Genomic DNA, 72,089 nt, shown 5'->3' on the forward strand with positions numbered 1-72,089 from the left:
ATGCAAATAGATGGAGAGGATAATAGTTCGTAGGTTATCACATGTAATGGAACAGAGAGGACTACTGATTAATATACAAAATGGATTTCGGAAAGGGCGCTCCACAACAGATGCTCTCATTAGAGTAAGTAATGAGGTAGAAAAGGCACTGAAAATGAAAGAGCTGATGATAATAGTGTATTTTGACATTGAGAAGGCATATGATACTATGTGGAGGGAAGGACTACTTATTAAACTAAATAGAATGGGTTTAAGGAAGGATTTATAACTGGATACTAGACTTTTTAACAGATAGGAAAATTAGAGTAAAGGTTGGATCAGAAATTTCTACAGAGTTTAAGGTAAATAATGGCATTCCCCAAGGGAGCACAATTAGCCCTATATTATTCAACATTATGATTAATGATATATTTTCAGATTTAGATGGACACATCAAATCAGCGTTATATGCAGATGATGGGGCCATATGGATGAGAGGAAGAAATGAGACATATGTGTTAGAGAACATTAGGAAAGCAATAGGGAAAGTAGAGAAGTGGTCATTCAAGTGGGGATTTAAAATATCAACAAGCAAATCCTGTTATATGGTGTTCACAAACAAGCGAAAGTGTCATGTAGAAAAGCTTTTTCTATATCAGCAGCCAATGGAAAAAGTAAATGAATTTAAGTATTTGGGATTGTGGTTTGATAGTAAGTACACATGGAAAACACACATAAAGCAATTGGAAACTAAATGCAAACAAGTTATTAATTTACTGAGAGCGGTGGCGGGATGCGACTGGGGTGCAGATAAACAGTCACTAATTGACATATATAGAGCATGCATGAGGTCATCAATAGATTATGGTTTCATAGTATATGATGCAGCAGCAAAAACAACATTGGAAAAAATTTATAAATTACAATACAGAGCCTTACGGATATGCATTGGAGCCATTAAGACAACTCCCATTAACACAATACTCATAGAAGCTGGAGAGACACCACTGGAGTTAAGAAGAGAGAAACTAGCACTAGCATATTGGGTCAGATTGAAAGGAAGTGGGAAAGAAAACCCTGCAAGGAGATAACAAAAGATTATTGGGAATATTTCAAGTTTCGGGGGCATGGGTTTGGATGGACGGGGGAAAAGAGAGTCAGGGAATACGGAATGGAAGCATTAGATTTCACCACACGCAATCCAGTCAGTAACATTCCACCGTGGCTCTATCCAGATGTAAAAACAGATTTTAGTATACTGGAAAAGAAAAGAGGATGGGGAATAGAGGAAGTGGGAATACGGACTAGCAGCTATCTGAGAAACAGTTTCCATAATTATCTAAAAATCTACACAGATGGATCTAAAAATAAACAGGAATGTGTGGGAATTGGAATACATATACCAGAATTCAAAATAAATATCTCAAAACAATTATCAGATAGGCTATCCGTATATACGGCAGAAATAGTGGCAGTCATCATAGCATTACAGTGGGTTGAAGAGGTCAGACCTGATAGGGTGATATTATGCACAGACTCCTTAGCAGTTATTAAAAGAATTCAGTCAATGACATCTGTCAGAGAAGACCTACTGATAGAAATGTTTCACAGCTTATTAAGATTACATCGGGGAGGGATAGATGTTCAGTTTTGCTGGGTGCCAGCTCATGAGGGAGTAAATGGAAATGAGATTGCAGACAAACTAGCAAAAGAGGCATTACAAAAGGAAATAACAGTTCAAATACCTCTAGGAAAAGGAGAAGGAAAAATAGCCATTAAGAAGAAAGGTACTGAAATATGGCAGAAATGGTGGGAGGAAGACAGGAAAGGAAGGAGTTACTTTAAAATACAAAAGTCTGTCAGTAATAAAAATTACAGCGAAAGGACCAGGCGGGAGGAAATTATTATGACAAGACTAAGAGTAGATCACACAGGACTGAATGGCACCTTGGTTTTATTGGGGAAAAGGAATAGTGAAAAGTGTGAAAACTGTGGGATTAAAGAAAATGTTGAACATCATTTTGCACTGCATATTGTTTGAGTTGGAAAGACAGATATTTCAAGATAGGGTTCAGGAAGCAGGGCGAGAATGGAATCTGATGGGGGCATTGGGAACAGAAGGAGAAGAAAAGGGGATAAGAATCACCAGGAAGGCATTATTTAAATTTCTTAAAGACACTGGGTTGGTGAACAGAATATGAGAGCACCTTATTGAGGTTGATAGCTGAGTGATATGATTTTACACACACCAGTACAGCAGGTGGCGGTATGCACTGCAAAGGTGTTTGCAATCCGCCATTAACGAAGAAGAAGAAGAAGAAGAAGAAGAAGAAGAAGAAGAAGAAGACTGTAGACTGTAGACTGTCGCTATCACCAGTGGGAGGCAGCAATGCACTAACAGTGCCTAGTCTGCCGGAAAGGAACAGAAGAAGAAGAAGAAGAAGCTGAAGAAGAAGAAGAAGAAGAAGAAGAATCCATGATGTTTTCCTGGGTGGATGGCCTGCACTGGATTTAACCTGTCAAAACTGCATTCCAACAGGGCAGCGTGGGATTAACTCAGTGAAATGTGCGTTCAGTGTTGTTGTTATAACGTTATCATTAAATATCAAATAGATCGGATTACGAGATAAACTGAGGACCCTGTAACATTAACTCATTGCTAAGAATAACGTTAGGTCTCTCACTACTAACGTTAACTTACCTCGCTAAGTATTAGCAAGGACACATCAGTAACGTTAACCTACAAGGAGGCAATATGTTCGTTAATGTAAGACAATATGTTACGTTTTTAATAATAAACAAATATTGTCCGTTTTGTTTGTTTGCATTCGTTAGTGACATTAACTCGACGGCAACGTTACAGTGGTATCTTGAACGTGGAACTCACCTAAAAGTGTAAAGTTAGTGTATAGAAAGTGTCTTTCAGGATGTAAAACACTAACGATAACTTAATGTGTGATATTAGGTTTTAACATTAATGAGCAAAGTCACTTCTAACTTAGATAACATGTAAGTTATGTAACGTTATAACTTAGCTAAGTTATTTGAAATTCAGAAATGATGAATTGGTATTAATATCAAAGTTCAGGCGCACGGTAAATAGCTAACGTTAGGTTTATAATAAATACATTTATCGCTGTTAGCATACAGCTAACTACTGCTAACTAACGTTAAACAGCAACCTAGCTAACAGCCAACAAAAACAACAGTGAGGTTAACGTTAGCTTAATAACGCTCCTGTGGTATGATTGGTAAATCCGGATTTTGAACTAGATTTGCTAATACTTAACTGAGCCATTATGTTTAATTAAGTGTTAATTTAACGTTAGACATTCGTTATAAATATAGCTAGCACTTTATTCTCCACGTTAGCCTTGTTCGGTGGCCAGACGGGGAAAGTACCGTTCTCGGACTGTATGTAAAAACGCTTTTTGGTTTTCCAGAGGAGCTTTAATGCAACAGTGAATATGTTATACATGCTTAATGTAACGTTAGGATGACAGGAATACCAGCATATACTAAATGCACTGGTGGACGCTAACTAAGTAGTACTAGTAGTAAGTAAGTAACATTTATTCAAGTACTGTCAATTTAAGTTATTTTTTTCATGCCACTTTCTACTTCTACTGCACTCCATTTCAGAGGGAAATGTACTTTTTTCAGCACTACATTTTTCCTACAGCTTCAGTTACTTGTAAATGTAAATGCTCCGTATTTCCGTACTAGTCTCGACCACTCAAAGCGCTTTTTACACTACATCTGCATTCACCAGTCATATACATTCATACACTGAGCCTAAGTGCTCAAACGGAAACTAACATTCACACACATTCAAAATCGGCGTTCAGTATCTTGCCCAAGGACACTTCGACACACAAGTGTCAAGGAGCCAGGGATTGAACCGCCGACCTTACGATTAACGGCCAACCCGCTCAAACCCCTGAGCCACAGCCGATTTATCGGATTATTTATTAATCAATTTAAGGTTTTGACTGTTGTTTGGACAAAAGGTGTCACTTGGTCTCTGGGTATCTGTGACGGCATTTTTCACCATTTTCAGAATTTTTACAAACCAAAAAATCACTGGATTAATGGAGAAAATATTCTTTAGCTGCAGTCCCATACAAAACCGATCAATTGAGCTCCAGCTCAACAGCAGTAATGTCCTGCTTTGAGGAATAATAATCTGATGGTATAATATGTAATAGTATAACAGTCATAGGGGGCATTTTTTGCAAAGTACTTTTAATATAAAGTATATGTAAGTACATTTTCCTGATTATGGACATTTATTTGTATTTTTACAGTGTGGTATTAGTACTTTTACTTTACCAAATTATTTGAATACTTTGTCTGCTTTACAATGTGTTCTGTGTCTGTGGAAACTAAATGCTTATTCAGAGGTGAGTGTTTTTCTCATGTGCAGCTAAGTTAGGCAGAAGGCGTGACTGGCTTCACATTTTGATGTTTCTGAATAGTTTGAGTAACTAACATAGGAGTTGTTTGGTCCATATGCTCCGTGGACAGCAGACTTAAGCTTTAGTTAACACTAGTTGCCACCTTTCGAACATTCACCATAACTAACTAAAATGAAGATATTTTAATACTTGATTGTAAAAAAACGCAAATATTTGAATACATCCCCTTGGGCTTTCAGAGAGGGTGATAGACATTTTTCACCATATTTTTGACATTTTATAGACTAGGAAAATATTAATTGATGAGTCAAAAAAAATCACATATAAATCTACAATGAAAATGAGAGTTAGTTGCAGCCCTGTGTGGTGTTATACTGTTTTAACGAGATGTCTATGAAGATTCTCAGTCAACCAGGTCATAGTTATCCAACGAAGGTTAAAATCAAGGGCAACTGGACTTGGTTGAAGATCTTCAACCAAGTCCTGTTTTAACATCATTAGTTCATATGGGGACAGACAGCTAAGTGTATGTTTTAAATTGGTTTTTAAAAGGTCTTAAAAGTACAGTGGTGCTTTGCGGGGCACTTGTTGAAATCTGACCAGCCATTACAGTAAGCCTATATCCTGATACTGTCTTTGTAGATCAGTAATCATTTTAAAAGATTCTTGACTGTTTGAAATTTAACTAAAACGATTGACTGTAGCTCTGGAAGTAAAGACTACTGAATATCTTCTGTAACTACTAGTGACTGTCTAAAGTACTTTGTTACTCTGTTACACCATTTATTTTTGTTTTGTTCTGTTTGAAAATGAAATGGTCCTATTTCCTTTGTTGTGCTTGTTTTATTCAGCAGGTGCTGTTCAGATTTTGTAACTGACTGAGACTTATACGGCCTAGAGAGAAATCCACTGCTCCCCTCCCCGACCTCCTGTTCCTCTTACCATGAATGAAGTTAATATAGTCAGAGAGGGCTGGCTTCACAAAAGAGGTAAGGCACATGCTGATCAGTAAGGTATTTTCATGCTGATAATAATTCATAGTGAAAGAAAGGCTTGGCACCAATCCTATCAGTCAGTCAGATTAAGCTAAAGGCTTCATCTTAAAATGCCAAACGATGTTCCTATTGATTAAATGTACTTAAAATTTAAATTTTCATTTCTTTTTTTCTATCCCAGGTGAATATATCAAAACATGGAGGCCCAGGTATTTCATCCTGAAGAGTGATGGTTCCTTCATCGGTTACAAGGAGAAGCCTGATCTAAACGACCAAACGTCACCACCACTCAACAACTTCTCAGTGGCAGGTCAGTCTTACAGACACTAAAACATTACCACTCTTTCCCTCACATAGACTTACTTAGGCGGGCCGCCCAGGTACTGTCCCCTCCAAAAGTATTGGAATGGTAAGGCAAATTCCTTTGTTTTTGTTGTTCACTGAAGACATTTGGGTTTAAGGTCTAAAGATGAGACAAGAGTTCAGAATTTCAGCTTTTATTTCCTGGTATTCACATCTAGATGTGTTAAACAACTCAGTCACCCTTTGTTTTGTTGTTTGAAAACAAAACTATTGGAACATGTGACTGACAGATGTTTCTTGTTGCCCAGGTGTTGCCTTTGTATTAGACCACAGCATTCTTAGGTGAGCAAAAGTAATGGAACAAATAATGTTTAAGTAAATAACATTTAATATTTGGTGGCATAACCCTTGCTTGCAATAACTGCCTCAAGCCTGCGACCCATCGACATCACCAAACTGTTGCATTCTTCATTTGTGATGCTACTCCAGGCTTTTACCGCAGCTTCTTTCAGTTCTGTTTTGTTTCGGGTGTTTCTCCCTTCAGTCTCCTCTTAAGGAGGTGAAATGCAGCTCTATTGGGTTAAGGTCAGGAAGACTGACTTGGCCAGTCTAAAACCTTCCACGTTTTCGCCCTGATGAAGTCCTTTGTTTAGTTGGCAGTGTGCTTTGGGTCATTGTCCTGCTGCATGATAAACTTCCTCCCCATTAGTTTCAATGCATTTCTCCGTAAATTGACAGACAAAATCTTTCTGTCCACTTCAGAATTCATTCTGCTGCTACCATCATCAGTTCCATCATCAATAAATATTAATGAGCCTGTTCCAGAAGCAGCCATGCACGCCCAAGCCATGACATTACCTCCACCAGGCTTCACAGATGAGATTGGATGCTTCGGATCATAAGCAGTTCCTTTCTTTCTCCACACTTTGCTAGAGATTAATCTTGGTCTCATCAGTCCATAAGATTGTGTTCCAGAACTTTTGCGGCTCATCTCTCTCTCATCAAATTTCAATCTGGCCTTCCGATTCTTGCTGCTGATGAGTGGTTTGCATCTTGTGGTGTGGCCTCTATATTTCTGCTCTCTGAGTCTTCTTCCAACAGTGGATTGTGATACCTTCACCCCTGCACTGTGGAGGTCGTTGCTGATGTCACTTCCTGATGTTTTGGGGGTTTTCTTCACAGCTCTCACCATATTTCTGTCATCATCTACTGTTGTTTTCCTTGGCCGACCTGTTCGATGTCTGTTGCTCAGTAGTTTCTTTCTTTTTCAGGACATTCCAAATTGTTGTGCTTGCTATGCCCAATGTTTGTTCAATGGCTCTGGTCGATTTTCCTTCTTTTCTCAGCTTGACAATGGCTTGCTTTTCTCCCATAGACAGCTCTCTGGTCTTCATGTTGGTTTATCCTCTTTAACAGGAAATGCAGTCTTTATAGGTTTGACAGGGTGTCCGCGGGGTCTTAAAACGTCTTAAAAGGTAATGAATCAATTTTGCGAAAATTAAGGCCATTGAAAATTATTAAAAAGTCTTAATCTCCAACAAGGTTTAAATTTTGAAGATATTTTTTTCAATATGAAAATCCTGTTTGTCCAAAAGTTTGTTTGCTAAAAGTGTAGGTGAACTTATATATTCATAATGCATAGCCAAAAATACTAGACAGGCAGTGAGTAGTGACTGTGTGATTAGTTTCTGTAACGTTAGGCGCAGGGATCTACCGAGCGCCTATTTCACTCTTAAACGCTCCAAAAATAGATCCGTGTGAACCGGAAATGATTTACGAGTACAACTGACCATAATCTCCCACCCCGCCGGACCCTCAATGCTAAATGTTCAAAACATAGTCGGAGTGGCAATCAGGAGTAACGGGATTAACCCGGTCGCTCTGTGGCCACTTGAACAGCTCCGTTCCTGGAAAACAAGTGTGAGACACGCCGCCAGCAGCTGAATCAGTAAGACAGAAGACAACAGGGAAAATTCAAGGAGCATGTGGGTTTGGCTAATGTTAGCTGGCTCTTTAGCTAAATCGGTGCCTTTTATTGAAACAATTGGTATACACTCACCTAAAGGATTATTAGGAACACCTGTTCAATTTCTCATTAATGCAATTATCTAATCAACCAATCAGATGGCAGTTGCTTCAATGCATTTAGGGGTTTGGTCCTGGTCAAGACAATCTCCTGAACTCCAAACTGAATGTCAGAATGGGAAAGAAAGGTGATTTAAGCAATTTTGAGCGTGGCATGGTTGTTGGTGCCAGACGGGCCGGTCTGAGTATTTCACAATCTGCTCAGTTACTGGGATTTTCACGCACAACCATTTCTAGGGTTTACAAAGAATGATGTGAAAAGGGAAAAACATCCAGTATGCGGCAGTCCTGTGGGCGAAAATGCCTTGTTGATGCCGGGTACCACTCATCTCCACTACAAATAGGAAAAAGAGGCTACAATTTGCAAGAGCTCACCAAAATTGGACAGCTGAAGACTGGAAAAATGTTGCCTGCTCTGATGAGTCTCGATTTCTGTAGAGACATTCAGATGGTAGAGTCAGAATTTGGCGTGAACAGAATGAGAACATGGATCCATCATACCTTGTTACCACTGTGCAGGCTGGTGGTGGTGGTGTAATGGTGTGGGGGATGTTTTCTTGGCACACTTTAGGCCCCTTATTGCCAATTGGGCATCGTTTAAATGCCGCGGCCTACCTGAGCATTGTTTCTGACCATGTCCATCCCTTTATGGCCACCATGTACCCATCCTCTGATGGCTACTTCCAGCAGGATAATGCACCGTGTCACAAAGCTCGAATCATTTCAAATTGGTTTCTTGAACATGACAATGAGTTCACTGTACTAAAATGGCCCCCACAGTCACCAAATCTCAACCCAATAGAGCATCTTTGGGATGTGGTGGAACGGGAGCTTCGTGCCCTGGATGTGCATCCCACAAATCTCCATCAACTGCAAGATGCTATCCTATCAATATGGGCCAACATTTCTAAAGAATGCTTTCAGCACCTTGTTGAATCAATGCCACGTAGAATTAAGGCAGTTCTGAAGGTGAAAGGGGGTCAAACACAGTATTAGTATGGTGTTCCTAATAATCCTTTAGGTGAGTGTATATGTCAGAGGGCACACGCCTCTGGAGCAACTAGGGGTTAAGTGTCTTGCTCAGGGACACAATGGTGGATGGGTCACAGTGAGGAATTGAACATGGGTCTCTCACACCAAAGGCATGTGTCACATCCACTGCGCCATCACCACCCCCGTACTAGTGGTAAGTTATATACTATTATTGAAATTAAACTAATAAACTATTAAACTATTGAAATTATATTGAACATAATGAATATATTAATATCAAACTTACAGTTTACTATTAAATAAACAATATACTTTTAATTTAGTGTTATAATATTATACTAATACAGTCATTTAGACCAGTTCCTCCTCCAGGTTGTGCCTGTGCTGCACCGCCTACACTACTTACGTTATTCATCACTCAGTTGATTCTCTTCATCTTTGTTCCCTCCTGGCCTATTTGAATTTTGTTGTATTGGTCAATGAAAGTTATCACACATATCTTTGCAGGCAAGCTCACATTATCTAGTTTAAACCAACTAAAACACAAAATGACACTGTGTTGCGTACATAAACGGCATAGCTTACGTAAGACAGTGGCTTATTGCAGGAAATCTGACCTTCACATAGAAAAAGGTTAGCCCACACAGGCTGTTATAGGCAACTGAGAAAGTTGGTGAATGCCTCAATTTTTAGGTGGCATTACAACCTGGTGACATATAGGCAATAAATATGTTATAAATATATTTAAATTCCTTTTAAAAACACAAAAATGTCCCTTTTAAAGGTGTGTGGCTGATTTAATCGGTTACAGCTGTAGTGGAACAACGGTGTGGATTTGTGCATTTTATATTAAATAAATTTAGAGCTACTCCAAATTCCTCCGTTTCTCTCCCAGAGAGGCGCAGGGGGTTGGAGATCAACTTTCAACGAACCAGTGATTAGCATTTCCCTGAACAGCCTATCAGAACTGCCACCCCCACACACACACACACGTAACCGTGGCAACTGTCCTTGCTCTGTGTTTTATTACCCCATCAAAGGGACACCCCGGTCTCACCCAAGTTGTGACATAACCCCTTTAAATAACCAAAGACTGCAGTCTCCAAAGACTCAAAGCATTTAATTAAGTTTAATTAAATCTTTAGTTACTTGATTACGTTTGCCTCTATTTGAGTAGTTATGTTAACATGTTGTTGCTATATGTTGTTGATATTAGTGCTGAAAAGAATCTAAATAAGTTACTTGTGCAGTGTTTTTTTATTTTCAGCAAGACACTCCCTCATCTAATGTAATCAATTCTTGTTCATATTACTTTCCTACAAAATTCCTTTAGAAATGATGATAAACAAATGTCTTACTATACTCTTAATCGCCAGCTTGAATTTAAGGATGAATGACGATGAAGGCCGTCGACAAGCCGTAAGACCTAACCAACATTCTGTGGTCAGATATTTCCTTTTAACTCCTAAACTCATAACGTTAGCTTACTTTCATTAGTTCTCCCATGCTGTATGAGTCAAATGCTTCCCACAATCGAACCTTCAGGCTCATTGTGCCGCCATTGTTTGTTTACCCTTTTATATCACATTAGTTAGAGAATACTGTAATATAATCAAGAACTGTGTGTGTTGCCTATTTCTACGTCCCTGCCAAGAGAATTGACCCTTTAGATATGAGACTGACTGATTGATTTAAGATAATTGAGCGATTATTAACTAACTGATCACTAGTAATAATTGTATAATTATTAAAGCTACCTAGAGGTCCGAAGACTCTTGGATTATAACAACTCCGGTGGTGCCCTGGAACAAGGAATAATTTTAGATTTTATGAGTATTAAATTAAAGTCATAATTGGGTATTAATTCTCATAAATTTATTAAAATTCATAACTAATTTAAGCCTGCTACACAGCTCAAAGTTGAAAAAGTCTTGAAAAGGTATTGAATTTTACTTCAGGATTCCTGTGTATACCCATGAAAACTTAGACTAGTCTTGGAGAGATATTTAATGTTTGGACAGTCAACCTAAACCTAAAGGCAACACCTGGGCAACAAGAAACATCTGTCAGTCACATGTTCCAATAGTTTTGTGGGTTCAAACAAAGGGTGGTATGTACAGGGAGAGAGAGACAGGAAGAGGAGGGGCGTGTGTGGGAAGGGAAAGGGAGCAGATTCAATTAGTGAGTAAACACTAAAATACAGTGGAGAATAAAGTAGGAAATGGTGAGATAAGCTAGTTAATGCAGTCTTTTAATTGTGTTTTTCACAGAATGCCAGTTAATGAAGACTGAAAGACCCCGGCCCAACACGTTTGTCATCCGTTGCCTACAGTGGACAACTATCATTGAACGCACCTTTCACGTGGACACCAATGACGAGAGGTAAGCACAGAGTCAAATATTATATCAAGCAAGCTGCCATTTTTCCTCTAGGCTTGTGTCAAACTATGGTGAAAATATTTGAAATTATGCCAACAGATTCTCCAAAACTAGATTTAATGCCTAACAGTTTGTGGGATTTTTGCCTCTCAGAGAGGAGTGGATGCGGGCAATCCAGTCTGTGGCAAATAGTCTGAAGATGAGAGAACAGGAGGAGGAGGAACCAATGGATGTGTTTGGTTCGCCCAGCGAAAGCAGTCTGGAAGAGATGGAGGTGGCTATGTCCAAAAGCTGCCCCAAAGTGGTGAGAGGATCAGTTGTTGGGGAAATGGAATATAGTGATCTCAGTTTTGATCTGATACAAAAGACAGTTTGGCAATGTTTTGTTTTGTCCTTGTGAGGGAATTTGAAAGCACAAACTAGGAAGCAATATTTTGAGGGGCGTTATAGAGGGTACAGTGAGGTTTTTGATAAGTGATTTATTTTTTACTGTAACATTTAGTTCAGAGTAGCAGATTAGCAGTCTGCCTTCAGACCCAGAGAAGCCTTTATTCTGCAGACAGTTTTAAATTATTACTATTATTATCGTTTTAATTGGTGCTGTGTTGACAGCTAAGCAGAACTGGGAGTGAATTGGTTGCCTCATATCGCATGCATTATGAGAGACTATTAGAAGGTGCTTCTTGTTTTTGTATTCTTTTTCTAAACCTCTAACTTTTTTCCTGGTTGCTAGTTTCCACCTGATGAATGCCACCTGTATATGAGGAGGTGCGGATAGTGAGATTCGATCATTAGCATAGGACAGCAGTGGTGGCCGACACAGGACAAAACGTGTCTCTTCTGAGACAGCAGAGTGGCCAGTCAAGAAATGAGGTTTCTTTAGATAGATATATTAAAATTAAAAATGTTTTAAATTTACTTAATTATTCAGTAAAACAAGATATTACTATGAATATTATTGATAATCGTTCATCAATTGTTCAACATAAAACAACAGCAACATCAAGAAAGTGCTAGATGATATCTCATACTCCTGTAATACATTATTTTACAGTAATCAAACATTTTGTTCCATCTTGGGAGTGTTGGCTCATCTGGACTAACATACCAAAGTAAATGAAGAACATCTCATAAACTATCACATCTAGTGCATCAAGTGTGACCACTGACAGATAACAATGTAAGCCTCACTGTTTCTGCACCACAGTCCATTATAAACTACATAATACGTGAAGTTTACAAATGCATTGTCAGGTGAGGATCAAGGCTCCTTTCGCTTTGCTTAATTAGATAAGCATGCAAATCTTACCAAAATGTCATTTTAAATTTTTTGAAATACAACAGAAACATAAAGTAGTACTGGCAGCCATAATTTCAGCTTGTGGTAAAACTGTTCAAAGTTTTTAATGGGCATTTAGCATGTTAATAATCAAATTACACATTTGTGTGCACAGTTGTGAAGCAATAGTCTACAAACAAAGTTGGGCTAACCCCAAATAGTCGAAGATTCGATGTTACGATGGGCGGAGCCTGATTCGACTGTCAATCTCACAGTCGAAGCGTCGCAGCTAAAAAGGATCACGCCAATTTGGCGATATGGGGGTGCTCAATGTCTGATTTTACATATCTACCAGTTTTCTCCCAATAAGTTAATATACAGCCTGTTACAATATACATTTCAATGTTTAATGCTGTAAATAAACATGTAAACAGAAATCAAACTTTCTATAAATGGCGTAGCGTGTGTGTGTAGTGGCAGAAGAGGAACGCTTGCTGAAGAGACTAAGCCCCAGCTTCACTGGTGTTGTACCGAGTTGTCCGCACCTCAGAGGACTTTCGGATAATTTATCAACATTGATGAACCACACAAAAAATATTTTATCGTTTTTAAATAGCTGGCTACTTGGAATAGACCCGCGAGGAACTGTGATGTGCATGCCGTTGTTGGCAGCTTAGCATGCACGCAAAACTCTGCACAAGACCGGTGAATGACAGGCGAGAGAGAGAAAAAAGGGTCTTCAAATAGCCTCAGTTTAGATGGATGTACAGTGTAAATTGAATAAATAGAGACTGCAGCTCTGCAGCTTCATCGTGTTATAACTTCTTCGACGACGAAGATAGAAATGTCCCATTCTAAGATAATAAAAACATAGCGGTTCATTCTGTAAGGTATACACCACTGAAAACATAGTTATGGAGTTAGTTATTGTTGTCAATAGATCCTCTGAAATATTACACACTGGACCTTTCAGGGGACATGACGTCACAGAGATGGAGTGCTGATGTTGCACTGGTGCTAGGAGTAGCAACCATGAGGTAGCTGCAAAAACTCCTGTATCACACTGATAGATTCAGCACAATATTCATTTTACATTACACCTGCACTAACAAAACATTTTTGGCCACTGGGGGCAGTGGAAACAAAATGTGAACACAATCTGGACTCACCTTGTAAGTTGATATTGTAAACTTATTAGCAAGTAGTTGCTGATCTACACATAGATCCCTCATTTAGAGTTGTGTTTGTGTCCACCCGATGAATGTAGTCCAATGTTCACTCTCTTTCAGCCGTTTGTGGTCTTCCTAAAGGAAATATGTGGCTCTCTCCACTGTGTTCACCAGCTAGTCTCCAGCTGTGTCTGTCTGTTGTTTTGGTGCGGATTCATCCCCAATGAATTCTCACACCTTGACCTTGTGTACATTACAGACAATGAGTGACTTTGAGTACCTGAAGCTGCTTGGGAAGGGGACATTTGGGAAGGTAATTCTGGTCAAAGAGAAATCCACCGGTGTACATTATGCCATGAAAATACTGCGCAAAGAGGTCATCATAGCCAAGGTAAGTAAGAGATCTACAGCTGTCACTCATTGCATTCTGCTGCTTCATACTCCCATACCTTCATACCATGAACGCCACAAAGTTTGGGAGAAAAGTTGGGCCACTAGAGGGCAACAGCATCAGCATAGTAGGGACAGTCTGATTTCCATTATGGCAGTATTATGTCATACTGGATATCTTTACTAAACACCAGGACCATGATTCTTTCCCTAATGTTAACCAAGTGGTTTTTGTTACTTTAATCTAACCATATTTTAATAATCAATAAACATTTTCTGACACTTTATTAGGCTATCTCTGCCTCCAATAGAAAACATTACAAAGAAAAATCAATTAAACACCACTTATTAAGAAATTTGGGCCTGTTTCTACATAACTAATTATTATTGGGGGGGGGTGATTGTGAGGGCAGTATTCTCTTTAGTCCCCAGACTCAAAAATCCAGCAGATTATCTGGCATTAAATGTCACACATCAAGTTATTTCTTTCTTTTTGTGAAACATTTATTCTGAACTGCTGTTTATAATATTATAGCCACCTGTCCATTTCCTGCCTTCCTACTGGACATGTTACTCCATGTTTCTTGGCAGCTGTTGTCTGTTCTTCCCCAGCATGTTGCTACACCTTCTCTCTTCAGTCAGAAATCTGCACAAAATGGATTTGTATATGGATATGTCACTCCACAACTATTGGGTGTTGGAATTAAAATGCAAATGAATTGAAGTGCCCCCTTCTAGTACTGCTGTAATGATGCAGAGCGGGGCTGTTGCTGATTCTGGGGCAGAGTTGCAGAATGAAATAAGAAACTTATACTAAGCTGTTTTAAGATTAAAACAAAGATCATGTCAAACCAGATAGTTACCGTGACCCTTTAAGGAAAGCTTTACATTTTATATGGCGTGTTTTCAGTGTTTCTGACAATAATGTTTTTGTTGGCAGGATGAGGTGGCCCACACAGTTACAGAGAGCCGAGTGTTACAAAACACACGACACCCCTTCCTCACGGTGAGAATACTTACAAATGACCCAGCTGTTAGTAAAGCTCAGCAGGAGTGCTGTCTCAGACTCCATTCATGGACATACATTGTCACAGTTATACAATTCCTGTAAAGAAAGAATTCACATATTTGGAACAACAAGTGAATTCTATTGAAATGAAGGTTGAATATCCTGTAAACAGTTTGATTCTGCTGGAAAAATATAATATAATTTACTCCAAAAATATAGATTTTTGGAGCTCTACTGGTTTGGAAGAATTTACAGCGGAAGCGGATGGATCTCAATTAGTCATGAGGATTCAGCTCTATCTCTGAATTAATAATGTTCAGTCCCCCAATAATTAAAACAATGGTTTTTACAACTGGAATCAAAAGCCTTTGAAAGCATTATGGGATATTTATGTTATATGATGAATGAATCCTAGACAAATGAAATTATTTCAGTCAGATAAGAAGCTACTAAAAAGGCCGTTCATCACACCTGACCTGGTGAAAGTATATCCCTCTTGTGATTTCACCCCCCAAAAAATTCACCTGATGGTATAGAGGTACGCTGGGATACTGTATTGTAACGTGTGCACTAACTGTATGTATTCATTTTTCTTATGGGATTTTCTTCCTGCAGACACTGAAATATGCCTTCCAGACCCACGATAGACTCTGTTTTGTAATGGAATATGCCAATGGAGGCGAGGTGAGAACTCACACACACACACACACCCCACAGTCACCTGGAGATACACTGATGTCACTTGGTGTCACACTCAAACAAATCCTCTTTAACAGGTAAGGGTTTGACTCTGGCCCCGTCCACACTACTGCGTTTAGGTTTTAAAACGGAGACCTTTTGCTACGTTTGCACCTCCCGTCCAGACTAAAACGATGAAAACGAAGACCTAAAACAGAGAAGTTTGAAAACGCTGCCGACCCCGTTTTTCGTTTTGAAACTCCGGAGGCCGTTTTAGGGAAGACGGCTGAAAATTGAGGACTTTAGAAACGATGACGCAGACACTCACGTTTGGCTCTCTGATTGGCTCTTACAAGTCATGCAAAACACGATGCTGCGTTTTTGACTTGGTATTTTTATTAAAATATTTTGGAAATATAACACTTACAGCCTACTGGCCCCACAGCCGCTTTTACATTCAGTAACAGTCCCAGCTCGTTCTTGGTCCATGCAAAATAAAATCTGGTGTGGTTCTTAGTCTGTATTACTTTCTTCTTTCACCAAATCTTCTGTAACCACAGAATAGACCATCTGCTTCGTGTTTACACCGGCTCGCGCATGCCCAGTATACCTGAACGGCCACTAGAGGTGCGTTGTCAGTCGTTTTAATGTAGATGCAGATCAACTCTGATACACAGCTAAAACGCTGCTGTGGACGGAGATCGTATATTTGTGTTAAAACTCCGTTTTTAAACTAAAACGGAAAAGTCTAGATGGGGCCTCTATCTGCTCTCTCTATTTTCAGCTCTTCTTCCACCTTTCCCGGGAAAGAGTGTTCACAGAAGACCGGGCCCGCTTCTATGGCGCCGAGATTGTGTCAGCGCTTGAGTACCTCCATTCAAGTGATGTTGTTTACCGTGATCTGAAGGTGAATACACTTAATGTCCGTCAGTTTGGAAATATACAATATCCATACAGGGTTTATATCGTGACTTCAGAGAAGGTCATAAATTTCCATTTTCCATTTACCACCACGTCATGTTTTCAGTAGAATAAACAAGGCATCTTCAGCTGAATAGAATTTAATTTAGAAGCATTTAATAGCAGTTGCAGTCTTTATTGATATATCTGTCAGTAAGTAAAATTTCTAGATAAGATCTGAAAATGTTATTCTTACTTACCTTGTTTGTGAAATATGGCCGGTATTTAAGGTGAGTGTAGGTAAGAGTGTGAAGCTAGAATTGGAATAGCAGCAATGTCACGATGGATGTTCTCTGGGTGCTCCGGCTTCCACCTACCCTCCAAAGACATGCAGGCTAGGTTAATTGGTGACCCTAAATTGTCCTTAGGTGTGGATGTGAGTGTGAGTGGTTGTCTGTCTATGTGTGGCCCTGCTGGCAACCTGGCAACCTGTCCAGGGTGTAACCCACCTTTCGCTCGATGTCAGCAGGGATTGGTTCCAGCCCCCCCCACTCCCCCCCCCCATACGCAGGATAAGCGGTTGACGATGGATGGATGGATGGATGGATGGGTTTCACTGGGCGTTACTTGTAGGGATACTTTCCATGATGTTGTCAGACACCTGGTATAACAGTCTGCACCTGTCATTGGCAAAAATAAGGACTTTTTGTGGATGTAATTTTGACAGATGCAGTTGCCCCAAAGGAATATGTTGCAGCCATTGTAGACTCTGATTTATATCAATGATCATAAGACTCAGATCTGATGTGTTTGCTGCTATTTTCCTCTCTCTCAGTTGGAGAATCTGATGCTGGACAAAGACGGCCACATCAAAATCACAGATTTTGGTCTTTGTAAGGAGGGCATTACCCCTGATGCTACAATGAAAACCTTCTGTGGAACCCCTGAATATCTGGCACCTGAGGTAAATGCATGTTCAGTGCAGTTTCTGACCTCTACACAAGGCATCATATATTCATACACTACAAACATTTACTACCACAAATTGCTGATCTCATGTTTAAGCAGATTTCCTGCATATATAAATACATTACCCGCATGTAATGAGTGTTTCTTGACACGAGCATTGTTTTTCACTTGATTACTGCACCATTTACATAAACTTCCAGCTGAAACACAGGCTCACCAGACATACTATAGATAAATGTAAGCATAACCAAAAAACCTGAGACTGACACACAGCAGCACAGGCCAAGATAACCCTGCCTAGCCTTCATCCAGCTACAGCTCTCACACTAATAAAAATTGTGCTGTGTGCCAGTGTCAGGTTTTTGAAAAACAAAAAAAGAACCTCAGTGATGTTAATCCACTTAATGATTTCAAAATAGTTTCACCCACATATACTGTGAGTTTTTTAACTATTTTTAACAGTTTCTGATTTATAGTCAAATCTGTGTTTTGCTGGAAGCACACTAGAGTATACTATAGTACTATTTGGGCTTGTTTTAGGTCTGATACGCCCCTCCTGACAATTGCGGGGATTTTAAGTGCAAAACATAGCAGACACCAGTGCAATTAGCTGACGACAACAATCTGGCTCCTGCCTTGTTCTATTTCTGAAGTCACATTTGATCAAATGAGTTTCTGTGAGATCCTTGGAACCGCCACTCTGAAGTAATTTAGTATAAAAGATGGGTGCTATGGGGTGTGAGGAGATGTGTGCTGTGAATGTGAAAATTAAAAATGGGCCAAGAGTCTTTTTGTAGAGCACACTGAGCTGGACTTGTGTGAGAAATTTCTAGTCAATTGGCTGTATGGTGTGAGGGGCATGGCCTTTCCAAAATTGCACTTTGCTGATCTGCAGGTGGGAGGGATTGGTTTGTTATCAGGGCAGGATACAACTAATGATTTACACCTGTTTGTGTGGATGATATATTATTTTAATTTGAGCAGTGAGTGAGATGAACTGTGATCTCACAAAGAGTGAGAATGTAATCTCAACCAGCAAAAGGAAATACCAAAAAGGTAAGAACCTTGACTCTTTAAACTTGGCCCTCTCCCCACTCCTAAACCCAGATCTTTCTGAGTTTAGCTGTGAACCAGGGTTTGTGAAAGTTATAAATCACATTAGTGTATGTTGGGATACAGCAAGACTCACAGAATTATTATGCCTTTTAAATTGTTTAACAAAATAGGATGCTAATGCCAGCTAATGTTAGCCATTATACCTTGTCAGTTGGTGGATTTGACAAGAAAGCTATGCTGATTCTGTAACAGAATACTAACCACATGCTGCATGTCATTGAAATCATTTTGCTGACTAACTTCGGAAGTTGCCAAATGTTAGAAAACAAGACTTGCGTTAAGACGAAATAACATCTACCTTACATCTCATTTTGCTGTTTTAACACGCAAATATGGTCTGTATCGTCAGATAAAGAGGTATTAAAAAAAAATGTCCAAAATGTAAGTGAGCCAGATTTAGCTGGCAGCTTAATGTTATAATAACAAAACATTAAAACATGGCATACAGACATTAAAAAACAACACAGGAGCATGGATGAAACCGTAAAGTACAAGTTACATAAGCACAGACAAAATCAGGCAAGCACAATTGATGACACGTAAAATACATCGACATACAGTGGATAGAAAGTCTACACATCCCTGTTGAAATGCTAGGTTCTTGTAATAATGACAAATGTCAGAACTTTCCACTGTTTTTTTTTTTTAACAAACTGAAATCTTCAAGGGGGACAATGAAGAAGGAAGAACCTTACAATGGCCTGGCTGCATAAGCTTCTTCTGGTGAAGCCATGCTTTTGTGGATTTGGATGTGTACTTTGGGTAGTTTTAATGCTGAAAGGTGAACTTCATCTTTCTAACAGACGCTTGATGGTTTTGTGCCAAAATTGCCTGGTATTGGGAATTGTTCATAATTCCCTCCACCCTGACTAAGGCCCCAGTTCCAGCTGAAGGGGGGGGAAAAAAACCCACCATGCTTTGGAAATTATTTTGTACTCGTCTCCTGACTGATATCTTTCAACAATGACATCTCTCGGATGCTTTGAAAGTTCTCTGCGGACCATGGCTTTTGCTCCGAGATGCAACTAAGAAAATATCAGGAAAGTCCTACTAGAATAGCTGAGCTTTATTTGTGATTAATCAGTCACTTTAAATAATGGCAGGTGTGTAATGACTTCTAGTTAACCTGCGTTTGAATGTGATTGGTTAATTCTGAACACAGCCACATCCCCAGTAATAAGAGGGTGTGCACACTTATGCAACCAGGTTATTGTCAGGTTTTTATTTTTCATTTTTCCCCTCGATTGTTTTTTTTTTTCTATTGAATTGTACACACTATAGGTCACATTAAAGGTGGAAAATTCTAACGTGATTTCTTATTTTTACATCACAAGAACCTGGCGTTTTAACAGGGGTGTGTAGACTTTCTCGATTCACTGTAGCTGTGTTTTCCCATTTTCATAATGCTGTGTGTAATCGAATCAAGTAGAAAAACAAATCTAATTTCTGTTTTTGAGAATTTTTATATTTTTTTTGACTCTCCTGCGCCAAAATTGACCTCCATGGGAGTATGTAGAGTGGAAAAAGTGGAATTCTAGAAGACGTTTTGAATGGTTTCTGAGAAGTCACTGCGAGTTATCCTGTTCAGGATTTAGTCTTTGAGGTGGCTGGTCCAAGCTCTGATGCTCTGTAAAGATTTTCCTGAGGGAAAGGGTGAGAACAGACCACTTGTTTTGACAGACACACAAATTGCAATTTTCCTGGCCAATTCTGATTTCCGACTTGATGGTCTCGTCTCGGGCTCGAACGCATTTGTACTCGGTCTTGTCTCTGTTTCGGATATTTATTTCAAGACCAGCCCATAGCCTTGGGAATATCAATAAATTGCCTGTGCATTGTCTGATTTTATTAACATCCTTGTTGGAGTTTGACGTGTGACAGCAAACTATAAATGTTGAACTCATTGTTCAGCATGAATAGTTCGGAAACTGCTGGTTTGTCCGACTGGAATTATATTATACTAGTGGTAAGCTATATAGTACACTATTATATGAAATGATGATGAATATAAAGTTTACTATTAAATGAACATAATACTTTTTATTTATTGTTATAATACTATTCTAATCTACTCATTTATAGGCTACTAGTTCCTCCTCCAGGTTGTGGATAGACACTCTGCAGTGGACAGATGTAGATTTAGCCAGAGCCGAATATGCAGTTTTAGACAAAATAACTAACTTTCTTGGGTGAGGACCCACTCCCACAACCCCACATTGTGTGCTCAGTTGTTAGGGCCCGAGCACGACCGTGTGAGGTCCCTATTGAATTTGCTAAGATTATTTTTTTTTCTGCAAAGTAGGCTCCATTGACGGGGCCTAAACATACTCAAACTCACCAAAATTTGCAAACATGTCAGAACTGGTGAAAAATTTCATATTTTATGGGTTTTGCGCATGGGCGTGGCAAAATGACTCGCTAGCGCCACCTAGAAAATTGGAAAAGATTATCCCCTCGTTCACGTTCAACCTACATGTACGAAATTTTCTGGGGACGTGTATCATATCAAGACGCACAAAAAAGCCTCAAGAACCCATACCCTAAACTCAACAGGAAGTCGGCCATTTTGAATTTTAAGGATTTTGGATGATTTACACACTCCGTACTTTAACGAACTCCTCCTAGGGATTTAGTTCTGTGAGTTTTCGTCAATGGGCGTGTCCGCGGCGTCAAAGATCAACTCTTCGCAGGAAGTTGTTGTAACTTCAGTGTACATACTCACATCTGAACAAAACTACGTGCTTGATAACTCTCCCACCCCGCAGACATCTACACGCCAATACCGATTTATATTAGTAGCTCCACATAGGGGACACAGGAAGTGACATACAAACACCTTCATGCAGCGTCGGAACCGCGTAGCAAATTCACAGCCGCACCAGCAGAGCTCCAGAATATGCAACGCGGCCGCCTCACATCCGGACGCACTACATGTGCGAGGGCCCGCCCGTCGCTGCTTGTAGCTTTAATTCTTCTATTTGTTTTTCCTGCTTTTTTTTTTTTTATTTATTTTTTTCTTTGTCTTGTCCTATGCCAATCACATGCCTGACTAATGCTAAAGTAAACACATCTATCCATTGGTGATTAGCCTACAAAACATTTCTGTATATGTAGAAGGCTCAGCTCAGACTTGGCCACAGACCCTACGTTCTCGCATGTGTTTAGCCTACGTCACTTACCTGTGGTGGTTGGTTCGGCTCGCGACCGGCTTGCGTCATTGGATAGCTAGAAAATCCACACTACAGGGGAAATATAGACAATGCTGGCAAGGATACAGGCTACAAAGAGTGCATCTGTCTTCTGTTACCAAGCAAACGTTAATGACAGATGCTGTATAGATTGAAGTAACAGGAGATACTATGGGCGCTAAAGGTGGCTAAATGGCATTATTCTTACAAATCAATGTAATAAGACCAAAGTTTTACACTTTACGTTTTACACGCTTTGATATTCATTTTTTATTTTATTTTTTTTCTGTTTGCATTGGAACAACACAACAAGCAAGGGGGGCATAGCAGAGCAATACGAGACATTCCACACAGAACTCCAAAAATGGATCGGACCAAATGATTGGCATCTCTCAGGGCTTAAAGCTTTTCGGCGTGCTGCGTTTTAGATTCGACAATATATAATTATGTTTGTGGAAAGAACTTATTGCTTTTTGTGTGTGTGTCAGAAGTGCTTGTCATCAGCACAATTTGGTGGCTTGGTGTATATACAAAAGAAAGAACTTGTACTTCCTGACAACATGGACACGTGGCTATTTTAGGCCTCACAGGGTGGAAGTTTCTATTGGGTTAACGTGTAGCCACTTTTTTTTTTTTTTTTACATGTTGCAACTGTAGTTGGGCTAATATAAAACAACAGTGTGTGTGTGTATTTGATAATGCATTTTGAACTAAACATTTTACTAGATTGGATCGTCTAGACCTTTGCCCAGTTGATGAGGTTGTTTTTGTCGGAATGTAATCCATTGGTGGACTACGGCTTCACATACAAGTGGCATCAGTTTTGATTATAGACTGTGCTTGAATTGGGCCACCGGTTCCAGAGCTTTCACACTTTACATTTTGGTGTACTGGAACATTTTTTGCTGTTCTTTTCATACCAGCACTTTTCTCTGGGCTCTGTGTGACGCTCACCTGCAGCCATGTGCATAAAGTTGCTCGTCAAAGTAACTTTGAACTGACCAATCGCAGCCTGGATGGGGCGGGACACACAAACGGTTGACGGCAAACCTTTGAAATTGAGCTTGTTTTTCTGCATAAATGATTGACAAGTTAGTAATAGCATTAATTAATTAGAGACTGACCACCGTGCAGATAATTTCTTACACAAGGACTTCACGAATGAAAGTAAACCACAGAAATGAAACGGCTCTCTGAATGGAATTATTATGCTAGTGGTAAGCTATCTTGTATACTATTATAATGAATGCACTAACATTAGCCCTAGTACTGGCCAATACACACACCAACATGTGAATAGGGAGTACCAGTAGGGCTGGGCAATAAAACAATGATGATGATTATTGCGATATAATCAATTTTATTTATATAGCGCCAAATCACAACAAGTTATCTCACAGTGCTTTTCATAAAAGAGCAGGTCTAGACCGTACTCTATGATGCTATTTACATCTGGCTAGCTGACTGGCTAGCTACAGTAGCTAAAGACTGATCTACCAAGGTGCGGAGCCGGACTTCTAAATCACTGAGCCTCGCCTCCATGTCTACAAATAAACTACACTTATTACACTGACACACCGAGCAGGAGAAAGTAGGAGAGAGAGGTAGGAGAAGCCATCGCTAGCTGCTAAGCTAAAGTTGCTAACAGCTAAGCTAAAGTACTGTAGCGTAGCAACTATGAGATTGAACAGCAGTCACTAAAAGATGGAAAGAACTGTGAGAAAAGAACAGAGTACGGTCTAGACCTGCTCTTTTATGAAAAGCGCTGTGAGATAACTGTTGTGATTTGGCGCTATATAAATAAAATTGAATTGAGTGCTTAGGCAAAATTACTGTAAGAATAAGTGTTTAGCGGACAGTTGGCTGCTGTAATCTAACAAATGTAACTGTTATTTAGCAAGAGCAGCACAACACGGTACCAACACACAAGCACCGGAAACGGAAATGAGTCGACACGCTTACCGCAGTACGTCAGCAGACACTTGACACTGGACTTCAAGCACCGTGGATTCTCAAGCAAATACTTATTGATGGATAGATGTGATGTACTCAACAGCTTGTTACAATCCTCAATAACAATATAGAAACTTATCATTAAATTGATTTAATTCATTTGAATCACAAACAAGTTAGTACTTCTAGTTTTTCTATTAGATATGTATTGTTGAAACGGGACTGAAAAGATTTTACTTATGCATATTTGTTGAAAAGACTTTATCAATTGTTTTGAATGTTCTACCTCAGATATGTTAAGTGACCTGCTGTTTTTGGCATCAAGTGTTTGTTCTGACCCTAAAAAGATTTAAAGCATAATTATCTCTTTCTTCAACTTTCTCTCAGGAGCAAAAATTAGACTTTAAAATGGAAAATAATGGTTTTACATTTTATTTTTGGCCATATTGCCCAGCCCCAAGTACCTGCACTTACCTCCCACTTGAAGCACTGATTATAGGTGGTGGCAGAAAGTTTCACCAGAATGCAGGAAATAAAGTGTTTAAAATGTTCTTGGGGAGGACCCTGTGACCCCCCTCTGTCATATTTTTCAACATTTCTTCAAAACATTGTACAGTTACCTTCCGTTCTTGTGAACCCTGAATCATATTTCCTGTCATGTCTCGTGAGCTAAGTTTGTCACACACCTAATCTGAGCCCCTATGTCCCCACCACTTCTCAACACAAAGTTGCGCTCTTGCCCCCAACCTCTATCTTTTTTGTAACCCCAAAACACATTTCAGGCACAGAAGGGGGGGGGGGGCTCACTATGACCTCCAGCTACATTGAGGGGTACTATCTGCAATGGAAAACGGAGCACGGTCAAACCGAGGCGAGTTGAGCTGGTAATGGAAAAAACAGCTGGCTGGCTGAGACCTGGGAGGACTCCGCAACCGACACACAAACAAAACCTTACCTGAGGAAGGCAAAATCCCTGTGGCAGAATGCCTGTGGACGGATGAGACTAAAATAAAGCGGTTTGGTAAAGCACATCATTCTTCTGTTTTCAGAAAACAAAACAAGGCCTTCAAAGAAAAGAACACGGACCCTATAGTCAAACATGGTGGAGGTTTACTGATTATTTGGGGTTGCTTTGCTGCTTGAGGCACTGGATGTCTCGACTGCGTGCATGGCATTATGAAATTTGAAGACTACAAAGTTTAGGTAGCCAATAATTTATTCAAGCGCATTTTTGAGTGAGTTCTGTATGGAATGTCTCAGATTTGGCTTTTTCTCTTCTGGTGGTTCCAATGCACCAAAGGAAAAACATGAGAATACAAAAGCATTGTTGCAACAATTTTCTGGGATGTATGACATGCATGCAGGTGTGCCCATACTTTTGGGCATGACTGAATGTTTAGGACAGGGAACTGTGCAGTCAGGTGATGTATACCAAATGTAAACGTTAAAGGCTTCAAATTCAGTCACTACTTACTGCCACTGAGAAATCTTAATCAGGCTAATGTCTGTCTCTCAGGTCCTGGAAGATAATGACTATGGCAGGGCGGTGGACTGGTGGGGTCTGGGTGTAGTCATGTATGAGATGATGTGCGGCCGTCTGCCTTTCTACAACCAGGACCATGAGCGTTTGTTTGAGCTCATCCTTATGGAGGAGATCCGCTTCCCCAGGAACCTGTCACCCGAAGCCAAGTCCCTGCTGGCTGGCCTGCTCAAGAAGGACCCCAAACAGAGGTGTGTGTGTGTGTGTGTGTGTGTGTGTATAATCCTTTTGGAAATACAACTTAATTCTTACGTGATGTTGTTTGGACTGATAGGTTAGGTGGCGGCCCCGATGATGCCAAAGAAGTAATGAGTCACAAATTTTTCCTCACCATCATCTGGCAGGATGTCGTACTGAAGAAGGTAAGCCATCATGAGGTTAGAGGAAGTGAAGCTGAGGTTACTCCTGGCTGGCTTCATATCTGTGATATAGACACTTTCATCAAACTTTAAAAATTCTCACCTCCAACTTGGAGTGCCCAGTCACATACTAGATTTGGGCCAATAGACGGTACAATCATCCAACGGCAATGGCTGACAGATATCACAATGTTAAGCCAATTGTTCGCGTTAAATAACCATGTGAACGCATGTTTTAATCCCCACGGACGACATTATTCATTTTAAATCTACCTGCTTTGCACCTGCCTCGGACTTCTCTTCTCCCCACGTCACTTACCTACACCTGTGGTGTCTCACTGCAAACACACAGGCTTGGCCTGGATCGCTCGCTCGCTAACCTCTACAACCCAGTTAACATGGCTATCCTTATTAGCTAGGCTCCTTGCATGCTTGTTTATAATTTATTTGAAGGTGGGTCTCAGACACTGACAGCGTTGCTAAGAAAATAGATAGACTAACTTCTCAGAGTTAACTTGAATGCTTTAGTTTTTCTATTTACACACAGCTCCGATTCAGTGTGTTTGAGAAAGGGAGCGAGCATGTGGAGGCTGAGTGAATACATGCTCATGGGGCGGCTGTGGCTCAGGAGGTAGAGCGGGTTGGCCGTTAATCGGAAGGTCAGCGGTTCAATCCCTGGCTCCCCCTGGTTGCGTGTCGAAGTGTAAGTGTCCTTGGGCAAGATACTGAACCCCGAATTGCCCCTGGTGGCTATTCCGCCAGTGAGTGTGAATGTTAGTTTCCGTTTGAGCACTTAGGCTCAGTGTATGAATGTGTGTGACTGGTGAATGCAGATGTAGTGTAAAAGCGCTTTGAGTGGCCGAAAAGACTAGCTATACAAGTACGGAGCATTTACATTCATGTAAAATATGGTATGTGGCCGTAACTGTGTTCACATGCAACTCAAATTTAATCCTCGCAACACTTTCCTTGTGCGGGACAACTGCCAAGTGAGACAATACGATAATGTGACAACACAACCTGCGATTATTACAGCTGTATGAAACCAAACATTTGGCTTTTAATTGCAATAAACAGATCAAACTGGTGTGTGTATGTGTAATGCGCGCGCTGATTTGTTCAACATGAATTCATGCTTTGTCAGGTCTGTCAGCAGGACAACAACTTCTAAAATGTTTGGTTTCTGAATGGAGTTCGGATTGATCAGGGCTGTGCTATGCTAACTTGTTCACAGTAAAATACGACGATAGCTGGAAGAAAGTTACAAACACAACCCTTTTTTTATTTTTTATTTTTTTTATATACAGGTGCTGGTCATATAATTAGAATATCAAAGTTTATTTCAGTAATTCCATTCAAAAAGTGAAACTTGGCTATTCATTCATTCCACACAGACTAATATATTTCAAATGTTCATTCCTTTTAATTTTGATAATTATAACTGACAACTAATGGAAATCCCAAATTCAGTATCTTCGAAAGTTAGAATATTAAGACAATACAAAAGGATTTTTAGAAATGTTGGCCAACTGAATAGTATGAACATGTACAACACTCAATACTTAGTTGGGGTTAGTTTGCCTGAATTACTGCAGCAATGCAGCGTGGCATGGAGTCGATCAGTCTGTGGCACTGCTCAGGTATGAGGGTGCTGTTATCCCTATTGCTTGTACACTTTCTTTTTTTTCTACCACATCTCTTCCTTCCCTTCGCCTCTCTATTAATGTGCTTGGACACAGAGCACTGTGAACAGCCAGCCTCTTTAGCAATGACCTTTTGTGTCTTGCCCTTCTTGTGCAAGGTGTCAATGGTCGTCTTTTGGACAGCTGTCAGCAGTCTTCCCCATGATTGTGTAGCCTACAGAACTAGACTGAGAGACCATTTAAAGGCCTTTGCAGGTGTTTTGAGTTAATTAGCTGATTAGAGTGTGGCACCAGGTGTCTTCAATATTGAACCTTTTCACAATATTCTAATTTTGAGATACTGATTTTGGGGTTTTCATTAGTTGTCAGTTATCATCAAAATTAAAAGGAATGAACACTTGTAATATTAGTCTGTGTGGAAAGAATGTTTTCATTATCCAAGTTTCACTTTTTGAATGGAATTACTGAAATAAATCAACTTTTTGATATTCTAATTATATGACCAGCACCTGTAAATATGAAGTAATAGTCCATCAGAGCTCTGGGTGTCAACCGACGCTAACACTGAAACCTGATGTTCTCGGAGGGTCGCTTCCGAGAAGCTCCAGTGAAGATAAATCAACGTTGCAATCCCAAAAACTAAAGTAAAAGGCTAATTTAATAAAAGCAGTTTACTGTGAGCTCCTCCCACGAGCAAATGGCGTAGTTGTCAGAGAAGAATCCAGACCGACTACAGGTGTTTATTTGTCCAAAGGTTGCAGCGCTGCTCCTTGCTCCTCTGCCCCAAGGTTAGCAGCTCTCCGCCGGCCAGCAGATTTTCAATCTCCCGCTCTGCCCAGTCTTAACAACCACATTTTCTAACTCACCTGAAAACTGAAAAATAATTTAAGATGCCTGTCTGTAGGCTACAGGACAGAGCTGCAGGCTACGCCAGTTTACACTCAGATTGTAACTGATGTTCTCAACATTGGACAAGTAGGCAGTAATAAAATACAGCTTCTTTGTATAAATTGAGCTAATGTTCAGTTACATTGCAGCCTGCTGTAGAAGCTTTCCTGCTCAGCTGCGTAGTCTGAAGGAGAGGGGAGATGTTAGCTAGTGCTAACAGGCTTCACTTTTCCAGCAGTTGAGGAAACAGACTTTTCTTGGTCTTGAGAAGCTGACGCACTGTAACGGACACAGCACATTTACTGCCAGAATATTTTCCTCCACTAGCGTTCACCGTCACTTTCTGCTGCTCGGGCAATCAAACACTCATACGAACCTCCCCGATTCGGAGTTACACTGCTCTTATAATACCATCTGTCATTTAAAGAATGCGGAGCGAGCCAAGCGAAGAATGTTACCATGCTCTCACAGTGTGAGTGAAAATTAGTAGCGCATTGATAAATATAAGTGTGGGGAAATTTTAGTAGCAGCGGGGGTATTAACAGACAGGTCCATCAATAGCCGTTTCTACACTGATTATTTCCAGGTAGTACTGCTCCAACATGCTGGCTCGCTGCTCTGTATGAAAGGTACAAAGCCAGTGTTGTATTACAGATGACAGTGTTTTTCTATGCTGCTTGTGAAAGTACACATGGTTGTGAAATTATGCCGCAACCATTGGTTTAGTATGAATGAGCAAATGCAGCAAATATTCGTTTCCTGTCTAATGCAGGATCTATGTATAAGAATATGGTAACATAAAATAAAACAATAAATAAACATTCTGCAGTGCATGTTTTTTATTTGCCTCTGGGTGAATGTAAACCGCAGCAACAATATGGTTTCATCTTTACAAAAGATCTGACATTTGGGGAAACAGATTCCATCTTGACTATGAGCATCAAGCATCATGGATGAAAACCGTCCACCTCATCTTGCTGGAGTCTAGTGCTGACCGCTCAGGACACTGACCACCACCAATTGCTTGATCCAGGATGTTTATAAGGAAGGTCTCTGTGAAGGTGTGGGCTCCACAGTCTGATTTCCAGTGCTGCTCCCATTTTGTCCAGACCGGACCTTTAAAGGAGCAGCCTTGTCCAAGATGGGCCAACATGGCTCCTATCCTGGCTCTTTCCTCTCCTCTTGGGGTGATCACTGCCGGTCAGTGGTCATCATCGCCGTGGTGCGTGCTCAGGTTGATCAGGCTGGCAGATCGTCTCAGTCTGCTGGTCTTCAATCCAAAACCCCAGCTTCCTTTTCAGGCACATGTTTCAGCAATAAAGCTGGAAAAAACAGATGAAAAACAAATGTGTAGTGGAGTTTGAAGGAGCCACTGCATCAGCATGTACAGCCAATGCCATAGACGGCATCTCCTGATCCAGTAGATTTGAACAATTATGGCTAAGCACTTTAACTCAAAATCCAACAAACGTTATTCGGTGATGCCGAAACAAATTCCAGATCAAAACAAATGTAGCGAACTTTGAAGGAGCTTCTAGCTGCTGGATTTACATTCACTACTGTTGCCATAGCATAGAGAAATATTAAATAAAAAAAAAAAAATGACAAGATGGACTTGATTGATCCCACACAGGGGAAATTCACTTAAACACACCTTTTATACCAAATGATGATTTTTCAATTCTGTTCGGTACTGGGTAAGTTATTGTTTGTGTCAGCTGATGGGGTGATATTTAGTGCTTTATGGGAACTTGAGCAAAGAAATGCACTCGGCAAATCTCTTATTTCTTACTGCCTCTAAGAGAACTTTATTACTTGCTTTTTACTACATGTTTGCATGCACATGATGGCTACCATGAGTATCCTTCAGAACCCAGCAGAACTAACATCAATAGCTGAGTTTTCAGGAGAGACTACCAGAGCATGTCCACTGTTACCTCAGTAATCCTAAAATGAAAAACATGGTCACCCTGTTGACCAGTGGTCGGCAATTGGCGGCCCGCGGGCCAGAACCGGCCCGCCAGCAAATATAACAATATAAATAAATATAATATTGCTTTGATAGCAGAAAAATAAATAAACTGATGCGGCTGGTGCTGAAACAGATCTGTCATGACAGCTACAGTTACTCACACAGTCACTTCCTCTTAAGTGATTGTGCCTCCAAAATAAAAGCACAAACGTTTTTTGCAGCAATGCTTTGAGTTTATTGAGAGCTTTTACTTTGAAGAGTTCTGAAGGACATTCACAAGAGTCTCTGGCGTGCTTGACACACCTGGAAAAAGCCGTCAGTAAACGTGATTGGATTCCCCTGAATCTCCTCAGGGAAATGAGAATAAGCATCTATAGGATTTTGAATAGGGATCAAACACCGGGATGCGCACACACTGCAGCACATGCTTTATTGTAAACATGTGCAAAAGTGTCCTTTTTATTCAATTTGTTTAACAAGGGATGTTCTGGCCCTTGAAGAAAAATTGGCCCGATGCCAGACTTATTTGCAGTCTTATGTTGTGAAAAAAGATTTGAGTGTGTGGGGGATCAGCCCCCTAGTGGATATATTCTGAATATTCCAGAGGTGCTATACAAGTTCAGACCATTTCCCTCCTCTCCCATTCATGTCAGCTCAACCCACTCTTCAGACCACAAGTGACATCAGAGACAGACACGCGGTACTTTGATGAGGAGTTCACAGCGCAGACCATCACACTCACTCCCCCAGATAAGTGTAAGTATCCTCTGACAGGTGGAGCTTTCAGGTCTTGTCTATGATGCCCAGCCTGATCCTCCGCTGTCCTTGATCAGGGTCTGTTTTCTTGGCTGAAATGTGATTAGTGACTTGTGCTGTCTTGTTCTTACAGATGACAGTCTGGACTGTGAGGACCCCAGCCAGCAAGCACATTTCCCCCAGTTCTCCTATTCTGCTAGCATAAGAGAGTGATAAAGCTCGCACGCACGTGCACGCGCGCGCACACACACAGACAGCTCTAAAATGACCAGAACCTCCATCTTGAATGAGGTTTTGGTCCCATCAGGATGTAAGTGCCTCGGCTGGCAGCCATATTGTTCTTTAGAAAGTCCTTTCGTCCACATTACGGGCAAAGCCTGGCCAGACTTCAGTACCTCACATAGCCATCAGCACAACCCGACAGCACAATCAGGACCTTGTCTGTAGCATCTTCAGATGGTCTATAAACTACTGCTGCTTTTTCAGACTGTAAACACCAATATTTCTTAACACTTTTTATGGTCTAATGAGAAGCCATACAGTTACTTTTCCAAGTGCTCTTCTTCAGAATTAGCTGGTGACGGGCAGGTTTGTATGTGAGGGAGGAAGAAGCGTGGCACTGTTTTTCTATAGGGGGGTGTGTGTGTGTGTGTGTGTGTGTGTGTGTGTTTCTTTTTTGAGAAAATGTCATCAAATCCAAACTAAATGTCATCAGTTGAGAGCATGAGGTTTGTGTGTCTTAATATGCATCAGGAACAACAGAAATTGATAACGCTCAATGGTCAAAGTGTCTCTGCAGAGAAAAAATGTCTGAGAGAGGCTGTCCTTATGTGTATGCAATAAAAAGCAAATCACTTGAAGATTAGTTTACTCATCTCAGAATGTGATCTTTGTTAACAGAGCTGTCAAGTGCAACATAGCAATGAATGGGAATAGGGAATACCTTAATGCATAAGGTGGATATGTTCTTTTTCAAAACAAGTTTTTTTTATTCTAACAAATTTTTGATCTTGATCAGCAAAATACACCATCCATGTGATTTAGTAGGCTCAGTAAGCACTTGGTCGTTTAAAGAAGACATGTTCCTAATGTAGCTGAAAGCTTCCTGGATTGCTTATTATTTTTTTAATATATAGTATTGTGTATAAATAAAAGTTGGCATCAAATGTCAGATTCATAATGCTGAGTTTCTGATGTCCACCAACATTTGGCCAATTTTACACCATTTCATTTGGCCAAAGTTCTTGTATGGCTGCTCGTGTTTGGACAACATTTAACATTTGAGAACTTTGGAATTTTCTTTTTGTTTGTTGTTTAAGAAGAAAATGGTTTTAGTATCAGCACTGCTATGGGGGGGGATTAACCAACCCGAGCACCAAGTGAATTCATTGCACATTCAGAGAAAGTGTTCATATTTGGAATGTCAACCTTTCTTGGCATCCGAAGCTAATTTTGTAGTCTAGTTCCCCCATACCTGTGTTAGAACTTGTCTTTGTAGCCTCTGTATAAAAGTAGTCTTTCCTTTGATCATAACTCACCATCTCATCGTTTACCAGCTGGATACTTTTACATGCTTGAAGATGTGGTTGACCGTTAACATGTCTGAATGTCCTCCTGGCATCTCGTCTTTGCTGAAGAACCAAAGAATCATCCAGGGAGCTACGTACACCATGACCATGGTCCTTTGTCAGATTTTATGTTTGAGTGCAATGGTGACTTGCAAGGATGTCTTTTTATTAATTTCATTCTTCACATTTATTATTAATCACTGCACAACATTAAATGGTAACCAACATAGAATGGGTGTTATACTGTACATGAAAATACACCCGCTATTGTATTGGTGCTACACTGTTGAGTCACTGGTAAATAAAAAGCTGATGCAGCTTCCTGTTATTCAGAGCCTTCTACCACACACACTGTTCTGAAATAATTTCCGTTATTTTTGTCTTTGTGTTTATATTCTGGTTTTACTTCTCCACTTGCTGTTTACTTCTTCCTTCCAGATCCCTGAACCTCCTTCACCTATTTTAAATTAAGGAAATTCATTATAGTTGAAAGAAATATTTGTTTTCAGTTTCATTATTATATTCATTTCTATTTGTCTATGAATGTAATTCTGAAAGATGATCCAATACATGTTTTTAACGGTCTTAAGACATCCTCATGTTTGTGTGTGGATTCTTTTCATCCCTCTGTGGTTGGCGGAGTAAGAACAATATATCTTCTTCCACTACTTGGACTTGCCCTTAGTTTGGGCAGGTTTTGTGCCTTCACACAGTTTTCCCTCCTCTGTTTTCAAACTGCATGAGGCAGATGTTACCAGCGGACAGTCTAAGATCACAGAAAGCGGAGATGGGTGTACCTGCCACACATTTAGCCCTGCTGCTTCTATTCTGCCGCTATAACTATGCATTCATTCCACTTTTAACATGCTTTGAGTCTTTGCTCTGTTTACTTACATGCAATCATCACATTGTTCTGCTCACAGTACTGTAACTAATGAGGATACATCTGTTGTGGCTGTGTTGGCTCATTTACTGTGTGACAACGTACAAAGGTACAACAACCACCTGACTCAACTGCTCTGCAGTCGCCTGTAAAGGGATCATCGGGTTTGTTACCTGATGTTTCAGAGAATGAATGTGTTGGTGGCATGTGCAATGTGAGGTGCCATCACAAATGTATTAAGTCCATCAAATGAAAGTGACATGTACAGGTGCTGGTCATATAATTAGAATATCATCAAAAAGATTTATTTCAGTAATTCCATTCAAAAAGTGAAACTTGGATAATGTATACATTCATTCCACACAGACTGATATATTACAAGTGTTCATTCCTTTTAATTTTGATGATTATAACTGACAACTAATGAAAACCCAAAATCAGTATCTCAGAAAATTAGAATATTGTGAAAAGGTTCAATATTGAAGACACCTGGTGCCACACTCTAATCAGCTAATTAACTCAAAACACCTGTGGGGGAGATTCACAAAGAGTGGACTGCAGCTGGAGTCAGTGCTTCAAGAACCACCATGCACAGACGCAAGACATGGGTTTCAGCTGTCGCATTCTTTGTGTCAAGCCACTCTTGAACAAGACAGCGTCAGAAGCGTCTCGCCTGGGCTAAAGACAAAAAGGACTGGATTGCTGCTGAGTGGTCCAAAGTTATGTTCTGATGAAAGTAAATTTTGCATTTCCTTTGGAAATCAAGGTCCCAGAGTCTGGAGGAAGAGAGGAGAGGCACAGAATCCACGTTGCTTGAAGTCCAGTGTAAAGTTTCTACAGTCAGTGATGGTTTGGGGTGCCATGTCATCTGCTGGTGCTGGTCCACTGTGTTTTCTGAGGTCCAAGGTCAACCCAGCCGTCTACCAGGAAGTTTTAGAGCTCTTCATGCTTCCTGCTGCTGACTAACTTTATGGAGATGCAGATTTCATTTTCCAACAGGACTTGGCAACTGCATACGTGCCAAAGCTACCATTACCTGGTTTAAGGACCGTGGTATCCCTGTTCTTAATTGGCCAGCAAACTCACCTGACCTTAACCCTATAGAAAATCTATGGGGTAGAGGAAGATGTGATACGCCAGACCCAACAATGCAGAAGAGCTGAAGGCCACTATCAGAGCAACCTGGGCTCTCGTAACACCTGAGCAGTGCCACAGACTGATCGACTCCATGCCACGCCGCATTGCTGCAGTAATTCAGGCAAAAGGAGCCCCAACTAAGTATTGAGTGCTGTACATGCTCATACTTTTCATGTTCATACTTTTCAGGTGGCCAACATTTCTAAAAATCCTTTTTTTGTATTGGTCTTAAGTAATATTCAAATTTTCGGAGATACTGAATTTGGGATTTTCATTAGTTGTCAGTTTTATTCATCACAATTAAATGAAATAAACATTTGAAATATGTCAGTCTGTGTGTAATGAATGAATATAATATCCAAGTTTCACTTTTTGAATGGAATTACTGAAATACATCAACTTTTTGATGATATTCTAATTATATGTCCAGCACCTGTATGAAGGCAGGGTGCGATTTGTTGGGAGGCGCGGAAGGGTGGGATTTCCCCCCTTGTGCTTTATATATACTTGCCTCTGTTGAATCATTTGTATTGAATCAAAATGTATTCCCCCCCCCATGCTATGCTGATCAATGCTACCTCAGTAATGATGCAACTGATCTCAAAACTTGCAGTTTGGATCGATCTGTAGTTTTGTTTTTGTTTTTTAGGGCCCGAGCACGAACCGTGTGAGGTCCCTATTGTAACTGAAGGGATTATTCTTTTTAGGGGCCGAGTACAAACTGTGTGAGGTCTCTATTGTAACTGAAGGGATTATTTTTTCCCTTCAGTTACCCGTGGCGGCGAAGTTACACGCTTCGCCATGACACAGGAAGTTGTTGTAACTTTACTGTACATGCTCAGATCTGTCCCGAGTCCCACCCTGAACACATGTACATTCACCCACAGTCATAGCGCCACCTGCTGGCAACAGGAAGTGACCTTTAACAAAGCAGCCCCCGCGGCACGTTTCACCTACATGTATGAAATTTCTGTGGCACATGTATCATGTCCAGACGTACCAAAAAGCCTCGCGTAGTGATGCCCTAAACCCAACAGGAAGTCAGCCATTTTGAAATTTATGGTCATTTTTGGAAGATTTACACTCCATACTTAAATTAACTCTTCCTAGGGATTTAGTCCGACTGATTTCAGATTTGTGCTGTGCAGTCTAAAGCCAGTGACGATTAAAAGTTGTACAAACGGTGAGTTATCATGGAACGGCGTGGCCATGGCGTGGTGTCCAAAATCGTTCATTTGTCATAAAACAGGAAGTTGTTGTAAGTGCAGTATACATGCTCACATGTACACCAAATTTGATATGTAAAAGTCCCGTCCTGAACACATCCACATGCCAATATTCACTCAAAGTCACAGCACTGCCTGCTGACAACAGGAAATGGCACTTTTTATGCACTACTCTTATCCGGTTGGACATATCGACTTCAAAACTGTCCCAGAAAACCCTTACGGCATTGATGAAGCCATGTTGTAAAACTTGTGACTTTGCAGTTAACGGTCTGGCGGTGGCGTGGCGGCAAAGGTAAACTCCTCGCCAAGATAAAGGAAGTTGTTGTAACTTGACTGTACATGCTCAGACCTGTACCAAATAGCAAATAGTCCTGCCCTGAACACATGTACAAGACAGCATTCACCCATAGTCATAGTGCCACCTACTGGCAATAGGAAGTGACCTTCAACAAAGCGGCATTTTTCATTTTTGGATTTTTTACCATTACCAGTACCCAGGGATGTCCTCAGCCCACTCCTCTATTCACTCTTCACACATGATTGTAGTCCCATCCACAGCTCCAATGCCATATTTAAATTTTGTGATGAAACATTTATAGTGGGACTAATTACCAACAACGAGGAGTCAGCGTACAGACAGGAGGTGGAGAGTCAACTTGGATGGTGCAAAGCCAATGACCGGATTCTCAACACCAAGAAGACAAAGGAAATGGTCATTGACTTTAGGAAGAGTAAGAGAGTGCATACAGGGTTATACATAAACGGGGAAGAGGTTGAGCGATTGCTTAGTTTTAAATATCTTGGAGTACATTATCTGAGGATCTCACTTGGAAGGTGAACACAGCATGTCTGGTGAAGAAGGCCCAGCAACGCCTTTTCTTCCTGCGTACACTCAGACGCTTAAAACTCTCCCATGAACTCCTGAAAAATTTCTACTGATGTACAGTTGAGCGTGTCCTGACATTGCAGTACACTGTGGTACTCAAGCTGCACAGCAGAAGAAAGGAGGATCTACAAAGGGTGGTGAAGACTGCTCAGTGGATTGTCGGTACCTCTCTTCCCTATCTGAACGACATCCACTCTAGCTGTCTTCTCAGACGCGCCAGGAACATCTATGGAGACCCTTCACACCAAGGTCACCATCTGTTTTGCAAACTTCCTTCAGGCAGGCTCAAGGTCATCAGGACGAGGACAAACCACCTAAAGAACAGCTTTTTCCCATGAGCTGTGGATATGCTGCTGCAATCTTGAATGTCGATCATGTGATGTCAAACTGCTTAACACACACTGAATGCACTTTATCTAACTGCTGGACCAGTTAATTAGTTTTGAATGCTAATATTGCTGTTGCATTTTTTAATGTATGTTTTATTGCTTCATGTTATTATTAGGGCTGGGCATGTTAACGCGTTAACATATTAATTAATTAACGCCGACAATTATTTTATCGCACGTTAAAGCAGTTTTTTTTTTAAATTATAATTATTTTGAAAGTCCGTTGCTCACTGGCTCAGAATACACATACAGTCAAACCATGTATCACAGGAGGGGCGGGATGTTGAGCAGCCTGCAAATCACCCACCCAAACAAGCAGTGGAGGGAGTCTTTGGCAGACCACGTTGTCATCTTTCTTCCATATTTTTCCACCCGCGATCCGTTATCACTGCAGCAGGTGAGCCGCTTGCTTGTTAATGACGCAGCCTATCAAACAACTCAAACAGCCGAAACCAACATCTGCACCTTGTGTTCAATGTTGCTTTAATGTTACCTGTTCTGTGCTTGTAAAATATCCACCGCGACTTGTAATGTCATTTCAAATTTTTAACCGAGTGAAGTCTGTGCGAGTGAACACATGCACAGACTTCATTTCAAGCCATCGTCCATCCCGATGTTTCAATGTAGTTTTGTAGGCATCGTCCCAACCCTACTGAACAGACTGTTTCTGCTACTCCCTGATAAAAGATACCTGATGCTGACACCTGTTCAGAAAACAAAACAAGAAAACTGGACTCTGATGGGAACTTGTTTTAACAAGCTAGATAAAAGGTAATGCCCTGTCAGTGGCAAATAGCTTTGGTTTAATATTGGATTTGATTACATTAATGTTGAGATTTACAAGAAATATTTTATTGTTACTGTGTAAACAGAGTGTTTGCACACCACATGTTATTACACTTTTGTGTATATAGTTAATGTAAATGCTCTGTATTTGTATAATGCCTTTCTAGTCTTTTCGACGACTCAAAGCGCTTTTACACTACATCTGCATTCACCATTCACTCACAACAGGGGCAATTCAGGGTACTTGCTTCGACATGCAGCCTGGAGGTGGGGATTGAACCGCCGATTAACAGGCAACTCGCTCTACCTCCTGAGCTACAGCCGCCTGCTATTTAACAGTACATTTAAATTAAATTTGCACAATACACTACTTTAGAATTCATTATTCAATTTTATGTGTAACAATGAGAAAATCATGCGATTAATCGCGATTAAAAATTTTAATCATTTCCCAGCACTATTTTATGGCTTATTTATTTACATAAGCCATAAGTCCGCCATATCTCCTACTGTGGTGCCGACAATCACTCATGTGATAAATACTTCTCTGGCTTCAGGAACCTTCCCGACCACTTTCAAAAGGGCTCAGGTTACACCCTTGCCCTTCACCCTTCCTCTGAGGGAATGACCTCCTAAATCCATATCAGTCTGGTTTTAAGAGTGCCCTAAGGTCAGCTAAAGCTGCAGCCCAATCCTCGGACCTATCAGCTGCCTTTAACACAGTCAACCACAGGAATCCTGCTATCCGCTCTCTCAGCAATGGGCATCTTGAGTAAAGCACTCCTGTGGTTCGAATCCTACCTCTCGGGTCGTTCCTACAATGTTTTGTGGCAAGGACAATTATCCTCCTCCCACTGCCTCTCCACAGAGGTGCCCCAAGACTCAGTGCTTGGGCCCCTTCTCTTCTCAATTTACACCACCTCACTCGGGCTGATCATTTGCTCGTACGGCTTCTCTTACCACTGCTACGCAGACGACACGCAACTCTACCTATGCTTCCCGCCAGGCGATCCCACCGTCTCGGCGCGGACCACGGACTTTCTATCGGACATATCTGCATGGATGAAGGCTTGCCACCTTCAACTAAACCTCTCTGACTGAATTCTTGGTCATTCCAGCCAAGCAATCTATCCACCATAACATCAAACTACAAATTGGCTCCGCAACCACCACTCCAACCAAGGTGGTGAGAAACTTGGGTGTCATGATTGATGACCAGCTGTCCTTTTCAGACCATGTTGCTGCTGTCTCTCGGTCATGCCACTTTGCTCTATACAACATAAGGAAAATCAGGCCCTACCTCACTCAGTGCGCCACCCAGCTTCTGGTACAGGCCATGGTTATCTCTCACATCAACTATTGCAATGCCCTCCTAGCAGGTCTTCCAGCTTGTGTGGTGAAACCCTTACAAATGGTTCAGAACGCAGCAGCGCGTCTGGGTTTTGATCAGCCCAAAAGGACTCATGTCACTCCATTACTCAGTGACCTCCACTGGCTCCCCGTGGCCTCTAGAATCAAATTCAAGTCACTAATGCTTGCATACAGAGTGACTACTGGGTCTGCACCCATCTACCTAAACTCCATGATACAAACTTATGTTCCTTCTCGGCCGTTACGCTCCTCCAACGAAAGCCGCCTGGCTCTGCCATCCCTTCACACAAAGCAATCCCAGTCCCGACTATTCTCATCTGTGACACCACGATGGTGGAACGAGCTACCACATGCCATCAGAGCAGGGGCGTCCCTCTCTAACTTCAAGAAGCTCTTGAAAATTCATCTCTTCCGAGAACACTTCCTCTTATAACACCTCTAACTCCTAACCTCTAACATGCAAGTTCTGTGCTCTTATTCTTCTATCCCCTACAATGATCTTGTATTGATTGCACTTTTTTGTTTTGATTGATAACTCTTACTTCCTTCCCTAGGTATTTACCCCATTGATGTGATATGTACTATGAGCTCTTACTAGTATGTATTGTCAGTTGTAGATCTGTATTTGATGCTCTGTGGATGCTTGTATGCTGTTCCTCAAATGTAAGTCGCTTTGGATAAAAGCATCTGCCAAATGAGTAAATGTAATGTAATAAGTACACCCCACATTAAACAATTAAGTCTTCTGAACGAGTTATGTTTTAATTATTTATGTATCATCGTTTTTGAGTGATGATTGATTTCTAAATCAAGTTAGTTAGTGTTTTTTAGGTAATTGTGTAATGAGTGACAAAGTGTTGCTGTTGGAGAGAACTACTGCTGGTGTTTTTGTAAAATTATTTGATAATGAAACAAGTATGCAGTGTTTTGGTAGTTTTTGTGCAAGCTGCGTGTTGGTACAGATAACAGTATGAAGAGTTTTGAAAAGTAAACTCAGTACTGAAAAATGCTTGTTAGCAATCGTAAAATACTATAGGATGATCATCTCTGTGTGACAATTTTGGCTCCTTTTAAATTGTTCATGGACATGTAACAGGTTTTTAAGGCCAAGGATGGTCACAGACAGGGGCAATCAATGGCCCAGGAGTTTGTCCCTGGTCAGTCCACTGTCTTGACAAGCATTTGTCAGAGCCTCTGGGTCTTTAGAGACCTTTATTCTTGCATTCTTCAGAATGTTATGCAAGTAGAGTACATCACTAAATGAGCCATTAAAATACATTTTCAAAACTAGAAACACCTCTTTCACCTTCCTAAAGTAAAGAAATCACTTCAGCTGAGCCCTTGAGTAGATAACTAAACAAGTCATGTCATCATCATGCTTACCATATTGCTGGTGCTTTGGGCTGTGCTGGCTTTGACTCTGTTATTGCCCTCATCTCTGCTGTCTGTCTCATGTTCACCATGTCACCACTAGTACTGGGACCGCTGGCCAGTGGCGGATAGAGTAACGAAAAATTAGTCACATAAAAAGTAAAGAAAAAAAATGATAATGATATATTTAATAATATATTTCATCTGCTGTGCAAACATGGTTATTTATAGGGAATGCAATTTGCTTTGCTGGTTGATTATCTGTAATTAAGCTATTTCTGTTTACAGTTTTCCACAATTGCTAAAACACTAAACCCCATTCTCTAAGCCAAATGCTCAGTGGCCTAAATCTATGTGTCGAATTAGTCACTCTTTTGGCCAAACCTCCCACATGGAAAGAACCTATATGAGGATATATGCGCATATATGAAACCTATATGCAGTTTATATGCACATATATGCTGCATATATACAGCATATATGCACATATATGATAATATATATGCTGCATATATGCGTATATATGCAGCATATAGACAAAATTTAGGTGCATATACAGGCCATATAGGTCTCCGGTATTGCTTCTTTATATCCACATATAAGCCCTATATGTGGATGCAAGATATGTCTCCTATATAGCTCATGACAGGATCTGGTCATTTTGTAGCTCATATCTCACTTTGGCAACTGTCATACATGATGCCTAGCTCATATTTTCTATTATCAAGGCAATAACTAAGAACTAAAAGAAAATTATGCAAGGACTTATGTATGTGCGAACACGTGAAATTGGTATCACATGTAATTGGCATGTTATGGAATTTAACAATTAAGTGAGAGGAGATGGAAAGCTGATGATGTCTACATGTTTTCCTGAAACATTTACAAGGTCAATTCTTTCTTGTATAAAGACAGTGGAAAAGAAGGAAATGAGCCTTTTTTCCCCCCAATTTCAAGTCACTTCCAGATTCACATTACAGCTCATACACATCCACACATTCACCGTTACATCCACCAAATGCAATGCAAAATGCAATGTTTTCTGTATTGTCTTAATGCAGTTTCTAGATGAATTTGGCTGAAAGGTCATTAGTCTAAATGTAGCAAAAAAAAACAAAAAAAAAACAAAAGTACATAGAACATACATTCAAGTAATCATCATCATCCCACATCTATCTGAGCATTTCACTGTGGTTAATGAATTTGAAGACAATGTCAACATTTCTGTTCAGTTTTTTGTCTTATTTTTGTTCTTGTACTATTTGATTGTTCTTAAGTTAATAAATAATGTAAATTTCTACATTTTGGGCTATTATTTATTTATGTCTAGTAGCTATGGATTTTTATAATTTTGCTAATATATAGGTAAACATAGGTGCATATATGTGCACTGATATAGGTACACATGTAGATACATGTATGCACGGATATAGGTACGGATATAGGTACATGTATGTACGGATATAGGTACGGATATAGGTACATGTATGTACTGATATAGGTACATGTATGCATGGATATAGGTACACATATAGGTACATGTATGCACGGATATAGGTACACATATAGGTACATGTATGCACGGATATAGGTACACATATATGCATATATGTACATATAATATAGGAAAACGGCCAATTTTATATATGTCACATATATTAAAAACCTATATCAAAACTTATATTAAAACATATATGTTTATATAGGTTCTTTCCATGTGGGCTTAAACAAGTTCAGGTAGTTAGACACCATTTGCAAATCTCATCCACTCTTTTTGCAAAACTCTTAAATACATTTTCACTCACTAAAATACATTTTGCACTGTGATGCACCTGTGTTGCAAAATGGTAAATACATGCGGCAAAAGTTAAACACAACTACAACACAGCTGTCATCTTTTACACACAACAACTCCTAATTCTGCACACTTGTTTCTAACGATGTGATCAAAGCAATATGTGGTGAAGTCCCTGGCCAGCGTAGTGGCAATATCACAGGTTCTCTAATGTCATTCAACCTCGGGGCCATATAACACTTTAACTTTGTCTAACTTTTGTGGGTGGTCTTTGGAATTTTGTGCTTGAACGTGAGCAGCAGCAAAATGTGTTTTATACACAAAAAAACTTTTTCTGTATCTGCATGCCCTGGACACTGTGTTCTCAATTTTTTGATGTAGTGTCTAAACAATGCTCTGTAGTGTTTTACATATTGACTGGCTGTGAATATGTTTTGAAAGCATTGTTTGATTTTGAGCAGATCACATCGTTTTGAGGCAATTGTTTGATTTTGCCAAGAGAGTCAGGGGTTTTGTGTTTAAAGTTTCGAGAAAATGGTTGAAGGTTTCAAGAAATGTGTCTTAGCAATCAATGAAGGTATGGATAAGATCACTTTTATATCACACTATAATATCATGCTTGCTGCCTAATGTTTCCTGTCTCTTTTACAGTTTTTCTCAAGTGTTTACACACAAAAACTGGTACTTAAGACACAATGACCACAACATGTAACTCATGCACCAACCCCCTGAAACAATTCTGCTAAATTACAAGCACAATTCCTGCTTTACACTCAAATTGCAGTTCTAAAACACACTTCTGTCAAAACACTACACACAATTCACTGCATTTGGCACAATTTTCATGAATAAAATCTCTTGTTTTCACAAGGAACACAGACTCATCACATGGGCAAACACCTGTCATGCAGTTTTACAATTAGCAATCAGAGCTTTAGCATAAAAGGGCAACAGGTGAACTCTTCTGTTTTGGAGTAATGGATGCCAACATTGGAAATAGAGGCAGAGCCAGAGGAGGACGAGGAGGAGGAGGAGGAGGACGAGGACGGCCAAGGACCGTAAACTCTGATGAGACCCGAGCCACCATGTCGTCAACCATAGTCTAACAATGTTATATTTTACACATATTTTCTCTCTCTCTGTGCATCTCAGAAATTATTGTTTACTGAATAAATAATAAACAGCTGGTAGCTGCTGAGTTAAGGCCAAGATTAGTTTCATCCGCGACATTCTGTTTATGGACTGAGCCATAGGTGGAAATCAGCTCCAGTAATGTTAAGCAGGCTGCATGGCTGTTTTATGCCCTTTAAACATTGGATTAACTAATTCAGATGATGCTGAGTCATTAATAAATTAATCATGACAGAAAGTTATGATAACCGATTCTTTTTCCATGAGCCCACTCTGTTATTATAACATTACCTAGCTTATTTGGTAGCTTGTTTAACAGCTTATTGGACTGGAACTCATCTTCTACAGCTACAAATGAGCAGATTGGTCAGCTGGGGACTGAAGACAGACTATTGAGCGGGGCCGAGCAGTTTCAAATATCCAGTGTTCTTCCGGTGACATTGAACGTTACAAACACGCTGCGCTGTGCCTTGTTTCACATGTGCACAGACAGTAAGCTCATGTCACAGCCACATACACACAGCCTAAAACACAGGCTTAGGGCACAAAGCTCCCGTTCCACCACATCCCAAAGATGCTCATTTTAGTACAGTGAACTCATTGTCATGTTCAAGAAACCAATTTGAAATGATTCGAGCTTTGTGACATGGTGCATTATCCTGCTGGAAGTAGCCATCAGAGGATGGGTACATGGTGGCCATAAAGGGATGGACATGGTCAGAAACAATGCTCAGGTAGGCCGTGGCATTTAAATGATACCCAATTGGGGCCTAAAGTGTGCCAAGAAAACATCCCCCACACCATTACACCACCACCACCACCAGCCTGCACAGTGGTAACAAGGCATGATGGATCCATGTTCTCATTCTGTTTACGCCAAATTCTGACTCTACCATCTGAATGTCTCAACAGAAATCGAGACTCATCAGACCAGGCAATATTTTTCCAGTCTTCAGCTGTCCAATTTTGGTGAGCTCTTGCAAATTGTAGCCTCTTTTTCCTATTTGTAGTGGAGATGAGTGGTACCCGGTGGGGTCTTCTGCTGTTGTAGCCCATCCGCCTCAAGGTTGTGAGTGTTGTGGCTTCACAAATGCTTTGCTGCATACCTCGGTTGTAACGAGTGGTTATTTCAGTCAAAGTTGCTCTTCTATCAGCTTGAATCAGTCGGCCCATTCTCCTCTGACCTCTAGCATCAACGAGGCATTTTCGCCCACAGGACTGCCGCATACTGGATGTTTTTCCCTTTTCACACCATTCTTTGTAAACCCTAGAAATGCCCAGTAACTGAGCAGGTTGTGAAATACTTAGACCGGCCCGTCTGGCACCAACAACCATGCCACGCTCAAAATTGCTTAAATCACCTTTCTTTCCCATTCTGACATTCAGTTTGGAGTTCAGGAGATTGTCTTGACCAGGACCACACCCCTAAATGCATTGAAGCAACTGCCATGTGATTGGTTGATTAGATAATTGCCTCCTTTGTGTTGCAACGCTATAGCAAACTGCAGTGTATCATACATATGCAAAATTGCCGTTTTGCGTACAATAGCCACGGTTTTTCCAAAGCGTGTATATATGACGCCTGAGATGAGAAAAGGTTGTGTCACCACATGTCTATGACATAACTGTCCCATCAAAAACTTTACATAACTCTAATTAAAGGCGTGCAACTGTCTTGCTTCTTGTAGTTCAATACTAGTACTAGCCCAATATTTGCTGGTGGTGACATGCAAGTCTGCATACAGCATGCAGTTCACTATTTGATGACTATTGTAAAATTAAGAGATAAAATTGTCTTAACATTAATGAAAGATTAAAAAAACAACAATATTTACCAATAAATGACACTAACACTATACAACATTGACCCAAATTAACTACAGTTCTGTATCACCACCACTTGATTACTTACATTAGATACGATAGAGTTTTTTGTGTCTGTGCAAGCTTCTCAAATTAATTGCCCTTCATAATGGGAATAATAAAGTCTATAGATGGCATTTAATGGCCATAATTTAATCTAAATTAACATATCATGTCTGTAACTTACATGCAGGCTGAGGTAAGCTACTCACTGTTTCCAGCTGTCTAGCATCCAGAACAGACAGGTTGTTTTTATTTTATTCCATAATGATCATTATGTAAGAAAATAATTTGTCTTTGAATTTCTGTCATTAATAAATATTAAATTTTCTTTTTTGTTATGATAAAAAGGGCAAAAGACACAGAGAAATCCCCACAGACTCCCTGTCATGATGCTAACTGGCCTGTCATTAACAGACTGTTGCTCACCTTCTTCACTGGGACAGCGAGGCTACAGTTATGGGCAGACTGGGCTGCTGCTTGGTTGGTCAGTAGTTTACTTTTTGGTCAATGGGGATATTTAACTTTTACTGCCAAAAACAAGGTGATCATTCATTTTATTATTATGAGATTATACACACACACATACACACACACAGGGGCCAAAAAGTATTTAGTCAGCCACTGATTGTGCAAGTTCTCCTACTTAGAAAGATGAGGTCTGTAATTTTCATCATAGATACACTTCAACTATGAGAGACAAAATGAGGAAAGGAAAAACAAACAAACAAAAAATAAGTATTATATAAGTATTTGGTCAATTACAAAAGTTCAACTCAATACTTTGTAACATAACCTTTGTTGGCAATGACAGAGGTCAAATGTTTCCTGTAAGTCTTCACCAGGTTTGCACACACTGTAGCTGGTATTTTGGCCCATTCCTCCATGCAGATCTCCTCTAGAGTAGTGATGTTTTGGGGCTGTCGCTGGGCAACACGGACTTTCAACTCCCTCCACAAATTTTCTATTGGGTTCAGGTCTGGAAACTGGCTAGGCCACTCCAGGACCTTGAAATGCTTTTTACGGATGCTTTTGGGATCATTGTCATGCTTGAAGATGTCGGGTCGGAAATAAGGACCGGCCGGGCCAGTGGAAGACCTGGTCCCTACCCTAACCAACGTATTAAACTCAACAACATTATTCTATTAACTTTCTTCTTTAGTCAAAAAACTGCGTAATCAAAGACTTCACTGGAGATGGTCAAGAGTCGGTGCAAAAGAGTTTATTCCAATAAAGGACAGATAAACCCGAGTAACATCCCTGCAGGTCTCAGGATGGAACTGAGCTGGTGGTCAGCGAACATCACCTTATATTCACCTTAAGGTGAATATATAGCTTAAGCGCCACCTTATCTCCTCCTTCCAGGTGGGCGTTACACCTTAACTCCACCTACAGTGTTCGCTGACCACTCCTCTCCTTTGGTGAATTTCTTATCCTCTGTTGCCATCTAGTGGCCGTTTTCATGTACTGTTTTAACAAAATTAACCCTTTCACTAATGTCACAATTTCCGCCAGAAATTTGCCAATATGTTCCAACTTCAGTCTCACCATATTTTTTTTAAAGTTATACAGGCATAATTTGACACCATTAAAACTCAAACACTTACAATTGTATTTTTTAAAAGAATTAATAAGGAATAACACATTTGGTACATGCATAACATGATTCAATAATGAACTACATGATTCAACAATGCCAACCATGAGGGTGCTGTGTCTCATACAAGTGTGGTTTTGACAGTGCAGAGCTTGGTTTCATGCAGTACCTGGCCGTACCTTGCAGTACCAGGCGCCATTAATCACAGTGTGTTATGATCTCATTCTTGGCCTCAGTGTGCCAGGATCTCAGGCCAGGCGTACGTGACTCACAGCAGGTACCTACTACCAATGTGTATGTTACGGTTGACTAGGTTTTGCCTGCGCTGTCTGCTCTGCTCATGCTGGCACTTTGAAAAAGCACATGTTCATAAACACACAGAGTATAGGAATAAAATATTGTTCATAAACACACAGAGTATAGGAATAAAATATGAGTTGGTACACACTTACTAAACATTTAGTAGTCAAACTTTACATTGAAAGAATAACAAAAGTGGTCAACACCACAGTCATTCTTCCAATGGCTACACTACAAACACTTCTGAGTAATTCTTCTAAGTTATACTATTTTACAAAACAAACAAAGTGTACAAGAAACAAAGAACAAAGAAACACCAAGGAATTATTCAACACTTCCCTCCTTTGCGGTTGTGAGGCCGCACTTCCAACCGTCTACACTGTAATGCACTGGTAAAAGGGACCTACCATCCCGTGATTACTGGTTCAACACGTGTTTAGCACATAATTGAGCCGAACACGTGGATCCTCCACCTTGACTTGTGTTGTGTATCATGTCAGTAATACAGTAAGTGAAATAGTGCTTTTAAATCATGGGGTGTCACTGAAACTTAAGTTTCAAGGCCATGTTAATCATCATGAAATGCGGATTAGGTGACAAATAAAGTACCACCCATAATTTTTGGTTCTACACATGTTCGCATACGGATCCAAACAGCACTTTTATCTTAATGTGAGAAATAAACAAAAATGTAAGTCAAATATGTCCTTGTTCTGGTCAAGGGGAATCATTTAAATGTCTAGCCCACCTGAGACTCAGCGGTTCAACATGAGTACTTGACACATGGATCCAGGACTTAACATAGGCATGTCTGTGATAGTTACTTTGGCGTGTGCTGTTTTTTGGCTAACATAAATTTAGCAAGCTCAAAACCTTTCACTCCTGTGCATGAAACAATTATGTGTGTGAGCTGTTTTTTTTGCTATAATATGTAATGCAAGCATAAAATTACTCAATAGATAAAATTGCAAAGTTAATATTTAGAGAAAGCTATACATGAAACTCCCAGTGATATGACTTAAATGTCCATCCCTAGGGGAATAGTTACTTCATGTGGACGATGTACATTGCCATGTACCTCAGGGATCTGATGTACCTCCAGTTGCTCACAGCAGGTTTGTAGGGCGTAATAACATTCTCTCAAGGATAGTAGGTCATGTTGCTTGGTGGGCGCTCTGCGAAGTTGTCCCGTCTGCTGACGGAGTCTTGTTGCTATGCGGCCCAAAGCACGGCGCCTCTCCTTCCTTCGGGTGGCGATTTTTGCAGGTTGCATCCCACACAGGAGTTGATTGAACTGTCGTAGGGGTATCCTGCCCCAATAATCAGGATCCCCATCAGTGGTGACAGGGGAAATGTCCCCTGGTGCGGGCTCAGCAGGTGCTTGTTGTGTTGTAGATGTAGCGAGGGAATAGGCCTGAATCTGTGCACTTCGTTGCAGGGGTTGTTTGTATTCCGGGGGGGTCATCTGAAACTGCTGGCCGCTCCACGAGTGGTGAGTCGTCACTGTGTGGTCGTTTAGGAGAATGAACTGTGGTAGATGATCTTGGAGTGGGCGTGGCTGGACTATGTTGATTTTTTGAGTCCGTAGAGTACCCATCAGTGAAGCTCATGTCTGAGGAGTGTGAGGAGACTGAGTGTGGGCGTGAGCCAGTGGGGGTGTGCGGTCCTTGCTGCTCCATAGCCCCCATTGCTGCTTGCCCTGCCACCAGGTCGGCTAATGGTGCTGATGGATCGTATGGATCCGAGGCTTGACTTGGTACTTCCTTGAACACTCTCTCTGTGCGTATAAATGCCATGAGTCTCTGCACACTGGGTAGAGTACTTGGTACTGCACGCCAATCATGGGGTTCCTGTGCATCGAGGAACTGTAGCGATCCCTCAGAGGTAACAAAGAGGTTCACCGGTGGTGTGTCTGATCTTGTGGGTGTGGTCATCATCACTGCGGCCGAAGTGGTGGTTGAGTGAGTGCCTTAGTATGGATCCCGGGGGTGGCTGCAGCCCAAACCCTCCTTGGGTCGGCGTCACTGGTGGCCATGACCTCGAAGTTGATGGCTGTGCACTGTTAGGTTCCATAGTTGGCCATGGGTATGGAGGTGGTGGTGGACGCTCCCTGTGCACTGACTGTGTGGTGAATCCTGTGCCGGCCAGGGTAATCTGATAATTTCTGATCAGTGGTGGCCTGTGTTGAGGTTGTGGCCCTTGTGTGTAATTCTGGCTTCTCCAGTACTCCCAACTTCCCTGACTCTGCCCTAACTGGGGAGGATAATTTGGCTGGTTGCCTGCTCCAGCATTTCCTTGTCCTTCAGCCATGTTTGTATCTATTAAAAGAATAACAGACAGTTAGTCCTCTACTGGCACAACGTTATGTCTTTGGCAGGCTCGGTACTTAGTAGTGGGTTTCTTCCCTGTGTGTAGGAGGCGCAGACATAAATGTCGTCTATGCAGTGACTCACATTTTTCTGACAATTGCCTAAAATGATCACTGCCCTGTCTTGTCAATGCTGGGTAGGTGGTAAAAAAGGTAGTAGTTCCTGCCTGAATGCTAATCACCTCCTTCTCTGTTGTGGTAACTAGGGGCATGCAATAGGTCTTATTTTCTAGCTCATAAATATATGATAGCTTTATCTTGCTACATCTTATAAATAATCCTGTAGCTTCCTGATATACTCTTGTTGTCCATCAAACAAACGGCACTTAAACAATATCTGTAGGGTGGAGGCAACAAGGGGTAATCTTTTGATTGAACTGACCAGTGATAGTGTTGTAATTTTGTTTTGAAATTTGCAAGTGTCACCGGTCCATATGGTAACATGTCTAAAAGGGGTTGTAGTTTTTCATTATATTGTTGGGCTTTCCCTCTGTTTCTTTTACCTGGTCTATTTCTGCTTCGTTTTGGTTTCTGGTCATCTGTCATTTTGATTCAATTATTCCTTAATTTGCCAAATGTCCTGGTCCATGATGATGTATTCATTCTCACTCAATGATGGTTTAGATGGTGCGGATGGAACTGCCGGGTTTTCGTATGCTGATGAAACTTCCATCCCGACTTTTATGGGCATCATCTCTATCCCTACATCCGAATCATTATAGATGTGGAGCGGGTACTATCCTGTGACTAATGAAATCATTCTGCCTATCATGATCCTGATCAGTGGCAATACACAGCACATAATCACCATAGCTATCAAAATCAACGAGCCAACTACCATTCCTATTGTTTGGAGAATTTTTGTCCAGGACATGTTCTGAAACCACTCCCATATGGATGTCTGTTTAGTGTTCCAATTTGAGTGTTTAACCTGTTCATCCCTCATTTGTTTTAATGATTCTAAAAGCTTAGTGAGATTCCCTTCTTGCCCTGTGTTCATGGATATCACTGTGCAGCACTCATCTCCAAAGTACTTACATACACCCTGTTCTTCAGCTAACATTGTGTCTAGTACAAATCTGTTCTGTATCGCCATCAGTGATGTAGTATGTAGTTGTTCGCGGACAGTCTCTATGGCCGATATTGTCCAATTCACATATCTTTGATGATTCCACCAAAGATAGGATACCCAACGACTGTTTCGCGCTATGTATTGTGCATTTATGGCTTGGCCAAGTAGAGGGACCCTGCTATTTGTCCAGATATAATCCAATCTTCTCCTAATGCTCGGTAGTCTGACGGCACACCGTGAGGTTCCTGATTCCAAGCTACATATACTTTGTCAATCTTCAAGCTGTTTTGCCATTCTCTATCTTTTGCTTGCGGTGACACTGTACTTTGGCCTCTGGTCCGCTAACCATCATAGTCTTAGTATCCACTATGCAAAATGGGAACACTGTGCTTTCATTCCTGACGGCCGTCTGTGGTACCCAATGTTCCAATAAAGGGTCCAGGTAGGATGGACAATTAGTTCTATTCTGTGACCATCCGTCAAGCTTCTTAGCCATCATTCTTAGCATGCAATAAGCAAAACAATCATTGTGGTGTTGGCACGCATCAGAACTTATGGGCAATATTTGAGGAACTCTTTTGCCATTGTAACAGGCTATGCAGGATTGAGAGCTAACCTGCTGAGCAGAATATTGTAGCCATTGACGAAACATGCTTTCTCCCTGTATCACGGTCTTTACTCTCGGTTTGGTCCTAATCTGTTGTATACTGGACTTGGTCTTCTGTAATACCCTGGGCTGTCGTTTGTTAGGGCTAGGCTTCAGCGTTGCTTTTGACAGATCATCTGCCAATCCCCTTCGTTGCTGGCGTGGCGGGGACTTAATCAGTTTTCGGGCTAGTCGTCTATCTACAGTTGTTCCTGTCACTTCATCCGTACACCTGTTAGAACTACAGCTTGCCGTTATTGCCACCACCCCTTCAGCTTCGCATTGCTTATCAGCTGGCTGATTCTCCAGTATGTAGCCTCCTGGGCCTTGAGTCAGAATCTTTTTGAGCATGATTGATAGGTCAAATTTAGTTTGTCACTTTTTGGCCATTTACCTTCCTGCACTGCTACTGTTGCTACTGCTAATGCACATTCAATCATCTGTCCCTGTTTCGGGGGACCGTTCTCTTTCTGGGGAATCATATCTGGAACCTGACATGCTAGTAGTACTAGGACTGCTGTCACTACTACCCACATCACCAGCTGCCTGTCTTGGAGTTTCTGTCTGTCCCTCTTCTGCGTCTGTTTCTTCGGGCTCTGTTTCTGTTCTCGCATAGGGACTCTCTCACTCTGAACCTGATCCTCCTCCTGATCCTGCTTCATGTCCTGCTTCTGGACTGCTTTCTGTTGGACTTGTGTATGTACACGAACCTGTACATGACCTTGGGGTTGCTCTTGTACTGGAACCTGAATCTGACCCTGTTCCTGACTCTGTAATTGGGCTTGGTGTTGGCCTTGGGATTGTGTCTGCATAGGGACTTGGTATTGGGCTTGGCTGAGTTTCTGCAGCTCCCTTTTCTGCTCTATACTCTTGGGCATCTCCTTCTGAACCTGAGTCGCCTGATTCTTCTGATTCATGGACATCTCTATCTGATCCTGACTGTCCTGCTGAATCAAGGGGTGTACTATCTGCATCTGTGACATCTTCTCTTGGAGGTAAGGATCCACTACTGGTTGTGCTGTCACTGGTTCATCTAGCGCTGGTCCGTCTGGTGGCCAATCTGTCGGATCGTCTCTCCCCCTGCAGGGCGGGCTCGCCGCTCCTTTGTCTGTCTCCCTCTGGGCTCTGGGATCGTCTAGCTCCCTGCGGGGCGGTGTCACCGTCCCCAGTGGATCCCGTGTGCCCTCCTCCTCTGACTGTCTCAGTTGCTCCTTCTGGCTCATTTGCTCTGCAGCAGTGGTTTAGATGGAACCAAACGTTCTTACCTTCTACTTTTATGGCTGATGGTGTAGCAAGGACAACTTTAAATGGGCCTTCTAGTCTGGGTTGGTTCCACTTTCTTTTGAACACCTTGACGTACACCCACTCACCAGGGCGTATTGCCGCTCTGGTATGGCAGCGTCTCTTTCCTCGGTGGCTCCTTTAACCTGTTGGAAGATAGTTCTGTGGATTCTAGTCAAATGCTGGACATAACTTGAAAACTCATTTTCTAACTGTTCGAGAGATGGCCCTTCATATGGACCTCTCAAATATGGAACAGGCATTTGCCTTCCAGTGCACATTTCATGCGGTGTTAGATGCGTTATTCTGTTAGTTTGCGATCTCATTGCCATTAGTGCTAGCGGAAGAGCATCTACCCACTTAAGCTTACCTTTGCTGTCTTCTATTATCTTAGCTAGCTTCGCTTTCAGAGTTCCGTTAGTTCGTTCCACTGTCCCTTGTGATTGTGGATGATATACACACCCAAATCTCTTTTTAATTCCCAACATTTGGAGCATTGTCTTTATGACCTGTGCCACAAAGTGTGGTCCGTTGTCTGAACTAATCTTGTCTGTTAAACCAAATCGTGGAAAAACTTCCCTGCATAGGAACTTCGCCACTGACTTATAGTCTGGGTTGGCGGTTGGTGTTGTGTCAATCCATCTACTTAATCTGTCGACCACTACTAGGATGTACCTCATTCTGTTTACCCTTTCTGTCATGTCTACACAATCTATTATGAGATGTCTAAACGGGCCATCTGGCGCTGGTATGTGAGCCAGAGGGGCTGAGAATGACTTTCTTGTGTTGAAAAGAGCGCAACCCTGACATTCATTCAATGTTCTATCTACGGTGGCTGCCAAATATGATGACCACCATACTGCCTGTAGGCGCCTGAGTACCTGTCCCCTGGAACAAATTTCTGGTCCATGAGCATTCCTTATAGCAAAACGTGTTAAACAAATAGGCAGCACAAAATGGCCATGTGGACCCCTCCATAGTCCTTTCTGGGGTCCATCCTCAGTTACTTGTCTGGCCCCTTTCTTTAGCCACATGGACTTCTCATACACGTCAGCTGCTTCTTGTGCTGTAATGACAGATGACAAATTTGTAAGTGGTTCACAATCTTCAACCACCACCTTTGGACCCATAACTTCCCCTATAGCGGCTCGTTTAGTGGCTTCATCTGCTTGGTTGTTGCCTAGAGCTATCAGAGTGTCTGTTTTCTGATGTGCTGGACACTTTATAATTGCTACTGCGGTTGGTTCATGGATTGCTTCTAATAATGCAGAGATGGCTTCTCCGTGTATTACCGGAGTTCCGTCTGCTCTGCAAAACCCTCTCTGTTTCCAAGTATTTCCATGCACATGACACACTCCATATGCATAAGCTGAGTCTGTGTATACAATCAAACGCTTTCCCTTCACCAGCTTACAGGCTGCTGTTAAGAGCCTTGATTTCTGCTAACTGTGCTGAACACGGTTGAGGTACACTGTGAAGGTATTATCTTTGTTTAGCTGTACCACTGCATATCCTGCATGATTACCTGTGGCGTCTCTGAAACAAGAGCCATCGACAAAGAATGTCAAATCAGCTGTTACCTGTTACCTGTATGCAGTCATGTGGTGTTCCATCTATTGGCAGCACCATACGTGTTGCTGGATTCACTGTGTTGCACCGTTGGATAGTGAGTTCTGGTGCAGACAGGATGACTTCGTATCCTGTTTTCTTAGCATGGGTTAGAACAAATCCAGGACTGGTGAGCAGAGCATGCAATTGACGTATACAAAATCACTGGATGTCCCATTGTCAATGAAGAGGCTTTTTGAAATGCAAAAACTGCTGCTGCCAATCCCTGATAACACGGTGGCAGTCCCATCTCAATGTTATCCAGCTTTTTACTGTAGTATGCCAGTAGTTGTTTACCTGTTGGTGTGTCTTGCATTAGCACGGCACTCGCAAATCCTGATCTTTCAGCTACATACAGGTGGTTTAGAGGGGTGGGGGGCGGCTGTGGCTCAGGAGGTAGAGCAGGTTGGCCGTTAATCGGAAGGTTGGCGGTTCAATCCCTGGCTCCCCCTGGTTGCGTGTCAAAGTGTCCTTGGGCAAGATACTGAACCCCGATTTGCCCCTGGCGGCTGTTCCGCCAGTGTATTAATGTGTGTGAATGGTAGTTTCCGTTTGAGCACTTAGGCTCAGTGTATGAATGTGTATGACTGGTGAATGCAGATGTAGTGTAAAAGCACTTTGAGTGGTCGAAAAGGCTAGAAAGGCGCTATACAAGTATGGAGCATTTACATTTAGAATAGTCGGGATTGCCCGGTGCTGGAGCAGAACGCAAATCCTGTTTTAGTGCTTGGAAGGCCCCTTCGGCTTCCTCAGTCCAGTACAACTGGGCTGATTTATCTGCCTGCTGCTCTTATCATAGCACATAATGGGGCTGTTTTTATTGCGTAATCGCAAATCCACGAGCGACTATATCCTGCCATGTCTAGAAATGAGAGCATTTGTCCTACTGTTTGTGGTTTTAGTATTTTAGCTATAGCCTCTATCTGTGAGGTGGCTATCAGTCTCTTGTCTCCACTCAGTTTTCTACCTAGATACTCCAATTCAGTCTGACAGAACTGTAGTTTGTCTTTGCTAACTTTGTGCCCTCCTTTGGCCAACGCTACCGATATTGTCATGGTATCCTCCTCACATTGCTGTTCTGATGAGCTACACACGAGTATGTCGTTCACGTATTGAATCACAGTGCTTGCTACCTCTAGATGTTGTAAATCTTGTGCCAGTACTCTGTTGAAGATCGACGGACTCGAAACAAAACCCTGTGCTAGACGGCTGTAAGTCATCTGATGACCATCAAATGTGAAAGCAAACAAGTACTGTGACTCTGGGTGTAGTGGCACACTGAAGAATGCTGAGCACAATTCTTTCACTGTGTACCATTGTGTGTTTGGTGGGATGTTAGAGAGCAGGGTGTGTGGATCCGGAACGACAGGTATCTCTGCATCTACAATGGCATTTATTTGTCTCAGATCATGAACCAATCGTTAATCGTTGGAATGTGGCTTTTTAATTGGAAAGATCGCCGTATTACAGGGTCTCAGTGATTTGACCAGGACCCCAGCCTTCATCAGACCCTCGATTGTAGTTCTGATCCCTTCCAAAGCATGCTGTTTCAGTGGATATTGTTTTTGGTATGGCAATGTGATGTCTTTTCTTAGTTTTATTTTTACTGGCTGTGCTGATTTAACTAGACAACACAGTTCCTGAGGTACTTGATCCAGTAATGCTCTGTGCCTGTCTGTTACAATCATCAATAGAGGCAATTTCTTCTCCCATGGTCCTCTATCAACTATCACCTTTTCTGCTATTCCCTCATCAACTGCTGTCAGTGTTATTCTCATGCATTGTCTATCTGAGGCAATGTATATGTTTGCATCATGTGTTTGTGTCCAGTTTGGTATCTGTAATGCTCCCTTAACCACTGGTCCTAAATCATTGGACTCATAACCCTCTGACACAAGCAAAGTCACATGTGGGACAAAGCCTGAAACCACCGAACCAGTCTTGCAATTCTGGTGGGAGGATGACAGCAGCCGCTGCTCCTTGTGGTCCTATATGCACATCTCGGACTGTCAGATAGTGTAGAGTCTTGTTGATTACTTCATCCCATAAGGTCTCGTAGTCCTGGTGTTGCTGTCTTTCATCATAATGGAGGGTGCAATGTAGCGGCAACTGGGGCTTCCTACCAATTTCCCCTAGTTGTGCTTTTGTTTCCCATGTCTCCCGACTCTGCTGCAGTCGGGAACACAGTTGAAGTTTGATCCAGTATACCTTGGGCATGACTCGGTATTTCTCCTTTACTTCTCCTTGGTATGGCTCTTCCGGTAATTCAGTTCGAGGCATCATCCTTGCAGTGTGTTCAGCCACCCTGTAGGTTGTGTAATCTTCTGGAGACTCTATGTGCAATCCTGTTGGGGTGCACATTATATGAGCCTTCAACTGGCAAAGTAGGTCTCGTCCCATCAGGCACATTGGAGTGTTGTTGGAGTATAATAGAGGTGATACAATAGTTTTTCCTGCAATCTTCATTGGTACCGGCTGTGTTAAAGGTATTATTTGTGTTTTCCCAGAGAAGCCTACTGTTTTTACTGATGACTCTGAGAAGGGGAGGTTAAAATAAATAAATCGTGACTGTCATGGTAGGCTCTTCTTGTGGTCGTGATGAGATGGCTATTCCTATTAACTCCCCCTCAGGCTCCTCTGGGCTCCCCTATTGCCATCCAGATGCCGGCCCCTCCCAGGGATGGGTTTCACAGTCTCGTCGTTGGTGTCCAGATTCTCCACAGCCCCAGCAAATGTTTGACGTTGAGGTTGGTTAAGCTGTGGGTTGGATTGTGTGCGACGCATTGGTGACGGTCCAATTGGGCCTCTCCATCCTCCACGTCTATTTGGGCCACCTCTGGGTCTCGGCTGTGTTTGGTATCGGTTGTACCCTGTGTCATGGGCTGCGTTGTTGCAGGTGCCTGCGGTGCTACAACTACAGGAGGAGTTGGCTGAGATAATTCTGCAGTCACCACTGGAGCTTGTGTTTTACTCTTCTCCTTTTTTGCTTAGTTAATTCGTTCAGTTGTAGTTGGCTCAATTTGGTGGCCAGATTTTTGTTTGCTTCTTCTTCTCTTTGTTTTTCTTGATGTACAATGTGTTCAGAGAATAAAGGCCATTCCATCTTCATGAGCCCAACCACATTGTCCGGTCGCTTCTGGACCTCTGGAGGCATGGTTTTCTTTATCATCACTTTGAACAGGCTTTTCGTGGTGTCATTGGTGTTCCAAGCACTTCCAGTTTCATCTCTCCACTTCTTCTGGAAGTTAATCATGTTACGGTGGGTGGCTGAGTTGAGCAGGTTGGAGGACCCAAATGCAGGACACAAGGCAGAGGAGGTGCAGTGAAACGAGGTGATTTATTTGAACTAACAGAAGGCGAGCACACTTACTGACTGAGTGGCTGATACAGTGTCCAAAACAGAGGTAGTTCAAACAGAAATCCAAATCCAAGAAGTGCAGGGAACAGGGAGACACGACGAGAAAGGCTGGCAACCAGACAACACACAGCAACACTGGGAAACATCAATACAATACAATACAATACATACAATTACCCGACAAAGACTGAGGAGGAACACCAAACATATATACACACACCAGGGACTAACGAGCAGGGCGGGAGTGACACAGGTGACAGACATGAGGCTAACGTGACAGGCAAAGGCAGAAGGAGGGAGAGAGACAGTGAGCAGAGGGAAACAGAGAGACTGGCATGCAGGCAGAGTGACAACTGGGGGAACAGACGGAACACAGGTTACTGAACACAAAACAGACCAGAGTGAACACTTAACATGAACTGAGGTACAGGACTGGGAACCAGGACAAAGAACTAAAACACAGGAACAAGAGTTAAGGCAGTGACTAAGAAACAATATAACAACTAGACTACCAAACTTCAAACCAAAGCAATATCAAATCAACACAGGACTACGAGCTAGAACACCAGACAAGACATAAACACTAAGGACAAGGAAACGAGAAGAACAGGTAAACAGAAGGACACCAGAAACAAATGGCAAAGACTCAAACTCACAGGGAAAAACTACAACTCATGACAAATCAAGAACTTAGTTGGACATTCATCGTCCTTCAGTCTTTCACCATCCAGTTTGGATGGATCCATTTTCTCCGGATACAATCTTCTCAGCTCAGCCCACACTCTAGTCCGGTGTCCACTAAAGCTTATGCCATCTGCCATGTTTCCTTTTACTACCAAAGGTAGTTTAGCTACATTCATGATGTCTTCCGTGGCATGTTTTCCCACGACATGCATCAATAGGGCTTTGATGTCCCTTAAAGCCAGTGTCACTCCTGCTGTGCTCTCTTCCACCGCCGTGATCCACTTGTTGGCACCTTCAGTCAGATCTGGCAGTCTGCTGGCCAGTCCCACCATGTCAGCGAATCCCCAGGCTACATATGCCGTTTGCCCTTGAGCCTTGGTTATCAGTGGGCATATGAGTCCACGAGGATGCTCCTCTTCCTCCTCATCTTCTTCTTCTTCCTCTTCTTCTTCCTCTGGTGGAGGAATGTGTATGGCGCGTGATCACTTCTTCTTAGGAACCGTGGGTAAGACTCTTCTTCCATTCCTTAGCACTTTTATATAATCATTAGTGCTATTAATCTGTTGCAGTTGTCGATTGGTCATTTCAGGCACTCTTGTCTCCACATTCTCCAACAGTTTTTGTGCTTCTGCATTTGTTGGACTCTCGGTCGTCATAATGCCACTAAGCTCCATTCTCACAGTGTGTGGAGTGCTTGTTAGCACTCTGTCTGAATCTTTGCGGATTTTGTCCCACTGTGCTAGCAGCCTTCTTTCTTCTGCTTCCAGTCTACGTAGTTCCTCCTCCTCTCTCCGGATGGTCTCATCCAGTGTTTTCATTTCCTTCATCCGTTCCTCAGGTCGCCAGTCCATTGCAGGGCCACACATTGACGAACAGTCTGACAACTTGAGTGGTGTATATTCTTCTCCAGCTGCATCTCTGCTGGTGTGTCTTCCGTTACTGTCGTCTGGTTCCCATCTTTCTTTCTTTGGTGACGTCTGAGCACTCACTTCCTTTAGCCAGTAATCCACTCTAGTTATTACATCAGGCTTGAATTTTCTTCTCACCTCCTGATAGTAGTTTTCTCTGTCTCTCCTTCCTTGTGAATCTCCGCTCATGCTCAGAGAAACTTGGGGTTTTGTTCCTCGGGATGCCTTGCCCAATGGATGAAGTGTTGCTGGGTTGGGCGTGCGCTCCCTTTGGCACCAGTCCATCTCTTCTCCTTCATCATTCTCCATCTCTTCCGCTGTCATTCTCTCTTGTTGATCTTCTTCAGCATTTGCAGTCCATTCTGTCTTTTTCTTTGTTGTGCGTTTGCTTAGTCAGGGTCATTGTAAACTTTCCCTGTAGCTCTCCCTCTACTTCTTGTCTCTCCTTTCCCTCAAGTGTCTCTAGTACTGGATAAATGCCTGTCCTAGGTGTGTGACTATCTGGGGAGTATAACTTAGACGGCGGTGGTCTGGCTGACCACTCAGGTGCAGTGGCCTTCTGCTGTCCCTGGTTTGTTTTCACTTCCTGTTCTACCATCACTTTCCTGATTACTGGTGGTGGTTTGGGGGGTGGATCTTTATGCATGTATCGGTACCCCTCAAATTTAAACCAACCTAACTAATACCTCTCTATCCCTTGCACACTTTCCTTCTCTTTTTTCACTTGTGTCTCTGGACTTATGGTGTTTTATATTTGTTGCCAGAGTATGCTTCCATGAAGGTGCCTTGTAAAGGCCATTTTAATTTTCCTTTTGTTCTCCCATGCCACTTTTTCATGCATTTTTCAATAAATTCTTTTTGATCTGGGTGATTGTTTATTACCACTCCCATTGGAGTTGCTTTCTCTTGTTCCTTCACCATTCCTGCCCCCATGTAGCCCAGTCTTACACTATGTGCTGTTCTAAGTATTTCTGGTTCCTCGTCTGTGTCTTTAGTTTTTATCGTTACCAGTATCTTATCTACTGTAACTCCTGGCTTATGTTTCTTTTCTCTAGTGGGATTGTACTCTAATCTCTCCGTTCCATCTCCTGCTGGTGTTTTTGTAATGCACCCAAATTTTCCTGTTTCCCAGTTAACTCTCCTAGGGACTAATGTGAAGCTCAGTCGTGGATTTGAGGCCACTCTATTGTGCCCCGGTATACCATACCCTGCGGGCAGTCCCAATGCTGGACCTAGTGATATGGCTACAGTTGCACTAGGGTTATTGCACAACCGCTCCAACACTATTGCAAGTGTCTTTGGTGTCCACCACCTGCGTATCACCTCTTTCCACGGCACGTCAGGAAACTCGTCCTGCACTTGTGCCAAATTAATGAATTTTGTCAACTGCCACAATTTCTGATTGATCTCTTGTTGAGTTTGCCATTGCTATACACCATCCTCATCCTTACATGTTCGTTCCAACCAAAAATGTGTTCTTATTCCTTGTGTTCCTATATCCCCTTCTTGTATGTAGTGTTCTGGCAGAAATAGCTCGTCTTCACTGCTATTTCCCTCTTCAATAAATTTATCTTTTCTTCAAAGATATTTAACAAGCAGTATTCCTGTTTCAGGAATCTTTGATGATATTAGCAAAGTTTTAATTGTTGAACAACTTTTTCACACTAGTCAATCAAATTAAAACATAGACATTATTTATTTTACACACTTATCACTACTATCAGACACTCAATTTTAATTTTACATTGATTAGCTATTAGCTATATTCAAATATTGACATTATTTGTTCTCCATACATTTTACCCTTCTCAATCTACCTATTCTATTTTAGCACCATTTACATGTACATACGTTTCTGACTCTCTCTGTCTCCTGCCGGCCTCTGACCTATTGTACACTACCTAGGTCTTCTTCCGAATGGACTGGTCTGATGCACTTCCTCAACACAGACCCAGTTTACACACAAATAGCCTCTCAATACACTTCCTCGACATGAGGGCTTAGACAGAAATGATACACTTCCTCAACACAAAATCTGTCTTTACAAATCCACTCACTTAACAACGATGGTGATGAGTTAAAAGAAATAGTTTGTCACTTGTTGTAAACGACAATGAAATAGTGTTATTTTCCATAACAAACAGCGCAGCACATCTATACGCTGGCACACAGCGTTTGGCTCAATTAAGAAGAAAGCCAACCTTTTTTAAAAGGGCCATGTAGTTTTGAAATTCTTACAGTATCGCCCACCTCATATTTAAAACGAATTACTTTTTTTATACAAGTTGTTAAATACGATATCTTCATTGTCTTTTGTTACATCAATCAGTTTCATTTTAATACTACTATCAATGCTATAAGTACAAAAACCAAACACATGACCCATATGAAACTCATTATCGTTCACAGGAAAAACATTTGTTATATTGAGTAGAGTAGATTTCACATCTGCATATTTATCCGCTGTCATTTCTACCATGGTACGCCATCCAGAGGTCATTCGTCTAACACATTCTGTCTGTTTGTCAAATCTAGAACAACAATGTCCTTTCTGTGTCACATATCGCATTGTTGACAGCTTCACACAACAGCGCTCTCATCTTATACACGATGTATCTCTTTTTGACATGGTTTAGTAGACTAGACACATTCCATATTGTTTTTAGTGTTGTTCCCCCTTCCAGATGTCCAAAGATTCCTTAATTATTGCGCTCACACTGTCCTCCACTCTAACTACCCGTTTAAGCGAAGCAATGAGAAAAGGGTTCCTCAGCCAAATCTGTAGAGCAGCTGCTGCAATGTCTCGAATTCTGCATTTCCAGCAAACAACCAAAATGCCCAAATGCCACGCAATCATCAACACCAATGCACAAGTGACGAGCCCAACACGCACACTGCGCGAGCACGGCAACACCCAATGCCCAGCAGTCCCCCGCGAATCCCACGTGCGAGGTCGGGCAAACGAGAGAGAGCAAATGGAACAACACGACAGCGAAAGCCAGCGCAGAGAGAAACACCAGCAGCAAGTCCCAGCCCGGCAGCAAACGTGCCGCACAGGTCACCGTGCACCCACCAATAAAAGTCCGCCATCCCCCCAACCGCTGGAAAAAACTAAGGCCGCCGGCGCCAGCCGACATCCCCCATGCCCAGCACGCCCCCCAGCCGCCGTGCAACACCAGCCAAACCAGCAACGAGGCAAATCAACTAGCTCAGCTGCATGCCACCAACAACCCACCCACCCGTCAAGGGCCGAGAACTCCAGGCACAAACCCAGAACAAACCGGAGCACAGCCCTGCCCCGCACCCACACTGCACATCCCGAAAAATAACTATATACCTCAGTATCCAGAGGGGTCCAACAACTGGCCGACAGAGAAATGGGGAAGCACGGATCCGAGGCCAACGAAGCAAAACAGGGACGCAAACAGGTCCCTCCAAGCCAACGAGGAAATGCCTCCCCCGGACTCCAATGCACAAACTAAACGCCCAGCAGCCATCCAGAGACCCTGCCCAGGGAAAAAGCATAATGCATCAAGATGCATGGACAATCGCCCCACAATCCCACCGCAGCCCACCAAACCGCAATCGGATCAACCCGCGCAGAGACCCCTACCCCCAGAAGCCAGGACACCCTGCGACCCCCCAAAGCGCAAAGGACCCCAGACCGCATGTCCCGGGGGAAGGAAGCTGTACCCCACCCCAAGGAGGAACAGCAGAAAGCCGTGCCGGGAAGCTCCCTGCCGCCAGGGAGCGATAACGCAGGAGAACCAGGCCAACGGTCCCCCAGCCCAGCCAGAGGCATCCCTCCCTACAGTGCAGGCAGTGACAGCAGCCCCCAAGGCCGATCTCATCCCCAGACAGGGGCCCAGCCCCCCCCAGTCAAGCACCCCCAAGGAGGAGCACCAAAACCTACCCCGACAACACCGGCCATGTGCCCCAGAGACTCCCGAATGCCCCCACCGTGAGAGAGCTGGCAGGGGGAAGCAGCGGGAGCCTCACCTCTGCCGAAGAGGGCCCAGGCGAGGAGAGGAGACAACGGGCCCCCAGGCCCAGGGACACACCACCCGCCCAGAAATGAGCAAAGGCCACAAGCCCGAGTCCCCAGAACCCTAGGCCAAGGGCGGGCCCCCACGCCAGGGGAGCCCCGACCCCCCCCAGATCAGGCAAGGCCGTCACCAACCCCACAGCAACCCCGACGCTCGGGGCTCCAGGGGTAGGACACGAGGCCAATGAGAATCTCCCCCACTCCTTCAACCCCTCTGCCTGCCTCTGTAAATGTATTGTTTTGTGTTGGATGCATGTCATGGATTGTGAAGTTTTGTATGGTGGAGTAAAGATAAGGTGTGTGGTAACTAAGGTGCAACTAAAATTGGAGGGTAGTTGTGACACAGGCACCCCACAACTGTCAGGTAGTGGAGCCTCCCATCGTGCCCCTCCCACCCCCCAAGCCCTCTGTGTCTAATGTGTAATTGAAATTGAGGGGCAGGCAGTGAGGGAGAAAGAAGTGGGAAGCCGCAATAAAGCAGCCCCGCCCCCCAAACGCCCTGCAGGCTGCCCGCCCCCAGGGTCCTAAGGGTGTATGTTGTGAGACATGACCAAAGGGGGAAAGGTGAAGGAGGTCATAGGGAGGCTAGAAGACCAGATTCCTGACTGGCCCCATCATTTATTCAGTCCCGTCCCCCACCCCCCTAAGCAGGAGGACGCCAGGTCCCTCCAGCCCAGGGCTTATAGCAAGAGCCCCTCTAGCACCGGCAGCACCCCAGAGTCAGCGACAACCCCGCCCATCCCCAGGACGGGCCCAGCAGAGTGGCTACCCACCCCGCAGCAGCGGCACGCCGAATACAGGGCAAACACCGGTTCCCCCGTCAAGCCCGCGCCCTAGGCATCCCGAGCGCTGCACCAACGCCCCCCCGCCAACACCATGCCATCAACCAACATTTAAAAAAAAAAAAATTAGAAAAAGTCCCCCACGCCCGCACCGCAATGCATCTAAGAATCAACCCACCACCAGACACACCTACCGGCCGTACGGGACCCTGACCAGCAAGGCAGTACACATCCACCCCCATTAAGTGATAAAGTTCATCAAGGGGGGACCAGAGAGATTCGAATTGTGTCAATTTGTTTTTTTTTACAGCAGACATTTTCTCCATGCTAATGTGATCTATAAGGTGATTCCGATATTGGGTGATACTTATATTCTTTTTGGCCTTCCAGTTCATGAGGATAGTTTTCTTGGGGATACATAAGGCAGTGAGAAATATGTATGATGTGTCAACCTCTATACTAATGTCACTTAGGTCCCCCAGCACGCAGAGTGATGGGGAAACTGGGACGGGGTTACTTAGCCATATCGATAGGAAAAAAGCCTTCCTAAGTTCAGGCTTGTCTCACGGGGGAAGGAGTGTGACAACCTGCAATTATCACCAGGTTTCACCACCGGTGGAAAACCCATTTTGATTCAACACACATTGATTCCTTATCGGATGGCGCGACAATTAAACCGACTGCCTGTAAATGTCAGTGTCGGAAGGAGAGCGAGAGAGAGGAGCAGTGACAAAAGCGGTCAGAGCAACACGCTATTGGATAGTCAGAGAAAATCAAAGTACGGTAGTTAAATCCCTTGCGTACCGTTTTTTCATCCGTGACTTTCAGCCATTCGCTAATCATGTACACTTCACCTTCAGATCATCATTCTACATTCGCCGTGCAACGTTGTTTGCGGAAGCCAGTAAAACATTCACAACCCAGCAGCAAAAACTGGATTCTTTGACTTGTTTTTCTTTACTGTAATGTTCTTGTGCAGTGTGTTGAAACTCTGACTAAACACTAAACTGTAGCCAATGAAGAGAGAGTTGTAGTAAAATTGACCATTTACTGGGACAATTCTTCATACATGCAACATGTAAAGTTGTTATGTACCTCTAATTTCCAACTAAAAATAAATACCAACAAAATAATTACATAAAAAATTTGAGAAAGCCTTAAAGGCAACACACTCCCCGCCTGACCTATGTGAGGTCACTAAGAAGTTATGTTAGTGTATGTTAGTCCAGTACAATAGTCTCTAGATCAGTCTTTGGGCAGAAGTAGAACAATTTCTGCAACTGGCCTAAGAAAGGTTTTTACATTGCCCTGGTCAGTTGTCTTCACCTCGACCTGTCTTACATGGCCATCGTTTCCGGGGATGGTGGCAGTGATCCTGGCCATAGGCCAGCAGTTGCGGTCTGCTTGTCTCTGAGTAAAACCCCAACTTCAAGGTTTCTTCGAGGTACTGTCCACTCTTGTCTGTGTTGCAAGGAAGGTAGGTATTCACAGCTCCAGCAGGTCCAGGACTGGTTTGAAAGGGCCTGAACTTGTCTCCATTGCTTTGTGTAAAGGTCCTTGTCTGAGAACTTTCCTGGAGGAGGTGGAGCTCCAGTCGTCTGCGTAAGGAACATTGACGGTGAGAGTATGAAGGGGTTTTCCGGGTCTGCAGAGATAGGTAGGAGTGGACGTGCATTCATGATGGCTGTGACCTCTGCCATCAGTGTGCAAAGAACTTCATGGGTTAAGCGAGTGTTATAATGGAGAAACATTGAATCAAGGATTCTTCTAGCGACACCAATCATCCACTCCCAAGAGCCTCCCATACATTTTTCTCAATGTTTTTGTAAACTCGGTAATTTAGATTCCTACACATTGCATGGTAACACAAGCCACATTCAATGTTGCAGCCTCCTCACTTAGGCAAAGATTATTGTACCACTGCCCACATAGAGTATATCATTACTTGGAACATTGTGATTCCACTATTCTAACATGATTCATCACAATATAGATTCAGACAAATTTTCCCACTAAAGTAGTACCAGGACAATTCAAATGGTCTGGAATTTCTCCCGTCTTTCTCCACAGACAATATAGACCTCCCCACATAATTCTACTATTTAAACACACTGTATCAAAACATGGAATCAGGCAAATTTACCACAAAAGTGGCGCACAGTAACTTCTAGTGGCCTGAAATTTCTCCTTTCTTCCTACAAAGACCATAGGCCTACGCACATATGGAAATACCTTCATTCCACATTCCACAATCAAACTTCTGAAGATTGACAATGCCATAATTCCACTATTTCAACATTCACTGTTGGAGCTATATTTTTATTTTTGTTTATTTTGGGCTTAAGTTAATTTATAGTCTAATTTATTTCTTTTCTTTTCTTGTTAAAGTTAATTTGGTTTATTTTGTATTTATGCTTTACTTGTATTGTCGTTTGTTGGTCACATGGTGTTATGTTCATTTGCATAAGTAGGTCAAGGTGGGAGGTACTACAGGCACGAGGGCATATGGTTTTTTACCAGCGTGAGAGAGGCAGCAGAAATGTCTGTGAGCTTGCTTATGTGTGTGAATAAACCTCCTCAAACTCAATCTTGTTATGGACATTACCTTGCTTTGGTACCTCTGAACCTGCATAAAGCCTAACCATGACGAAGCCTCAAGTGGCCATTTGAGAAGTTTGTTATTATTTGTTTTTGTTTAAGTTTATGGACAAATGGCCACTACAATAAGTAAAAAACCTGCCCTGGATATATCGTTGGTTTGCGTGGATACTGGACTTGTCGTTTGCTGGATTACCGTTTCGAAAGTGAATTACTCACCTGGATGTGGCAGGCAAACAAAGGAAAGGGCCTAGGAGTGACAGAGCCAGGGGGCTAAATACAGTGCACACATCGAATAATACGACACATCCGACAGTGTAAAATTTCCCTGGACACCGTACTGGATAACGGTGAAGCTACTGGAGCGCTGGAGCTGCACTACGGAGTGGAGGATATTATTTGCTGCAATTTGAATTCGCAAAGGCCCAAAGCCTTCACAGGTGACGCACACAGCCGCGCGCAACAACAGCTACTGTGTGCATTCAACTCCGTGTACGAAGGCAACCACCGCAACAAACAAAGTTCCACAAGGTATTTGCTTTATTCAATCTTTGCAAGCAACTGTGTGTGTACATGACCGACATCAACAAAGGGTAAAATGTCTGACGTTGCATCTAAAGCCACAAGCGACACGGCGCTTCCTACAAGAAGACGCACAAGTTTTACTGCTAAAGGAATGATGTTTTTTATGCAAACGTGTCAGGAAAAGAGATCGGTGCAATGCAGACGAGCCAAATCGTACATGAATCAGATGGATAAGTTGATGCATTCTGCAGACAATATTGATGCAGTCAAGTCTCTTTTGGATCAAATAATAATATGTGTTGATGAGGCAAAACAACATCATTTGTCATTTGTGTCACTGGACATACCTCAGGACGAGAAGGAGAAACAAGATAAATATTTTGAACAAAAGGAAAAGTGTTTTTCAAGCTTTATTGATGACGTCAAAGGTTGCTTATCAAACACAGGCCATTCATATGAACTTCCAATTAAACCACCTGATAATCCAACTGATATTGGGCCTGAGGACAGTGTATCCAATAAAGGTTCTGAAACGCGTTCAAAGGCTGGTTCTAAACTGTCAAAGACTTCATCCAGTGCATCTGCAAAAATATTAGTGCAAGCAGAAAGAGCAGCGTTACAGGAACGCATGGCTGCTCTAAAACGAAGGCATATTTTGGAGGATCAGAAGGAACAAATACGATTTGAACAAGAGGACTTACGGAAGAAACGGGAACATTTAAGGAGAGAAAAGGAACAACTTGCTCTGGAGGCAGAATTAAAGGTGACAAATGCAAAATTGGAGGTTCTGGAAGTAAGCTCAAAGTGTGGCTCTAAAGTGTCAAGATGTGCATCTCAAACATCAGATGGCATGAATTCTTACTTGAAAAGGTCAGAAACTCAAGGGACATATGAACTAAATCCGAATGCTGAACGCTATGTGCCCACCAATAAAAGCTCTGAACCTACCTCCAGTCGCTAGTTAAATTCTGTCCCTGTTGGTGTTCAACCCAAACATGTTGTAAAACAACTACCCATACCTAATGTCATTCCTGTGTTTCAAAGGCAAGATACACAATCACTGGGTTTGCAAGATGTTTGTGACGATAATCCATCCATCAATTCTCCGGACATTTTGAACATCATGCAGCGTCAAAATGAAATAACCGTGCTGTTGGTCCAACAAAACACAGCCTCTGCTCTGCCTATGAGAAATATACCTGTATTTGATGGAGATCCCCTGTATTTCAAATCTTTTCTCAGAGCCTTTGAAAATTGCATTGAGGATAAAACTCAAAATTTCAGTGATTGTCTGTACTTCCTAGAACAGTACACTAGAGGGCAACCAAGAGACATTGTAAGAAGTTGTCAGCATATGCCCTCTGAACCAGGTTATCAAAGAGCAAAAACGCTTTTGATTGAACATTTTGGCAGTGAACATAAAATCTCTTCGGCTTACATGGACAAAATCAACAGCTGGCCCTCAATAAAACCTGAGGATGTTAATGCTTTGCAGTCATTTGCTTTGTTCCTTCGAGGTTGCTCCAATATAGTACATCATATAAAGTATATGAAGGAGTTGGACATGCCAGCTAACCTCAGGACGATCCTAATGAAACTCCCATATAAGCTGAGGGAAAAGTGGAGAAATGTGGCATGTGACATATTGGAACAAACTGGAAGCAGAGCAGTTTTTGTTGATTTTGTGAATTTCATTGAAAAACAAGTCAAAATTGTTTCAGATCCTCTGTTTGGAAATATTAATGATGTTTCTCCAGCCAGCTATACAAAGCTATCCATGCAAGTTAAGCAGAAAAGGAAAAGTGGTACATTTGCCACCAGCATTAATGCACCAAAGGATGGACATAAAGAAATGGAAAACTTGACAGCTCACAGTAACCAGCTCAAATGTATATTCTGCTATCTTACCAATCACACTCTGGAAAAATGCTTTCAGTTTAGAAGAAAGACACAACAGGACAAGATTCAGTTTCTAAAGGAGAAGGGCGTTTGTTTTGGGTGCTTGAAACATGGACACACAAGCAAAGACTGCAGGAGTCGTTTGGATTGTGAAGTGTGTCACAGGAAGCACCCATCTGTCCTGCATGTGGAGAAGGAGGATACTACAAGGATAACCTCCAAAGAAACTGTGAGCACTGTATCCGGGAAGCAGCAGACGTGTGGTCATATTGGGGCTGGTGAAGAGGATACTGCTGTTTTTTCCATTGTGGCTGTGCAGGTGAAAAGTCAGAAAAGTAATAAAGTTGTGCATACTTGTGCTTTCCTGGATCCTGGGAGCTCTGGTACCTTCTGTACTACAAGTATGGCTGAAAGGCTGGGAGTATCAGGAAAAAACTGTAATGTAGTGTTAAGGACAATGGGGCAGACTAAAACCATTAACACTACTATAGTAACCGGTCTGGAGGTGTCTGGATTTGACACCGATGACTTTATTGAGCTACCATCTGTTCTGACACAAACAAAAATGCCTGTATCTAAAATCAATGTGCCATGTCAGGATGATGTTGCCAAATGGGCGTATTTGAGCAGCATTAGGCTACAAGAAGTAGATGCAGATATAGACTAGCTCATTGGAACCGACTCTCCTAAAGTTTTGGAGCCATGGGAACAGTCAATGTGGTATGCAGTGAGGACCAGAGTTGGCTGGGTCATAAATGGGCCTCTTCGTGCTGGAGACTCTGAAAGTACTGGTGTCAAATCAGGATGCATTGTTGTAACTGCTAATCACATATCTGTGGAACACTTGGAAAGTATGTTGATGCAACAGTATAATCATGACTTTACTGAAAGAACAAGTGATGAACAACTTGAGATGTCAAGAGAAGACATTAAATTCATGAAAATTGTTGAGTACGACAGTGCTTAACAATGAACATTAATACATTGACTTACCTTTCAGAGCTGATGATCCTGTTTTGCCAAATAATCGCTGCATTGCACTACAAAGACTCCAAGGCCTGAAGAGGAGATTTAATAGAGATATTTCATTCAAGGCTCAATACGTTGATTTCCATAACAACATGTTAGAGCAAGGATATGCAGAAAAGGTTCCCACAAATGAGCCCACTCTGGAACAAGGAAAGGTGTGGTACATTACAGAAATGTCTGTGAGCTTGCTTATGTGTGTGAATAAACCTCCTCAAACTCAATCTTGTTATGGACATTACCTTGCGTTGGTACCTCTGAACCTGCGTAAAGCCTAACCATGACGTAGCCTCAAGTGGCCATTTGAGAAGTTTGTTATTATTTGTTTTTTGTTTAAGTTTATGGACAAATGGCCACTACATTCACAGTTTATCAAAATATGGAATAACAAAGATTTATCAACAAAAGTGGTACAACAATCTTTAAAATAGAACCCTTCAAACTGATTCCAGATTTGCATCTATGGCCCACTGGAATAATTTGGCCCCTTAATAACTCATCATTAATTGTGACTAGACCGATGCAGCCACCTGTATGTGGCAAAGCACTCTAATAGCTCCCACCGGTACATGGAATGAGGTTTCTCTCTCTGTCCATCTTTGCAGTATTGGCCTTCAAAGTCATTCCAGATTTGCCTCTATGGCGCACGCAATAGATGAGAATCTGGAATGATTTGGTCCCTTAATAACTCCTTGATGTTTGTAACTACAGTGATGCAGACACCTGTTCTTGATACAGGAGTCTTCCACCTTTTATTGACACTTGAAATCAACCCGTTCCTTCAACCAGTTTTTGAAATATCAGCCTCTGAAGAGAACCCAAAATGGCATCCATGTAATGCAAAAGATGAGAATCTGGAATCATTTGGTGCCTTACTAACTCATCATTACGTGTACCTACAGTCATGCAGACACCTGTCCTTTATATAGGAGTCTTCCGACTTTTATCAGTACTTGAAATAAAACTGTTCCTTCAATAACTTTTTTGAAATATCAGCCTCTGAAGTGAACCCAAAATGTCATCCACGTAATGCAATAGATAGGAATCTGGAATCATTTGGTCCCTCAATAACTCACTGACACTTGCCCTTAGAATTATGCATACACTTGTATGTGATACAGCAGTCGTCAAGCTTCTACTGGTACTTTAAATCAACCCGTTCCGTCAATCAGTTTTAGAAATATTAGCCTTTGAAGAGCACCCAAAATTTCATCCATATAATGCAATAGATTCAAATCTGGAATCACTTTGCCCCTTAATAACTCATCATTAATTGTGCCTGGAGTGATGCAGCCACCTGTATGTGATAAGGCACTCTAATAGCTCCCACTGGTACTTAGAATCATGTTTCTCTCTCCATCTGTCTTTAAAATATAGCCCTTCAAACTGATTCCAGATTTTAATCTATGGCCCACTAAATAGATGAGAATCTGGAATGATTTGGTCCCTTAATAACTCATCATTAATTGTGACTAGAGCGATGCAGCCACCTGTATGTGGTAAGGCACTCTTAAACCTCCCACCGGTACATGGAATGAGGTTTCTCTCTCTGTCCGTCTTTGCAGTATTGGCCTTCAAATTCTTTCCAGATTTGCATCTATGCGCATTCAATAGATGAGAATCTGGAATTATTTGGTCCCTTAATAACTCCTTCATGCTTGTACCTACAGTGATACAGATACCTGTCCTTGATACCAGACTCTTCCACCTTTTATTGACACTTGAAATCAACCCGTTCCTTCAACCAGTTTTTGAAATATCAGCCTCTGAAGTGAATCCAAAATGGCATCCATATAATGCAAAAGATGAGAATCTGGAGTCATTTGGTGCCTCAATAACTCATTGACACTTTTACCTAGAAAGATGCAGCCACCTGTATGTAAAACAGCAGTCTTCAAGCTTTAAGTGGTACTTGATATCAACCCGTTCCTTCAAATAGTTTTTGAAATATCAGCCTCTGAAGTGAACCCAAAATGGCATCCATATAATGCAAAAGATGAGAATCTGGAATCATTTGGTCCC

The 72,089-nt window shown here is 41.9% G+C and overlaps 1 protein-coding gene across 3 annotated transcripts; it reads left to right on the forward strand.

Annotated features, from left to right (window-relative positions):
* Nucleotides 1–2,396: 2,396 nt before the first annotated feature.
* LOC119895081 (RAC-beta serine/threonine-protein kinase-like) lies at nucleotides 2,397–33,122 on the forward strand. Of its 3 annotated transcripts, none has more exons than XM_038707903.1 (14): nucleotides 2,397–2,545; nucleotides 5,249–5,386; nucleotides 5,574–5,702; nucleotides 11,044–11,155; nucleotides 11,306–11,456; nucleotides 13,860–13,991; nucleotides 14,931–14,996; nucleotides 15,615–15,683; nucleotides 16,462–16,584; nucleotides 17,413–17,541; nucleotides 25,320–25,534; nucleotides 25,618–25,705; nucleotides 30,859–30,961; nucleotides 31,095–33,122. In XM_038707903.1, the coding sequence occupies exons 2-14, from the start codon at nucleotides 5,341–5,343 to the stop codon at nucleotides 31,172–31,174; spliced, it is 1,443 nt and encodes a 480-aa protein (XP_038563831.1). In that variant the 5' UTR covers nucleotides 2,397–2,545; nucleotides 5,249–5,340; the 3' UTR covers nucleotides 31,175–33,122. The 3 variants fall into 3 exon arrangements, with proteins under 3 accessions (XP_038563831.1, XP_038563832.1, XP_038563833.1); XM_038707904.1 differs by having other exon boundaries at nucleotides 2,402–2,545; nucleotides 5,252–5,386; XM_038707905.1 differs by lacking the exon at nucleotides 2,397–2,545 and adding an exon at nucleotides 2,616–2,746.
* Nucleotides 33,123–72,089: the final 38,967 nt, after the last annotated feature.

This window comes from Micropterus salmoides, unplaced genomic scaffold (genome assembly GCF_014851395.1).
Source record: "Micropterus salmoides isolate LMB-PRFRI ecotype aquatic unplaced genomic scaffold, ASM1485139v1 Ms_hic_scaffold_9, whole genome shotgun sequence".
NCBI lineage: Eukaryota > Metazoa > Chordata > Actinopteri > Centrarchiformes > Centrarchidae > Micropterus > Micropterus salmoides.

Coding starts and splice junctions, on each gene's coding strand:
- LOC119895081 (XM_038707903.1), top strand. CDS start 5,341: ATGAATGAAGTTAATATAGTCAGAGAGGGCTGGCTTCACAAAAGAG. Junction 5,387..5,573: donor GGGCTGGCTTCACAAAAGAG/GTAAGGCACATG, acceptor TTTCTATCCCAG/GTGAATATATCAAAACATGG. Junction 17,542..25,319: donor CTGAATATCTGGCACCTGAG/GTAAATGCATGT, acceptor TCTGTCTCTCAG/GTCCTGGAAGATAATGACTA.